This window comes from Erinaceus europaeus, chromosome 4 (genome assembly GCF_950295315.1).
Source record: "Erinaceus europaeus chromosome 4, mEriEur2.1, whole genome shotgun sequence".
NCBI lineage: Eukaryota > Metazoa > Chordata > Mammalia > Eulipotyphla > Erinaceidae > Erinaceus > Erinaceus europaeus.
The window spans coordinates 20032041-20101180 of NC_080165.1; the positions used below are offsets into that span (position 1 = coordinate 20032041).

At 49.8% G+C, this 69140-nt stretch overlaps 3 protein-coding genes and 1 long non-coding RNA gene across 5 annotated transcripts; 1 reads left to right on the forward strand and 3 right to left on the reverse strand.

The window, feature by feature from the left end:
- Positions 1-4867: 4867 nt before the first annotated feature.
- On the reverse strand, positions 4868-18486 carry TXN2 (thioredoxin 2). The gene is made up of 3 exons (XM_007519362.3): positions 18197-18486; positions 16221-16344; positions 4868-5438 (listed from the first exon to the last, which is right to left on the reverse strand). Exons 1-3 carry the CDS (start codon positions 18454-18456, stop codon positions 5325-5327), a joined length of 498 nt encoding a protein of 165 aa, XP_007519424.1. The 5' UTR covers positions 18457-18486; the 3' UTR covers positions 4868-5324.
- A 15907-nt stretch (positions 18487-34393) lies between these two features.
- Positions 34394-52157, reverse strand: FOXRED2 (FAD dependent oxidoreductase domain containing 2). Its single transcript, XM_007519413.3, has 9 exons — positions 50985-52157; positions 48801-49052; positions 48397-48660; positions 46944-47110; positions 44205-44370; positions 42154-42395; positions 40315-40485; positions 36035-37014; positions 34394-35854 (listed from the first exon to the last, which is right to left on the reverse strand). Exons 1-8 carry the CDS (start codon positions 51530-51532, stop codon positions 36755-36757), a joined length of 2070 nt encoding a protein of 689 aa, XP_007519475.1. The 5' UTR covers positions 51533-52157; the 3' UTR covers positions 34394-35854; positions 36035-36754.
- On the forward strand, positions 36912-45565 carry LOC132537999 (uncharacterized). The gene is made up of 2 exons (XR_009549402.1): positions 36912-37041; positions 44123-45565. It is a non-coding gene; the product is annotated as an uncharacterized LOC132537999 (long non-coding RNA).
- A 3102-nt stretch (positions 52158-55259) lies between the features above and the next one.
- On the reverse strand, positions 55260-68345 carry EIF3D (eukaryotic translation initiation factor 3 subunit D). Of its 2 annotated transcripts, none has more exons than XM_060188888.1 (15): positions 68327-68345; positions 65109-65241; positions 64770-64815; positions 63409-63545; positions 62499-62584; positions 61724-61796; positions 61062-61174; positions 60057-60189; positions 59273-59420; positions 57981-58111; positions 57221-57306; positions 56980-57109; positions 56355-56497; positions 55875-56158; positions 55260-55407 (listed from the first exon to the last, which is right to left on the reverse strand). In XM_060188888.1, the coding sequence occupies exons 1-15, from the start codon at positions 68329-68331 to the stop codon at positions 55394-55396; spliced, it is 1662 nt and encodes a 553-aa protein (XP_060044871.1). In that variant the 5' UTR covers positions 68332-68345; the 3' UTR covers positions 55260-55393. The 2 variants fall into 2 exon arrangements, with proteins under 2 accessions (XP_060044871.1, XP_007519423.1); XM_007519361.3 differs by lacking the exon at positions 68327-68345 and adding an exon at positions 68064-68216.
- Positions 68346-69140: the final 795 nt, after the last annotated feature.

Here is a 69140-nt window from a genome sequence, read left to right on the forward strand (position 1 = left end):
GATTTCCTGCAGCTCCACCAGATGATCTTTTCAGCGCTTTCCCAGCCGGCTACGGGTGGGGGCTGACCTGCCCCCTGCCAAGGCCAAGGCCTGCTGGGAAAGGCACTGGCCACAGCACCATCCACATCCTCTTGACCCCACAGGTCCTGAGCCCACAGACTGCCCTCACTTACCTCTACTGAAGCCCTGGGGAGAAAGGACGGGGACTCTCACTTTGGGGCTGGCTGAGGTCTGGGCACTCACTGAACTTCTAGTCCCTCGCACAAACACACCAAGACCTCTTTCTCATAAGAGAACCCAGGAGGACCAAGCAAGGGTGGACCTGGTGAAGCACACACACTACAGTGCACAAGGACCCAGGTTCAAACCCCTGGTCCCACCTGCAGGGGGAAAGCTTCACGAATGGTGAAGCACAGCTGCAGATGTCTGTCTCCCTCCCCTCTCAATTTATCTGTCTCTATCCAATAAATAACAATAATGAAAGAAAGAAAGAAAGAAAGAAAGAAAGAAAGAAAGAAAGGGAACTCAGAGTATCTCTCTGGAAAATGTGATACCAGGAATCAAACTCAGGACCTCATGCTTTTTTTTTTCCCTTAAGATTTATTATTTGAGAGGAAGAGAGAACCAGATAGCATCATTCTGGCACATGCAGTGCTAGGCCAGGGATTCGACTCAGGACCTCAAGCTTGAGAATCCAACATTTTCCAAGGTTTCTTTCTTTCTTTTCTTTTCTTTTCTGCCTCCAGGGTTATCACTGGGGCTCTGTGCCTACACTACAAATCTACTGATCCTGGCGGCCATCTTATTTTTTCCATTTTTGTTACTGGATAGGACAGAGAGAAATGGAGAGAGGAGGGGAAGACAGAGAGGGGCAGAGAGAGACACCTGCAGACCTGCTTCACTGCTTGGGAAACAATCCCCCTGAAGGTGGGGATCTGGGGACTCGAACCAGGATCTTTGCATGGGTCCTTGGGTTTCCGCACTAAGTGCACTTAACCTGGTGTGTCACCAGCTGGCCCTCTCTCCAAATGTGTCTAAGGCCTGCTAAGCACGCCCCTTTAGAGTAGTGTCTCAGCTCTTCCAGAGATCACTTCAGATCAGTCTCCCTGTCTGTGAGATGGGAAGACTCCTGCCTGACAAGGGAGCAGTACAGGTTACAGGAAAGACCAGTGTCAAGCTCCCATCTCTGACTCCAGCCCTCCTGGGGAGACTTGGCATCAGCACAAGAAAGGTGGAGGCCTCTCTGGGTATCTCAGCCCCCTTCCAGGCCTTCAGTTATCTGTGGCTAAGTGGGGTTGCCAACCCCTATTCTACAGGCCAGGAGTTTGAGGCACCCAGAGGGTGACACCTACTTGGACAATGCAGAGCCAATACAGCGTCCCTGGTGAGGTCAGTGGCATGGAATGAGCCAGACAGGATAACCCTGAGGAACATATGCTCATAGCCAGTGACTCACCTCATGGCTGAGGCTGCACGCCTGTTCCGGGGCTGCGAACACGCTCTCCTCACACCCCTGCACTGCCTTTTAAGGATGGGGCCTTGCAGAGGCCCTGCCTCAGACCCTGAGGCCTTCGCCAACCCTTCTGCAGCTACCTGGGATGGAGAGATCAGACTGTAACCTGGGTTCAAGTCGGGCACTCACTTTTAGACATGACCTTGGGCAAGTCGATTTCTCTAAAACTGGTTCGTTCACTTGTAACATGGAAATAATCCTCACCTCACCAGGGAGGAATGACATGAGGTAATGAGTGTGGAAAAGTGTTTGGCAAAGGGCACCTTTTAAGGAGTGGCATTGGGGTGGAGTGGGAGGGCCCGGGGCAGTAGAGAGCCTCGGCCCTGTCCCCCTACTCAACGGGCACCTTGGGAAGTGACTCAGCTTCTGCATCAGGGCCTCTTGTGTCAAATGACTGGGTACTAGCGGCCTCCTCAGGTGGCTGTGAGCTTCAGATCAGTCATCTTAAATGGCGGAGGGCGGCCAGAGGTGTGACTCAGCAGGCATACGAGGCACCAGGTTCTATCCCTGCCACTGCATGTGCTCAAGTGATGTGCTGGTCAGAAGAAAGAAAAAGGAAGGAGAAGGAAGAATGAGTAAATAAATAAATCTGGGCTGAGGAGACAGCATAGTAGTTATGCCTAACTTTTTTTTTTAAATCTTTTATTTATTGGATAGAGACAGCCAGAAATCGAAAGGGTAGATGGACATGGACACCTGCAGCCCTGCTTCACCACTTGCAAAGCTTCCCCCTGCAGGTTGGGACCAGGGGCTCATACCCTGTCCTTGAGCGCTGTAACATGTGTGTCCCAGGTGTGCCACCCTATGCAATACTTTTACGCCTGATAGTTGTGAGGTCCCAGGTTCAATCCCCAGCACCACCATAAGCCAGAGATGAGTAGTGCTCTGATCTTTCTCTCTGTAGCTCTCTCAGTAAAAGTTTTACAAAACCTTTTAAAAAACCAGTTAACAGGAAGTCCAAAGTGATACAGTGGTAAAGCTCTAAATTCTCCAGCATGAGTTTGAGTTCAAACTCTAGCACTGCATGTCCCAGGGTGCTCTGGTTCTCATATGCAGATCTTATAGAAACAGTAACAGGGATAAGGGGGTATCACAGTGGTTGAGTACTAACTAGACTTACGTGCCTGAGGCCCTTGGTTCTATACCAGGCACCACTACACAACTATTTAGCTCAAAAATCTTAAACAACACAGTATCCATAAACTAGGGCTAAATATATACCTGAAAGCAAAAGTACACAATAGTCTGCAGCGAGTACCCCCAACACTTCATCTGCACTATTCCAGCCTTTAGGTCCATAATTGTTCAACAATTTGTTTGGCTTTGTATGTTAACTCTCTTTTCAGCCACCAGGTTCCAGATGCCATCATGATGCTCACCAGACTAGACTTCCTTGGACAGACGACCCCACCAATGTGTTCCTGGAGCTCCGCTTCCCCAGAGACCCACCCTACTAGGGAAAGAGAGAGGCAGACTGGGAGTATGGACCGACCAGTCAACGCCCATGTTCAGCGGGGAAGCAATTCCAGAAGCCAGACCTTCCACCTTCTGCAACCCACAATGACCTTGGGTCTGTACTCCCAGAGGGATAAAGAATAGGAAAGCTATCAGGGGAGGGGATGGGATATAGAGATCTGGTGGTGGGAATTGTGTGGAGTTGTACCCCTCCTATCCTACGGTTTTGTTAATGTCTCCTTTTTTAAATAATTAAAAAAAAAAAAAAAAAAAACACAAAACACCCAAAGCTAAGTGTGGAAGGTCTAGGAGCAGGTGAGATCATTGGGCCCTGAACCCCAGTCCACATGCACGTGGTTCTCATGCTCTGGAGGCAGCAGCCTGCGGGGGGGACTGGGCTGCCACGGGGGCAGGGGCTTAGCACCTGGCACACATCTCAAGCCTGGCTCATGGCCTTCCTTCACTGAGTTGTCACTGGTTTATCTGCCCTCTGCGTGCCGCTGACCAACCCTGGGCCTGCGGTGTTTCCGAGGCTGCTTGGCTGCTCCCCCTTGAGAACCCCAGACTAGGGCTAGAGAGAAGCTCATGGGTGGGAGAGGAGAGGGGCAGCGGTGACCCCAGTAGAGAGCACACAGCACCATGTGCAAGGACCTGGCTTCAAGCCCTCAACTGTGGGGTAGGGGAAGGAGCTTCACAAGGGGCGAAGGTGTCTCTCTCCCTCACTACTATATTGAGATAGAAAAGGAGGAAGGAAGGAAAGGGCAGGCAGGCCGGCCGTCAGGAACGTCCCGCAGGCGCCAGGCCCTAGTGATCATGTGCACAGGCCCGGCCTGAACCCCAGAGCACCATCTACCGGAGATGCTGTGGTGTCTCTCATTGTTCACCGGCTGAATGAAAACAGCCAGGAACAGGGAAACTGCACATGCGCAAGGTCACAGCGACACACACACACACACAACACCCAAATCAGCATAACTTAGGTCATCGGCACAGTAACAGGCCAGCCATCGAGAACAGTGCATGGGGCACCCCAGGACCAAAGGCGGTGTGCAGAGCGCCATGATACTTCTGTTGCCAAGCACTCCTGGCTCCTGGGGGAGACAGAGGACATACAGGTTTTCCCGGCCAGCAAGCCTGGCCCGCTGGGCACACTGTTCTGTGGACTAAAGGGAGCTGAAAACATGGGGCAGGAAGCCTGGGCCTGAGGATGAAGAGTTCTGGGACATACACAGGAAGGAAGCCCTGTTCTCTCGGGCTCAGTGGAAAGGCCACACGCCAACCAAGAGAGAAGGAAGCTCCAGAAGGATCACAAACATCAGCGTAAGAGCCCAACTCCAGAGGCAGCGGCGTCTGGGCAGAAATCCCAGCTGAGTGGCCCGGGAGCCCTGATGCCCTGCAGACAGCAAACCCGAAGGCGCGGGAAGGAAGGCATCCCGACCACCTGACAGTAGTGCTGGCAGGAGGGGCTGCTTGAGAGCTAGAAGGTGGAGAAGCCAGGGGAGAAAAGCTCCCTATCCTGGGCCTAGGCTCGCGGCCTAGCCTGGGGAAAAGCTCGCGGCCTAGCCTGGGGAAGGGCTTCCAGAGCCCAGAGGGAACAGAAGCTGTCGGCGGTACGAGCCCTAGTTTTACCAGTCTGGTTTATTCACAGTTGAGCTTCTTGCTCAGAGAACCAAAGGGCCAGCTAATGCCTGGGGAGGGCAGGTGGTGCCTTGAGACTTCCAGAGTTAGGTGTCTGCCAGACTCCCTCAGCCCAACTCACATTTTCTGTCCTGTGCCTGGGACAAAAGGGGGAGGTGTCTCTGTGGGGCCTGGGGAGTGGTGATGAATACAGGGCCACTTAGTGTGTGTGTGTGGGGGAGGGGCCCAGGGTCTGTTCTTCACAGCAGGAAGTGGAAAGGATCACATAAAGTTCTTTATTACAGACCTACAAAAAATGAGAGAATTATATATTACTCTCGCTTGTTTGGGTTTCTTTTTCTTTTTTACAAAACAGCAGCAGGAAAGAAAAATGCAGGAGGGAGGTGGGCCCGACCCCAGGGTTCAGATGCTAAGGAGCCTGGGAGCTGGGGACTGAGCAAGCCGTACCTCAGCGGGCTGGGGGCTCTCCCGGCATCTGTGACTGTGCCCGGCCTCCGAGGGAGCAGGCAGTGGGCGGGGAGAGGGCTGCCCCCACAGCAGCAGCACCGAGCCTCTGGCGGCCGCCCTGACAGCTAGCCGAGGTGGAAGCACTCGAGGAGGCCTGCTCTCCAAAGCGTGGGCCCACAGGAGTCAGCCAGGAGGGGGGAGGCGTGGGGGGGGGGCTGAGTTCTATCAGGGCCCCTCCCAAGCAAGGGCACTCAGGACTCTTCCCTGCTCGTCAGTCAATCAACTTCTTGAGGAAGGCCTCCAGCTGGTCCTCATCCTTGATGCCCACAAACTTGTCTACCACGTCCCCATTCTTCATGGCCAGAACCGTGGGCACAGCCGACACCTAGGTAGAAGAGATAAGGGTGACTGAGTTGCTCAGAGGTGAGCTCTCTTCTCACTGCCAGCCCTCTGTGGGGAGACAGGCCATGGCCATGGGTGGGGCCCTTCCTCAGCTGCAGGGGGGCTGCAGGGCCCAGGTCCACCCACTGGAGAACTTTCCGTTATGGGCTCCCAGCAGTGCCCTTCCTCCCTCGACCACAGAGCTGACTCACTGAGGCCCAGTGGTTTGGCTGGAATGACAGGAGAAATGAAAATAACCCTTACAGCTGCAGGCTGGGGTGGGAGCCTCTGAGGGGCAGCCAGGCGGGGAGGAGAAGCTAGGAGAGTCTGCATCTTGGCTTTGCCGCCCACTAGCTGGAGGCCACAGCCAGATCATGCCACCTTCAAAGGCTGGTGTCCCCCACTGGAAAACGGCAAGGACAGTATCTACCTTGGAGCTTCCAGATGAGAAGGAGCGGTTAGCTCAGTCCCTGCAGCTGACTGGCCCAGCCTTGGGCCACTGTGGGCACTCTGGTGCTGTAAGTCCGAATTCCCCTCAGTAAATTGGAGCTTTTAAAGGACCCGATAGAAGGAGCAGGGCTGAGTGAGGTGGTGTCAGGACCTTGCATGGTGTGAAGTGGGCTCTCAAAGATGCGACGACAGAGGCCACACCAGAGAGGCCAAATGTGTGGCCCAACAGGCAGTGCAGTGGGTAAGTGCTAAGACTCTCAGGCATGAGGTCCCATGTTTGATCCCTGGCTTCAAATGTGCCAGAGTGATGCTCTGGTCCCACACTCCGTCCTTCCCATCAGTAAGTAAACCATTAAAAGCAAAGCCTAACGCAGGCCTGCAAGAGTCCATTAAGCTCACAGCTGCAGTGGCTAACAGGACCCACTGGACGGTGTGGGGAGGGGCCAGGCAGAGAGCACCTGCCCGTTATTTGCTGGGGTTTGGAGGCTACATTCTTGGCCTCTGAGGCACGGCTCAAGCTCCCTCGGGGACGTGTGTAGATGACATGGCATGTAAATGAGGCCATAGCCTGCTGCGGCACCATGCCTTTTCTGCTGCCTGGGCTCCCAGCCTGGCATTAAACAACCAGAACAACAGATAATAAACAGAAACAAGATAAACACAAGACTTCTCTTACAAGCTAACTACAAAGTAACAGCAGTGATTTACACAGACACATCTTTGCATATCCTCAGTGCTGTCCTGCTAGATTCCCAGGAAGCCAGATATAAGAAATAATCTTGTGGTCTGGGAGATGGTACAGTGAATAAAGTGCTGGACTCAAGCGTGAGGTCCTGAGTTCAGTCCCCAGCAGCACATGTACCAGAGTGATGTCTGGTTCTTTCTCCTACTATCCCTGTCATTAAAAAGAAAGGAACAAAAAACCTAATGGAAACATTAAAAATGTTCAAATTGGGAGTCAGGCAGTAGCGCAGCGGGTTAAGCGCAGGTGGCACAAAGTTCAAGGACTGGCATAAGGATCCAGGTTTGAGCCCCCGGCTCCCCACCTGCAGGGGGGTCGCTTCACAGGCAGTGAAGCAGGTCTGCAGGTGTCTATCTTTCTCTCCTCCTCCTGTCTTCCCCTCCTCTCTCCATTTCTCTCTGTCCTATCCAACAACAATGACATCAATAACAACTACAACAATAAAGCAAGTGCAACAAAAGGGAATAAATATTAAAAAAAAAAGTTCAAACTGGGTCTGAGAGTTCAGTGGGCAGGGCAGGAGACATGTCTTGCCATGCATGTGGCCCAAGCTTGAACCCTGGCATCATATGGGAGTGCCATGGCACTGGAGCCCCATCTTTTTATCTTAAGCTTTTTAAAAAAATTGTCTTTATTTACTGGATAGAGATAGCCAGAAATTAAGAGGGAAGGGGGTGATAGAGAGGGAGAGAGACAGAGACACCTGCAGCCCTGCTTCACTACACGTGACGATTTCCCCCCTACAGGTGGGGACCAGGGGGCTCAAACTCAGGTCCTTGTGCATTCTAACGTGCACTCAACCAAGTGTGCCACTACCTGGCCCCACTTTTTTTTTTAACCAGCTCTGGTTTACGGTGGTGCAGGGGATTGAACCTATGACTTTAAAGCATGAGAGTCTGTTTGCATAACCATTATGCCGTCTACCCCCTGCCCTTAAATTCTATTTTTAAAGTTTATTTTAGTGGTTCAGGAGGTGGTGCAGCGGATAAGTCATTGACCTCTCAAGCATGAGATCCTGAGTTCAGCCCCCGGCAGCATATGTACCAGAGTCATGTCTGATTCTTTCTCTCTCCTCTTATATTTCTCATTAATAAATAAAATCTTAAAAAAGTAAAGTTTATTAGTACTATGTATTTATTTATTATTAGATAGAGACAGAGAGAAACTGAGAGGGTGGTATCTTGTACCAAAAGAAAAGACTCTGGGATGGGGGTGGGGGGGTCCAGGTCCCGGAACATGATGGCAGAGGAGGACCTAGTGGGGGGTTGAATTGTTAGGTGGAAAACTGGGAAATGTTACACATGTACAAACTCTTGTATTTTACTGTCGACTGTAAATCATTAATTCCCCCCAATAAAGAAAAAAAAACTGAGAGGGAAGGGGGAGAGAGTCACCTGCAGCCCTGCTTCACCACTCATTGAGTTTATTTTATCTGATAGTACAGAGAGAACTTGGGAGGGAAGGGGGACAGAGAAGGAGAAATAGACACCTGCAGCACTGCTTCACCCCGTGTGAAGCTTCCCCCTGCAGGCGGGGGTCAGGTCCTTGTGACTTAAACAGGTGCGCCCCTCTCCTTCTCGTAAAGCAGAGACCGTGAGATGAGAGGAGAGTGAGTGCAAGGCCCCGGGTCTGAGCCCTGACACCACACGAGGGCAGCACGGACACCACTAGGAGGGCAGCGCGAATGGCAGAGTGCTGCTGTGGTGTGTCCTTCATTCCGCAAAGCGGAGGAGGTCGAGGGCACAACCCAGGTTTGAGTCCGGCCCCAGCCCCCTGAAAGAAGCCTCAGTGCTGTGGTCTTGCCCTCTCTCTGCCTAGCAAGCAGCAGCAGCAGCAGCAGCAGCAGCAGCAGCAGCAGCAGCAGCAGCAGCAGCAGCCTGAGGTGGTGTGATGGTTAAGCAGAGGACCCCAAGTCCCACCCCTGGCATGTGCTCTCTCTCCTACACAAATAAATCTTAGCTTGCACACTGAGCACATCATGCCACTTACAAACTGAAAGCGCCTCAGGCCAGACCGGGCCATCTCACCCCTCTGAGGTGCCATCACAAACATGGCAGGTCTGGCAGCCCTCTCCTAGAGGCCTTGGGGACAGACAGCAACATCGCAGTTAAAATGAACACAAATGACAGCTCCTGACTTTGCCAGTGCTGTCAGGCTCCCTTAAGAACTGTCCTGGGACAGAGGTGGAGAGCAGCTTCCCAGAAAAGATGTAAGCAGGTCCTTCCTGTGGGGGGCCCCAACCACAAGGACAAGCTCCTGTCCTTGCTATTGTCATCTCTGGCCTGTGAGGTGGCAGAAGTACCAGGGCCCAGTCAAGCTTGCCGCCACCTCAGCCACCAGGGTCTCTTAGAGACCCGCTCTTTTGCACCCCCTAGTGGTCAGTGCAGGCAGCTTGCATGAAAAATGGTCTGCTTAATTCTGTGTCCTCTAAGCAAGACTGCATTCACTGAAGGGGTCTGAAGTACAGTTTTTCTCGAGAATCCGAATGAGGCAGCCTGGGAGGAGGTGTGGTAGTTAAGAGCTGGACTCTCAAGCATGAGGTCCCAAGTCTGATTCCCAGCACTACATGTGCCAGAGTGATGCTCTGGTTCCTGCTCCCAAAATAAAGGATAAATAACTAAGGAGCTGGGCCCCCACCATCCTGAAGGAAACTTGGGTGCTACGGCCTCTTTCACTTTCTCTCTGCCTCTGTCAACAAACAGCCTCTAAATGTGTGAACTCATGCGTGTGCTCGCATACAGACTGAACTATTCAGCCATTATCAATCAAGGATCAAAAGCATTCTTCTAAGGTTGGATTTAAACACACACTCTCTCACACTCAGAAACTAGATTTTCCAGGCCATTTCAGGGATACCTGGGCTGTGATGGGACTTCCTTCACCCTCAGGAGGGAGGATGTGGCTCCCTTTGTCTTACAGATCTGGAGGGGCTGGGCCTTGTAAACATTTCCTAAAGTGGAAGTTCTTAAGTCCATGGCACATTCTTCTGGAAGTGTGACTTAAGTTTATAAGGAGTGGCCAAGACACAAGATTTCAACTTCCCTTTCACCACTGGCAGCAGAGAGAGAACCAAGAGACTGGAGAAAAGACGCTGTTAGTAGGCTGGGGGTATGGATCAACCTACCAATGTCCGTGTCCAGCAGAGATGCAATTACAGAAGCCAGACCTTCCACCTTCTGCACCCCAAAGAGAATTTCGATCCATACTCCCAGAGGGATTAAAGTATAGAGAAGTTTCCAATGGAGGGGATGGGACACAGAACTCTGGTGGTGTGGAAACTGTATGGAATTGGACCGGTTATCTTATAATCTTGTTAATAATTATTGAATCAACTATAGAACAACAAACAAGCCAAATGACGCGAAGGGCAAGATGGCTCTCCTGGACAGTGTGCCTGCTTTGCTGTGTGTGTGTGTGTGTGTGTGCGTGTGTGTACATCTGTCCCAGGTTTGCACCAGGCCCTCACCACACTGGAGGTTTGGTGCTGTGGTGATTTTCCCTCTCTCACTCTTTCTCACCCCCCCATACACACACACACCAGATCACTGCTTTAGGTGGCGCTTGACACAGGGTACAACCCGTGTTTCTTCCACTGTGAGAAATCACAGCAGAAATTTTTTGAGGGAGTCTCCCTCCCTTAAAAAAGACCCAGAGAACTCAGGATGAACTCAGGGATGTGTGGGCCTTCTCACATACTGTGTAGCTCACCGACTCATTTGGACTTGGGTTCAAGCCCCTGCAGGGGAGAAGCTTCACAAGTAGTGAAGCAGGTCTGCAGGTGTCTTATCTCTCTCCCTCTTTTTTTTTTTTTTTTTTAAGAATTTATTTATTTATTAATGAGAAAGAAAGATAGTAGAAGAAAGAACCAGACATCACTCTGGTACATGTGCTGCCAGGGATTGAACTCGGGACCTCATGCCTGAGAATCCAATGCTTTACCACTGCGCCACCTTCCGGACCACTCTCTCTGGACCACCCTCTCCCTCTCTGTCTCCCTCTCCTTTCTAAAATTCTCTGTCTTATTAAATAAAACAGAAAACGAAAACCCATTTTAGAAAAGACAACCAGTGAGACAGAAATGACACCGGTGGTAGTAACCATGGGCTCAAGGGGAGGAAGGGAGCAGGAGTGGACTATGGTGTTTTGAGGGCTTGAAATTTAGTGTGAGGGCTAAGGAGCTAGCATAACGGTTACACAAGGCCTTCGTGCTGATGTTCTGAGTCCCAGGTTCAACCTCTAGCACCACCATAAGCCAGAGCCAAGGGTTGCTCTAGTAGAAAGCAAAGAAAAAGCAAAGAAAAAGAGAGAGAAAGAAGACGAGTGGGGAGCTGTAGCAGCTGACAGTGGGTTGTCAAAGCCCAGTAAGCACTAACAACAGTGATCCTTCTCTTATGAGTGGGACAGCTTCTCAGTGAGAATCAGACGTGTGAGGTCCCAGATTCGATCTCTGGTACTGTACATGCCAGAGCAGTCCCCTGGCACCTTTCTCTCTCATAAAATAGCTGAATACACCTCAAAAAGAGAGGGGGGAGAGAGACAGCATTGTGGTTATGCAAAGACTCTCATTCTTGAGGCTCCAGGTTCAATCCCCTGTACCACCATAAACCTGAGCAATGCCCTGGAAAAATATTAATAATAATAAATAATAAACCCCCCTTGCTGACAGGAGGCAGCCTGAGCTGAGATGCTGCCCAAAGCTTCAGAACACAAGCTTCTTTCTTGATGTCTGGTGTGACGCTGCAGCAAAAAGCTCACCTGGCAGAAATGCACAATCTCACAGAACTGGGCTTTCCAGCAGGTCTCGAGTCTGACCACCAGCACTGCATGTGCTGGAGGGATGCTCTGGTTCTCTCAGTGTCTCCTTTCATAAATAACAAAATGTAAAAAAAGAAAGCAAAAAAAAAAAAAAAAATCCCCAGCTCATCCTGGACCTACTCACCAGTATTTGCTTTTTTCCAATATGCCAGGTCATGGTCATGTTTGAGAAACACTGACTAAGGGCAGAAGGTATAGTATAATGGTTATGCAAAGAGACTCTCGAGCCTAAGGCTCTAAAGTCGGGGTTCAATTCCCCACACTGCCATAAGCCACAGCTGAACAGTGCTCTGGTAAGAAGAAAGAAAGAAAGAAAGAAAGAAAGAAAGAAAGAAAGAAAGAAAGAAAGAAAGAAAGGAAGGAAGGAAGGAAGGAAGGAAGGAAGGAAGGAAGGAAGGAAGGAAGGAGGGAAGAAAGAAGGAACCACTGACTCAGAATACTCCCCCAATTTGGGAAACAGGACTGAAGTCTAGCACGTGCGTCCACTCCAGTATAAAATACCATTCCTCAGTGAACTGCCTGTCAGGTTATACGGACACTTGGGGGAGGGAGGAGCCATGGGCTAGCTCACCTGGGAGGGCAGCTGCTTCCCCAGGTGTGAAACCCTCACCCCGGGCGGGCCCTGGCACACCACATGAGAGCACTACAGCATGGGGGAAGCTCGGTGCCATGGTGGCCTTCCCTTTCTACCTGGCAAAGGGCCAAGAGCAATGAAGCTCCAAAACCTTAAGTAAAAACCCAAGCTAGTTCTGCCAAATGTTGACAGTGGTTCTGTTTGCTTGTAAGGTTATAGGTGACCTTTATTCCCTTACTCTCTGGCTGTTTTCCTATACTTTCTAAAAGGGTACTTTCCTTTCTTTTTTTAAAACCTCATTTTATTAGTGAGAAAGACAGGAAGAGAGAGGGAGAGAAAGAACCAGACATCACTCTGGTGCACGTGCTGCCAGAGACTGAACTCAGGACCTCCTGCTTAATAAGAGTCCGGTGCTTTGCCAATTGTGCCACCTACTGGACCACTTTTATTATTATTATTATTTTTATACACTTTATTTGATTTGATAGGACAGAGAGAAGTTTAGAGGAAAGAGAGAGATAGGGATAGGGATATATAGAGAGACAGAGACACCTGCAGACCTGCTTCACCACTTGTAAAGCTTCCCCCCCGTAAGTGGAGACCAGGGGCTTAGATCTAGGTCCTGATCTAGATCTAGACCAGGGGCTAGATCTAGTCCTACACTGTAATGTGTGCACTTAACCAGTGCACCACTGCCTGGCCCCCAAAGACAGGACTGTAAGAGGAAAATACCCCAACTGTAAAAACACAGCAGAAACCCCAGAGAAAAGCAGACACTCTGCCATTCGTTGGCAAGACCCAGATGATGAACAAATAAATGCCCAGCCTTTCTGCCAAGAGCCTGTGGACACAGCAGAGCAGACAGTATCCACTGTACAGAGTCCAGGGGTGGGTGGACAGAAAGTGAAGCCCGAGATCCTGGTTGACCTTCCCTTTGCTCTCCTGATGGAAGCGCCTCACTTCTGCAACAAATTCACCCCCCTTTGGCAGAGAGCTTCATGCCTTGGAAAAGGCCATCTCAAGAGATATAGAAACTTCTCACTCGGGGTGGGGGTAGATAGCATAATGGTTATGCCAATAGACTTCTCATGCCTGAGGCTCCATCAAGTCCTAGGTTCAGTCCCCCATACCACCATAAGCCAGAGCTGAGCAGCGCTCTGTTTTAAAAACATAATAAATAATTAAAAAATGTAAAAAACAACAAAAGAAACTTCTCACTCAGGCTCTCTTCCAAAAGAACAGGTGTGAAGGAAGGAAGGAAGGAAGGAAAGGGAAGGGGTGGAGGAGGAGGCCAGGAAGAACCCTTGTTGTTGAAACTGCAGTGAAGACGTCAACCCAGGACTTGATAAAACCGAGGCTGGGATGAGGTGATGAGGGGAGACAGAGAAAGATAGAGACCTGCTTCACTGCTCGTGAAGTGAACCCCTTGCAGGTGGGGAGCCGGGGGCTCAAACCAAGGTCTTTACATCGGTTCTTGCACTTTGTGTCATATGTGCTTAACCTGCTGTGCTACCGTCTGGACCCCGGTCTTGGAATTTCTACCACCTCTGTGACCACAACCATCAGAAACTGGGCTATCAGGGAGCCAAGCGGTAGTGCAGCGGGTTAAGCGCAGGTGACACAAAACACAAGGACCAGCTTAAGGATCCTGGTTCGAGCTCCCGGCTCCCCACCTGCAGGGGTGTCGCTTCACAGGTGGTGAAGCAGGTCTGCAGGTGTCTATCTTTCTCTCCCTCTCCTCTCTCCATTTCTCTCTGTCCTATCCAACAACAACAATAATAACTACAACAATGAAACAAGGGCAACAAAAGGGAATAAACAAATTAATAAAAAGAAACTGGGCTATCTTCCTCTGTATTGTACTAGTTAGCACAGTTCCTGGCATAAGCTGGGAAGAGCGGAAGAATGTGTCTGCTGCCAAGTTCCACTGGCTGAGACTGAAGCTGGAGGAGTGGCCAGTGCCAGGAGGGAGTCTGCCCCTCATGCTGGGGATGCCCAGGAGCTTCAGTCCTCAGCTCTTACCAGAACGCCAGGCCCTCACTCCCAGGGAGCGATGGATAAACACGGATGTACCCTTGACCGAGCAATCAGTGGGAAAGCTTGTTGTTTTTTCTGCCTTGCACCTACTTACTTGCTTCCTCTCCGGTGAGTTATTTCCTATCACTCACTGAACTTCCAGAGGATGGACATTTTGGCTTGAAGTGGTCTAGTGAATTTAAGCCTGGACTTTCATATGGGTTGTTGAAAACTTACAGCGTCTTTTGCTATGCTTTTCTACACAAAAATCAACCCAATAGCTCAACTGGTCAAGTGCAGACTTGTGTGGCGGAGGCTCCCAGTTTGATATCCAGCACATGTACCAGAGTGGTGCTCCGGCTTCTCTCTTTCTCATGTCAAATTCTCACATGAAAAAACAAATATTTAGGGGAGTCGGGTGGTGGCGCAGAGGGTTAAGCGCAGGTGGTGCCAAGCGCAAGGACCGGCGTAAGGATCCCGGTTCGAGCCCCCGGCTCCCCACCTACAGGGGAATCGCTTCACAGGCGGTGAAGCAGGTCTGCAGGTGTCTGTCTTTCTCTTCCCCCCCTCTGTCTTCCCCTCCTCTCTCCATTTCTCTCTGTCCTATCCAGCAATGACAACATCAATAACAACAATAGAATAACAAGGGCAACAAAAGGGTAGAAATATTTTGTTTAAAAATCTCAGAAACAAACAAACCAAACAAGTATGTAAGGTAAACAAACAAACGTCAACATCCAGTTTAGTACGTTTCACTTTGAGGATGAAACCAAGGTTGTTAGTGAGCCGGATCTAGCCCCTAGACCACCAGGCCCTGCCTTGGCTCTGCAAGAATCCCATCTTTAGCGGGCTGTCCAGATCCCTCCCCCTGCAAGCTCCTTCCTCTCACTTCCTGCTTGAAACCTCCCCAGGCACCCATCCCTAAGGACAACGTCCCTCCCTCTCAATGTGCCATCTCCAGGCTCACAGGCTGCCCCTCACCACATGCTTGGTGGCCCTCTTCCTGAGCCTCACCTAAAGCACTGAATGTGGACTCTGGGTTTCGGGAAGCAGCTCATCCAGTCGAATGCACAGTCCACCAGGCACAAGGACCTACGCTCAAGTTCCTGGCACCTCATTAAAGCAACATGCAGGGCACCAAGGGGACGCTTCATGAATGGTAGAGCAGGGCTATGGGGTCTCTTTCTCTCTGTGTCTATCGGAAGTTAAAAAAAAAAGTCTGTCAGGAGCAGTGGAACAGTGTAGATATGAGGTCTCAGCAGCAAATAAAGTAAAATAAAATACGAGTCCCATGAAGGCAGGGACTTTAGTCAGCTTCTGGCCCCGGCACCAAGTACAGCACCTGGCATTTTAGGCTTTCTTAGCACGTGACAATCAAACAAGTGCACAACAATCAAACTACCCTGTGTCTTTCTGTCCTCTCTGCAGCTTTCATGACTCGGCTCAGAGGGTCCCCTCCCAGCCTCCCAGAACAATCAGTCCTCTGTCCGCTGTAATGGCTTCTCGAGCACTTCTTGCCATCTGTTGATTTCCTCGGTCTCCCTGTGGTCTCTCACACTGGACAGAGACCTGCTTGGAAACGAGCAGCTCATCTTCTCTGTGTCCAGTTGTGAATGCCTGCCACGTTGAGGCTCCTACTGTTTCTTTATATTTATTTATTTTGTTGCCCTTTTTTTTTTTTAATTTTTATTGTAGTTATTATTGTTATTGATGTCGTTGCTAGATACGACAGAGAGAAACGGAGGAGGGGAAGACAGAGAGGAGGGAGAGAAAGAGAGACACCTGCAGACCTGCTTCACCGCCTGTGAAGCGACTCCCCTGCAGGTGGGGAGCTGGGGGCTCAAACTGGGACCCTTAAGCTGGTCCTTGCACTTTGTGCCACATGCTCTTAATCTACTGCGTTACCGCCCGACTCCCGTGAGGCTACTTCTAACTGAACGTGTGGCTGGATGAACACATGGTCATCCCAGGTTCAGAGCAACATGGTGTGCTGGGTATGTTTTCCACTTCCTAAAGGTGGTGCAGAGAGCTAAGAGCATCAGAGGATTCACATTTGCAAGGCACTCGAAACTCCTGGGAGCTCTAGAAAACCACCCTCACTGACTACCTGATGAACCCCCGACACTGCCTCACCGGTGGTCCCAAGCACTCTCGCAGGACTGGCCTGTGGCACCGCCGTCAATCCATACCTCGTACTCTATGGCGAGGTCTGTGTGGTCGTCAATGTCCACCTTGGCCATTACCACCTTTCCTTGCTGCTTGGCCACCATCTTCTCTAACCTCGGGCCCAGGATCTTGCAGGGGCCACACCACCTGGAAAGGGGAGAGTCCGGTCACTAGAGTGTTCACCATTAGATCCACTATCTCCTCAGGTCCTTCTGTGGCTCACATCTTTCTGAGGGATCTTTTGTACTTATTATCTCTCTTTACAGTGTTTGAATATTAACCTGTAATGTTAACAGACCAAACAGCCAGGCCAGAAGATTCTGCAACTGGGGTATTTTCACAAGCCTCGACTTCTGAAAGATATGCCTCTTCCTGTGTTTCAAAACTCTTACAATGGTTACTTCACTAACTCCATGATTATGTAAGAAAAATATACTGTAATAGGGACTTAAAGCTAAAAGGTGGGGCAGGGTAGAGAGCATAATGGTTATGCGAAGAGATTCTTGTGCCTGAGGCTCTAAAGTCCCAGGTTCAATCCCCCGTATCACCATAAGCCAGAGCTGAGCAGTGCTCTGGCAAAAAAAAAACAAACAAAAAAAAACAACTAAATGGTCTGAGTTTAATGAGTGATTCCGGGAGTTGGGCAGTAGCACAGTGGGTTAAGCACAGGTGGCGCAAAGCTCAAGGACTGGTGTAAGAATCCTGGTTCGAGCCCCCCAGCCCCCCACCTGCAGGGGAGTCGCTTCACAGGTAGTGAAGCAGGTCTGCAGATGTCTATCTTTCTGTCCCCCTCTGTCTTCCCCTCCTCTCTCCATTTCTCTCTGTCCTATCCAACAACGAACGACAACAACAATAATAACCACAACAACAAGGGCAACAAAAGGGGGAAAAAAAATGGCCTTTAGGAGCAGTGGATTCATGGTGCAGGTACTGTAAATCTTACTGAGGCAGGAAAACAGCATAGTGGAACACAAAAGACTTTCCAGCCTGAGGCTTTGAGGTCCCAGGTTCAATCTCCAGGACCACTAGAGGCCAGAGCCGAGCAGTGCTCTGGTTAAAAACCACCCAAACTTCAAGACCTTGTTTTCCATTACAAATGGTGAAAGGGAGGCACAAGGACATCAAATGGCCTGCCCAAGGCAACACAGTGAGTCAGAGAAAAAAATAGAAAACTGGGAGTCGGGCTGTAGCGCAGCGGGTTAAGCGCAGGTGGCGCAAAGCACAAGGACCGGCATAAGGATCCCGGTTCGAACCCCGGATCCCCACCTGCAGGGGAGTCACTTCACAGGCGGTAAAGCAGGTCTGCAGGTATCTGTCTTTCTCTCCTCCTCCTCTGTCTTCCCCTCCTCTCTCCATTTCTCTCTGTCCTAGCCAACAACGACAACAACAATAATAACTACAACAATAAAACAACAAGGGCAACAAAAGGGAATAAATAAATATTTAAAAAAAAATAGAAAACTGAGACAACTTGCTTAGAAGGCCTCCCAACCTATAATTCTAGCTACACTACCTTCACTCAATGCCACATACTAAGCAACTTGTCCAAATTTTTAAAAAATATTTCCTAGGCCAAAAAGGTTTAGAAATTAAAAAGGCCAAGCTAACTGTTGCTAAAAACAAAATCCTTCCGCCCTAACATGAAAGCCCTGCCACCCCCTGGATGCTGGTGGCATGGATAACCTTTGCCAGTCCTTCCTAGCTTTGGTGGCAAGATGTTAAAATAAAATAAACTTATCTGCAGGACCAGGAACTGGTAGACACCAAAAGTTGGATGATCCCATAGTCCTATTTTTTTCTGCTTTGGTTCACAATGAAGATATGTCTCAGCAATTTTTAGACTGCTTACTTCTCTGTGCCCTACCAGGTCACACTCCAGTGACTGAGCACGTAATAAGTCACATATAAGAAAAGTCAGATACAGTACTGGGACACAGCAGACACTCAAGAAATAACCAACCATGGGTTACCCAGTCTTCCGCTGACCCCCAGGACTTACTGTGCATGGAAATCCACAACCACTGGTGTCTCACTATTGACAACTCGGTCTTGAAAGTCAGGTCCATCCTGGATGTTAAAAGTTGTTGTGGAGACCTTGGTGGTGAATATTGACCGCACTTGGCTGGGTATGACTGCCAGGCCACTAGGGCTGTGCTGTGGGGTCGGCAGGGCCCTGGAGCACAGTGGTGCCAACCTAGCCTGAGGGGGCTTCCAGGAGATGGAGGCCAGGAACCTCCTCAGGAGAAGTCGCTGAGCCATCTGTGAGGGAAGAAGGTAGACAAACTGAGACTGACAACAGGAAATCAACACAAAAGAAAAAAGAAGGGAGGGTGTGTGTTCTCAAAAAGGTAAGTGGCCAGAAGTGTAAAGAAACAATGTATAGGGTAGGGTAGACAGCATGGTGGTTACGCAAAGAGATTCTCATGCCTGAGGCTCCCAAGTCCCAGGTTCGATGCCCCGCACCACACACAATAAACCAGAGCTGTGCAGTGCTCTGGCAGTTTCTCTGTGTCTTCTCTCTCTGCATCTCTCTCAAAAATAAAATATGTAAGAAAAATCATTTATATATAAAAAAAGAAACGATATACAAACATAGGAAGGGAGAAACAGCATAATGATTCTACAAGTCTTTCATGCCTGAGGCTCTGGGCTCAATTCCCCGCACTACCATAAGGCAGAACAGCTGGTCTCTCTCACTTAAATATATGCCCCAATATATAAAAGTAGAGGTGAGCGAAGATTGAGAATCAAAGGGAAGGACAATGGTAAACCTGGATAGAAAAACTGAACTGACAACCCCACAATAAATCTAGGACATAGATGGAAGTTGCAATAGAAGGGTAGGAGAAACCATCACTTATGGAGAACTAAGGGCCATGTGCCTTGCAAATGCATCTTAGTCCTTACACCGGGCCAATGGCATAGCTCATGCAGACCAGGGAGCCGAGGCTTAGGCAGCTGTAACATGCCCAACCAAAGACCTCCAGCTACTAAGAGTACGTGAGAACCCAGGCTCACCTGTTAAGTCCTCACTCGAGCATCGCACCTGAAAGTTTTAATGGTGATGAGGGAGACAGCACAGTGCCTATGCAAAAGACTTTCATGCCTGAGGCTCCAGAGCCCCAGGTTCAATCCCCCCGCACCCCATAAGCCAGAGCTGAGAAGTACTGTGGTCTTTATTTCTGTCTCTCTCGTTAATGTTAAAAAAATAACATTTTTAAAACAAGTTTTCATAGGATATTAAGAAAGGTCGTCAAATGATCGTGAAAGAGGCAGCGGTGAGCAATAGAGGAACCAAGGGGCACAGGAACCGCAGTGTGAGGGGAACGAAACACTTAAGGGACAGCAGTGCAGAGGGGACAGGGAGGGTTGGATGGCGCCTAGGAACGCGGTTCTCCCAGGGGCAGGTTCCCCCCCACTCGGCACGGCCTCCCGGCAAGCCGCTGGCCAGCGCACGAAGGTGCGGCCGCACCAGCAGGAGCAAGCCCCGCGGAACTCCTACCTCCCCGCAGTGCTGGCCAGTGGCGCACGGCCGGCCCTCCCCGCCCGTCAAGGGCACTCCTGACGTCACTTCCTTGTGGGATGACCAGGCGTCACTTCCGGGGGTAGGCCACGTGGCTCCCCGTTCCGCAACCCACACGGGACAGGTAAAAGGGGCAGAGACTCACTTACTAACCGGAAGCGAGCCGCCTAGGTTGGGGGAGAGACCGGAAGAGGGGCGGGTTATTGGTGGGAGGGACCAAGAAAAGGGGCAGGTCTTAGAGGCGGGGCCGGAAGAGGGGCGGGTCCCAGAGGAGGGACCGGAAGTGGAGTTGGAAGGAGGCGGGCGGCAGGGAGGCGTGGTCCCGGGTTTTGCAAATTCCTGCTGCATTGCGCGTTCCTCCCCTTCAATGTCTTAAGACTTCTGAGCGTTGAAAGACTCTTATTCATAGCCCAGGAGGTGGCGCTGTGGTAAAACATTTCATTCTGGAGCACAAGGTCCCAGGTGCCAGTCTCATGACAAATAAATAAAAAACAGCAAAGAATGTTACTTAATTTTGCAAACGAGGCGATGGCTCTGGCCTGTAGAGTGCGCATGTTATCATGTGCCACGACCCAAGTTCAAAACCCCTGTCCCACCTGCAATGGGGAGAGGGGTCGTAAGTGGTGGAGCAGTGCTACAGGTGTCTTTCCCTCTTGATTCTCCATTCTGTTTTTGTCTATGGGGAAAGCCAAGAAAGGAAAGAGAGGGGTCTCTCTCTCTCTGTCTCTTTACCTCTAACAATCAAATTACTGATTGCAACCTAGGAGATGGCACAACACCTAGGTGCTGGGATAGCCTGAGGGTGCTTCTTCTCGAGCAAGTGCTCTCTGGGTTGGAGAGAACTCAACTGGAGCCAATCTAGGCTGCTGCGTGGGAGAGGGATCAGGAACTCGTGCAGCACTAACGTTGTAGGAGAGACACTCTGGAACTCCCGCAGCTCGCAGCTGGAAAGCAACAGGGTGTGATGTAGAGAGGGTGGAGCTAAAAAAGAGATTGGTGAAAATCAGGGTGTGACAAGGAGAGGGGGCGGAGCAAAAAGACATCTTGAACCAGTGGGGATTAAACCAATGCCCTGGAGGGAAGGTGGTGCTTAGTTAACAGTGGTTTATGTAAATAGACCGCAGTTTTAAGTGGGATCAAACCAATGCCCTGCAGGCATGCCGGTGCTTAGTTAAGTAGGATTAGAGACAGAAGTTTTAAGCTGGAGAAGCTGGCATACTACCCAACACCTAGGGTGTTGGATTTGTAAGTATGAGGTCCCAAATTCAGTTCCTGGCATTGCATATGACAGAATGCCGCTCTGGTTCTTTCTCTCCTTTTTTTTTTTTTTTTTCCTCCAGGGCTATTGCTGGGGCTCGGTGCCTGCACTAGGAATCCACTGCTCCTGGAGGCCATTTTCCCATTTTGTTGCCCTTGTTGTTGTTATTGTTGCCATTGCTGTTGTTGTCGGATAGGACAGAGAGAAATCGAGAGAGGAGGGGAAGATAGAGAAGGGGAGAGAAAGACACACACCTGCAGACCTACCTCATCGCCCATGAAGTGACCCCGCTTCAGGTGGGGACCTGGGGGCTTGAACTGGGATCCTTGCTCCAGTCCTTGCACTTAGGGCCATGTGCGCTTAACTCACTGCGCAACTGCCCACCCCTTTCCCTATCTTATGTCAATAAATAAACAAAATATTTAAAATAACTTATTTATTTTGTGAGAGACAGAGGTGTGAGGGAGAGACCAACAGAGAGGAGAGACCAACAGAGAGGAGAGACATTACAGCATCACTCCACCATCCCTGGAGCTCCCTCAGTCCATCCATGGTGCTCCCATGTAGTACCAGGGATGGAACCCAGGACCTTGTGCATAGTAAGGCATACAATCTATTGGGTGAACTATCTCCCAGCCCTACTTCCCCCCACTTTTTTTTTAAAGCTTGCTCTATAGTACATGCTGTCAGGACATACTTAGAATTCTTAGTCATTTTTTAAATATAATCTTTATTTATTGGATAGAGACAGCCAGAAATCGAGAGGGAAAGGAGGGGGGAGATAAAGAGACACCTGCAGCACTGCTTCACTGCTCGCAAAGCTTTCCCTCTGTAGGAAGGGATGGGGGGGGCTCAAACAATCCACACACATTGTAACGGTTCTTAGTCATTTTTAGCCAATAAGCTCCTCTCTATTTAGCTGGTCCTGTGACTTTTTTTTTTTAATATATAGCTAACAGATAGATTACTTGACTTGTACAGTGTCATGAAGTAGAGGAATTGTGAAGCTCCATCTCATACCGCCATTTCAAGTTCCACCCTAGCTAGTAGGAATCAGCTATAGTTGCAGAATTTAAGTATTTTATTAATTCCTGCACTTTTCAGTTATTACTCCCTATGACTGAAAGACTTTCCCCCACCACTTACCATCTGAGAAAATGCTACCAGGAACTAGACAAGGCACCATCACTGCAGCTTTTTTCCTTGAACATCTTCAAGTGAGAGTAGATGCCCTCCTCTGACCTTCTGCAGTCCCTGCACATGTAAAAATCACCATCCTGTGGACTGTGATCATCTGTGCCTTTATTCCTTGCTCCTATGTTCTTTTTTTCTATCTTTCTTTATTTAATAGAAACAGCCAGAAATCAAGAGGAAAGGGGGTGATAGAAAGGGAGAGAGACACCTGCAGCACTGCTGCACCACTTATTTGTAAAGCTTTCCCCCTGCAAGTGTCTCAAACCTGGGTCCTTGTGCATTGTAACACATACACTCAACCAGGTACGCCACCACCTGGCCCCTGGTCCCATGTTCTCTGTCAGCTTCTGGGGCCCATGTTTCTCTATTGCTTATTTCAGAACTAATCACATCATACTAAGTTCTAGTGATTATATGTCCCATGAACAGAGAACAAAACAAATCAAGTCCTCTGACTCCAAACCCCATTTTTTCCAGCCCATAATCTTTCATTCTTTTCTTTTCTTTTTTCTTTTTGCCTAAAGTGTTGTTGCTGGGGCTTGGTGCTGGTACTGCGAATCCACTGTTCCTGGTGGCCATTTTTTTCCCCATTTTAATGTACAGGACAGAGAGAAATTGAGAGAGGAGGGGGAGATAGAGGAGAGAAAAGACACCTGCAGATTTGCTTCATTGCTTGTGAAGCATCCCCTCCTGCAGGTGGAGAGTCAAAGGCTTGAACCTGAATCCTTACGCAGGTCCTTGAGCTTTGTACTATATGTGCTCAACCTGGTGCACCACTGCCCAGCCCCCCACATAATCTTTCCAAAATCATTGCCATATTTCTTATCCAGCTTGACCACATCATACTATTATTTGACCTCTGTCCACTTGTTGGGTATTCCCCTCTTGGTCAGGGCACAGCCACGGCTGCAAGGGTTCTTCCTCTGGGATGAGGTGAGGGAGTTGTTGGACCTGAGCCACACTTCTTGGTCCCCAGCGGCATGTCAGCTTTCCACCTACTAGAGATCTTTGTCCACTGCAGGCAGGAGGCAAGGTGGGGGCATGGGTGGACATGATCTACACCATCCAGTCTAATCCTTTGATTTTTGCCTCAGTCCCTGCCTAAGCTGGATCCACGGTGGGTCCATAGCCCCAGAACCCCTGACCTCTCCTGAAGTCAGTTTTCTCAGTGCAGCTGTTCCTGCTTGTGCCCGATGCCAGCTGGTAGTGACATTCCCACCCTGCCCATTTTCATTTCTGCTTTTTCTGTGTCTCTACCACTTTTTCATCCAGAGTCATCTATGAAACCTATTCAGCATTTCCACAAAATTTTCTGAAAGGCCAAGTTCCCTGTTTACTTCACATTCTGAATTCCAAAAAGGAACCAGACCTATTTATGTCAAGTTCACAGTCCATTCCCTTCTGTTGCCCTCAGGTTTCCCATATAAGAAACAGGAAGAATGACTCTTTCCTCATGAAGGCTGTGAGATAGTGGGAACATTAGAATTTAGAGCCAGCATGCAGTTTACAGGATGAATGAATGAGTCTCCTTCTCTCCTGTGAGGCACAGAGCAGATTGCATTCACCATAAACTACAAAGAGTCAGCTCTAAGATGGCTTGTTTGCCCAACCTTTTGTTATCACTGGGGTTTCAATGCTCCAGGCCAACTTTTTCAGATAGAAAGAGAAACAGCTACAGAGACCAAGAGAAAGACACTATAGCAGAGAAGTTTCCTTTAGTATGAGGGGTGGACAGGCTTAAATCTGGTTTGTGCACATGACAAAGTACACTGTTCAAGTGACTGATCTTGCTGGCCCGAAACAAAACAAAAACAGGAGGCCCAGAAGGTGATGCAGTGACTAGTGTTGAAGTTATAAGCATGAGGTCCTGAGTTTGATCCTCAACGTTCCATAGGCCAGAGTGATCCTCTGGTTCTCTTTCTTTTTTCTCACGTTAATAAATAAACCCTTAAACAAACAAACAGAATTAAACATATCAGAGTCTGCTGTATATTATAAAAACTTGTTGGTCTAATGCCTCTTTGTCTTAAGTTGTGATATAGAATGTACTTCTTTCTCTGTCATCTCCTTCACCTCTGTCTCTTTTTCCTCCTATCCCTCTCACTTTTCCACTGTGATCAAACAAAAATGTAAAGTTATAAGATGTGTGGGGCTGGATAGATATCATGCACAAGGACCTGGGTTCAAGCCTCTAGTCCCAAACTGCAGAAGAGAAGCTTCACAAATGGTGAAGTAGTGCTGCAGGTGTCTCTGTGTCTCTTCCTACCCATCTTCTGTCCCCTTCAACTTCTCTCTGTCCTTCTAACTAAAAGTTAGAAAATAAAAAAGGGGGGCCAGCTGGTGGCACACCTGGTTGAGCACATGTATTACAATGCACAAGGTCCTGGGTTGGAGCTCCAGGTCCTCACCTGCATGGGGAAAGCTTCGCAAGTGGTGAAGCAGTGCTGCAGGTGTCTCTCTGTCTCTCTCCCTCTCTATCACCCCCTTCCCTCTTGATTTCTGGCTGTCTCTATCCAATAAATATAGATTAAAAGAAAAAATGAAAAAAAATAAAAAAAAAAGAAAATAAAAAAGGGGGGCCGGCAGTAGTGCAGTGGGTAAGCACACATGGCACAAAGTGCAAGGACCAGCGTGAGGGTCCTGGCTCGAGTCCCTGACTCCCCACCTGCAGGAGGGTAGCTTCACCGGTGGTGAAGCAGGTCTGTAGGTGTCTGTCTTTCTCTCCCCCTCTCTGTCTCCCCTCCTCTCTCGATTTCTCTCTGTCCTATCCAACAACAATAATAACAACAACAATTTTTAAAAAGAGCAACAAAAAGGGGGAAAACAAATTAAAAAGACAGAATTAAAAAGGGGAAAATTATAGGATGTTACAGTAGAATATAGCAGGTGGTCTATTTTTTATATTTATTTATTTTCCTTTTTCTTGACCTTGTTGTTTTTTCATTGTTGTTGTAGTTATTATTGTTGTTATTGATGTCATCGTTGTTGGATAGGACAGAGAGAAATGGAACGAGGAGAGGAAGACAGAGAGGGGAAGAGAAAGACAGACACCTGCAGACCTGCTTCACCGCCTGTGAAGTGACCCCCCTGCAGGTGGGGAGCCTGGTGCTTTAACCGGGATCCTTACGCCGGTCCTTGTGCTTTGCGCCACCTGCGCTTATCCCACTGCGCTACCGCCTGACTCCCTACAGGTCTATTTTGATTGTAGGAGCATAAAAGTCATTGTAAGGGCATATTAGTATTACTATTATTAGTTTCTTTCTATTTTATTGGATAGGACAGAGAGAAGTTGAGAGGGCTGGGGTAGATACAGAGGGAGAGAGAAGCAGACACCGACAGACCTGCTTCACCATTCTTTTTTTTTGTTTGTTTCCTGCTTCACCATTCTTGAAGTATCCCCCCTGCAGGTGGGGAGTGAGGGCTTGAATATGGATCCTTGGTAATATGTGCGCTTAACCGGGTGCGCCACTGCCAAGGGCGGATCTTCACAGATGAGTAGAGCTTAATGATGACACACAGGAAAATAGCTTTAGCATTAGGCTCAGCTTCGTAAATTCTGTGAGCATACCTGTAGCCCTGTCGTCTGCATCTTTTCTTTAGTAACTCAGTTAACCTTAAGGTAGTTGTGACAGTGTCAACCAGTATTTTTGGTACATGCTAAAAACCTTTACCGTGCAGTGTTCATGACTGCTGTCTCAGGAAACTGGCATCCTACGCAAGAAGAATTTCACATCACAATGGTTTGTTCCCATTGATAACTTGAACACCTCCAGGCCTGTCTGGCTGTTGTTGTGGTTGTCATCTGTACTGTGTTGCTTTCTCCACTGACATTCACATCCAGTCTGAAAAGGGTGAGAAGAAAGGAGAATTGGATACTTAAAATATTGCCGTGAAATAATTTCAGGTTTAGAATAACAAGTATGTGAGAGTGAGGTATTATAAAACAACATATTATTTAGGCTCAGACTCAGGCTACCTGGAAAGTATGGTGGGAAAAGACCTTCTCTATGGTCAGACCACCCTGAACATGCCGATCTCGTCTGATCTCGAAGCTAAGCTGGGTTGGGCCTGGTTAGTAGTTAGATGGGAGAAAGAGACCTACATGCTTAAATCTGAGATCTGAATGTTCATTTTCTTGCATCGCATAAATATAAAAAATCATAGCCATTATTTCAATGAAATACACGGAAACCTCTCCTGGTGCCATTTCCTTATTCAATATGTCACTTGTCCTCTAGTTTCTGCTTACTTCAATGTTCTCCACTATCGTTTGGTAATTACTAAGCTTTCCTGTCTGACTCTGTCTGAAAGGAATGGCTTCTTAGAGACACTCTGCCTTTGCCAGAAGGGGAGGAAGTGCTGAGAGCTGCTTGTGTTGCACTGAGTGCAGGCCTGCCATGCTATGAGCAGCCTGCAGACCCACCAGATAGAGGCTGCATCTGGTTGTTGTTGGAGAGAGAGACGCCCCAGCTCAGTGCCACAAGAAGCAGAAGTTGACAGCAAGTTTCATGTCCTTAAATATTAATTTTTGTTCATGAATGTGCACATGATCTGTTACCTCTATTTTGTGGTTCATGAAACCTATAATTCTTAGAGCAGAAAGTTGTTCCTTGCTTGGAACTTTACTTTTTTTTAATCTCTTTTGGAAAAAACAATGAGTTTTCTTTGTTTATAGCTTTCCTCGAGTTTCCCAATTGGTCCTCATTGAAGCCAGACTCTCTGCTGGGTGCTTGGGAAGCTGAGTCCAAGCCTAGTGGAGTGAGGGAGAAAGAAATAGCTGCTGTGAGGGAACTAAGGGTCTATATTGTTCACTAAACAGTTCCTCTGAAGGTTGCAGCTACCAGTCTGTAAAGAAATTGGTTTAGAAGTCAATCAGAAAGGAATCGGTCACCCACTTCTAAGGAGATCATTTTGCTTCTGAAGCTTCCTTCAGTATGGAGGGGACCACGTTTGAACTGGATTGTATACGTGACAAAGCAAAAAAGTACCCCAGTGAGCTATTTCATGGACCTTCCCCCAACTTTTTTCTTTTTAAATGTGACACTGGGGAATGACCTCATGGCCTTGCACATGTGATATACCACTGAGCAGCCTTGTGAGCCTAGTTTTTGGTTTATGATTAGGAAAGAGTAGTCTGAGATGCTAACATCTCTCTCTCTCTCTTTAACATTTTAAAAATATTTCTTATTTATTTATTTTCCCTTTTGTTGCCCTTGTTTTTTTTACTGTTGTTGTAGTTATGTTATTGTTGTAGTTATTATTATAGTTGTTATTATAGAAAGACAGACACCTGCAGACCTGCTTCACTACTTGTGGAAGTGACCCCCCTGCAGGTGGGGTGCTGGGGGCTCAAACTGGGATCCGTATGCCACCTCTTGCACTTTGTACTATGTGCACTTAACCTGCTGTGCTACCGCCCAGCTCCCTCTTTTTTTTTCTTACCATTAATAAGCCCATGCTTGAGGATGTCATCAATCTTTTTTTTTCTTTTTTAATTATCTTTACTTATTGGATAGAGACAGCCAGAAATTGAGAGGGGGGAGATAAATAGGGAGAGAAGCTTGTGGTCTAGGCGGTGGCACAGTGGGTAAAGAGGGAGAGAGACAGAGAGACGTCTGCAGCTCTACACTGCTTGTGAAGATTTTCCCAGCAGGTGGGGATCAGGGGCTTGAACCTGGGTCGTTGTGCACTGTAATGTGTGCGCTTAACCATGTATGCCACCACCTGGTACAAAGATGCTAACATCTCAAAGAACAAAAAAGACTTTTGTCACCCAGTAGAGCACAGGACCTGGGTTTGAGCCCCTGGCCATTACATGGGACTACAAAGCAGTGGGTAAAAGCTTCATGAGTAGTGGAGCTGTGCTGCGGTCTCAGTCTCTCTCTCTCTCTCTCTCTCTCCCTCTCATACTCTATCCAAAAAAAAAAAAAAGAAAAAAAAAGTCTGGTGTTCTTTCTTTCTGTTCTTTTTTCTTATATTTCACCTGTGAGTGAGATCATCCTGTATTTTTTGGCTTACTTCACTAAAAACAGGATTCCTTCAAGCTCCATCCAAAATGAGGTGAAGGGTGGGGGACAGCATAATGATTATGCAGACTCTTATGCCTGAGGCTCCAAAGTCGCAGCTTCAGTCCCCTGCATCATCATCATCATCCAGAAATGAACAGGGCTCTGGGGAAAAAAAAAGGTGAAGGAAGGGTCCAGGTGCAGGATGGTAGAAAGGGACCTAAGTTGGGAGTGAGAGGGTTTTGCAGACACCTATCATGGTGATAGGAGATATTTTTCCCATGTGTCAATAACTGTACTATAAACCATTAACTCCCTTAATAAAATTATATGTATAAAAAAGTCTGGTGGGAACAGTGGAATTATACAGGTGTGAAACCCCAGCAAAAATCTCATACACGTGTGTGTGTGTGTGTGGGGGGGATTATTTAAAGAGAGAGAGAAAGAACAGAGTGCTGCTCTGGTGCCCCTCTATTTTTTCCTCACTTTTTTTTTTTTGACAGAGAGAAATTGTGAGGGGAGGGGGAGGTAGAGAGGGAGAGATATCTACAGGCCTGCTTCACCACTCATGAAGCTTTCCCCCTGCAGATGGGGACCAGGGGCCTGAACCTGAGTCCTTGTGCACTGTAATGTGTGCGCTTAACCAGGTGCGCCATCACTTGGCTCCCACTTATTTATTTATTTATTTATTTTATTTATTCCCTTTTGTTGCCTTTGTTGTTTCATTGTTGTTGTTATTGATGTCATCGTTGTTGGATAGGACAGAGAGAAATGGAGAGAGGAGGGGAAGACAGAGAGGGGGAGAGAAAGACAGACACCTGCAGACCTGCTTCACTGCCTGTGAAGTGACTCCCCTGCAGGTGGGGAGCTGGGGGTTCGAACTGGGATCTTTCCGCTGGTCCTTGCGCTTTGTGCCATGTGTGCTTAAACTGCTGTGCTACCACCCAACTCCCCACTTTTTTTTTTTTTAGGAGATTTTACTTTATGGGGCCAGATGGTGGTGCACCTGATTAAGCGCACACATTACAGTAAACAAGGACCTGGGTTCAAGCCTCTGGTCCCCACCTCGGGGAAAACTTCACAAGTGGTGAAGCAGGGATGCAGGTGTTTCTCTCTGTCTCTCTCCCTATCTCCCCCTCCCCTCTCAATTTCTGTCTCTATCCAATAATAATTGCCAGGCTAGCGTGGGGGTGCCTCTTCCTGGGCACGTACTCTCTGGGTTGGAGAGAACTCGACCGTAGCCAGCCTGGGCTGCTACTCACTCAGCGACATGTGAGGGGGATGACTCAGGAACAGACTCGTGGCGGCAAGGCAGTGCAACAACTTTATTAGTCAGAGAGCCAAGGCTTTTAAAGGGCAGACCCGGAAGTGGTAAGTTGGAAATGGAAATGGCTAGGAAAGGGGCAGAGAAAGGCAAAAGGGGGCTGGGAAGTATGGAACTTCCTTAGCAACTGTTGTGAGGGTTTTAACTGGTAGGATTAATAATACCCTGCAGGCAGGGAGAGTCTTGAGGGTAGAAAGAAGACAGATCAAAGGAATGGAATGGGTGGGGATCTTTCAGGCAAAACAATGATTATGCAGATAGACCATAGTATCAGGAATGCAGGGTGGAGCAGGGAGACCTGGCTTAATGTTTTAAGGAATGCCAGGCTACTGGAGGCAGAAAAATGCAGGGTGCTTTGTGAGGCTCCTCACAATTTCCTGACAAATAATAAATAAATAACAATATAAAAAAAGAGAAAAAAAAGATTTTACTTTACATGCTACACTGGGTATTTATTTTATTTTATTATTATTTTTTAAATATACACTCATTTTTTTCTATTTCTTTTTTATTTTTTATGTTTACTTATTCCCTTTTGTTGCCTTTGTTGTTTTTTTATTGTTGTTGTTATTGATGTCATCATTGTTGGATAGGACAGAGAGAAGTGGAGAGAGGAGGGGAAGACAGAGAGGGGGAGAGAAAGACAGACACCTGCAGACCTGCTTCACTGCTTGTGAAGTGACTCCCCTACAGGTGGGGAGCCGGGGCTCGAACCGGGATCCTTGCGCCGGTCCCTGCGCTTTGCTCCATGTGCGCTTAACCTGCTGTGCTACCGCCTGACTCCCTGCACTGGGTGTTTTTCTCCAGGCTAGCAGGCGAGTCAGTGTTACTTGTGCAGGAGTGGGAAAGGAGCAAGACAAAATACTTTGTCGATCTTCTTTTCCCTGAAATACATCTGCTGCATGCTACTTTTTATTTCAGGCTTGATGGATTCGTCTTGATTTGCACTTGGATTAAACACTTGGGCTCGAGTGCCGCATATATTTGCCCATCCACTTCACTTTGTAGCAGATTTACATTCCTTCCGGGATGCCAAATTGAATTAAATGCCTTTTTCAAAATCTTCACTCCCTTCAGCATTTTAAACATATTTTGAAAATAAGCATCTGCAGAGAAATGATACAGTGGGTGGTTGCTTTTCTAGGAAGGAATCCAATTTGGCTTTTGACGGGAAGATGCTGTTTGGTTCAGAGAACTGGAACTTAAGCCTGCTGAGGCTGGTCCCCAATCTCAAAGCTTCTTCCCGACTTTGTCATTCTGAGCTGCAGGTACACAGTATGTCTGTTTTCTTTACGATTATTTATTTTTGAATGAGAGAGAGGGGAGTAGTGAAAGAACCAGAGCATCACTCTGGTACCTGTGCTGCCAGGGATTGAACTTGGGACCTCACGCTTGAGAGTCTGGTGCTTTATCTACTGTGTTACCTTACGTCCTGGACCACGGGCTGTCTGGTTTGATGGAGTGGATTAAAACTGTCTTCAGGTCTATCTCTTAGTTACTCCATATGCTAACACTCCCTGCCCTTTTGTGGGGGACCACATACACGTAATCAAGTACTTCTTATGCGTCTGCTTTGTTTGAGCTCATTTCTTGCCACCCAGGGTTTACTGCACAGGGAGAGTGGTGAGGTGGCTGGGGTGTGTGTGTCTAATGAGATGGCTATTCCAGTGACTAGATTCCCATGATTTAGAGGAGGGCTTGAAGAAGGTCCATCTTAACCTCGGGCCCCATTTGTGAAATGGATCTAGCAACAGCTAGCTACTCCTCAGGGTTGTGGTGAGAATCAAGTCAATGCAGGGAAGCTCTTTGGCACATGTCACTGTTATCTGTGGTTGTGTATCTTTAGCAGTTTAAAACAACAAACATGGCAGGGCTGCGTGCCGGGCTTCTGGGTCGCCGGTGCTGAGGCTGCTCAGGACGAGCAGGCCCCTGGGGACAGCAGCTGGCTCTCCAGCCAAGGGGCTGTGGCAACTCCCGTCTCCTGCCTCATTTTCACCATCCCCTTCTCCTCGACCACATTTCCTAGGGCCCGAGTGAGATGGGTTCTGTGGTGGGGACCTGGAAAGCAGTACCTCGGCACCTACAGGGTCCTGCCCTTCTTTCTTGTTCTGGGAAAACAGAGGAGGTGGATCATGATTAAAGTGTGCGTAGGCCAGGAGACCTTCTATGACGTCTACTGTAGAGAAGCTTCAGAAAGACAGTATCAGAGAAGGTGGCAAGATACTTCAGAGCCTGAACTTCAGTGGTCAATAAAGTGATTATGAAAACAAACAAACCCCATGATCTCAAAGTGTCAGCTGAGTGACCCCAGAGAGGGAAAGCAAGCAAGCAGTCTCGAGGCGGAAGAGTGCTTCTTCTTCTTCTTCTTTTTTTATATTTTATTTTATTTATCTGTTCCCTTTTGTTGCCCTTGTTGTTTTATTGTTGTAGTTATTATTGATGTCGTTGTTGTTGGACAGGACAGAGAGAAATGGAGAGAGGAGGGGAAGACAGAGGGGGAGAGAAAGACAGACACCTGCAGACCTGCTTCACCGCCTGTGAAGGGACCTGCCTGCAGGTGGGGAGCCGGGGGCTCGAACTGGGATCCTGACACCGGTCCTTGAGCTTAGCACCACCTGCGCTTAACCCATTGTGCTACAGCCCGACTCCCTTCTTCTTTTTAAAAAATATTTATGTATTTATTCCCTTTTGTTGCCCTTGTTGTTTTTGATTGTTGTAGTTATTATTGTTGTTGCTGTTAGATAGGACAGAGAGAAATGGTGAGAGGAGGGGGAGACAGAGAGAGGGAGAGAAAGATAGACACCTGCAGACCCGCTTCAATGCCTGTGAAGCAACTCCCCTGCAGGTGGGGAGCGGGTGGCTCGAACTGGGATCTTTATGCTGGTCTTGCTTCTTTTTAGGTTCTGAGCATGAGACTGTTATCTTGGCCCTTCTGCTGCATCCTACTTGCTGACAGTGAATCAAGCAGTCTTGTTCAACAAAAAGGGAACCAAGACCAGTCTTTTGAAAAGATATGCCAACCTATGGGCACCTTTACAACCACTAAACCCTGATGGTGGCGTAGATACATAAATACCATACAGTACAATACAATCAACTCAAATAAAAGCTCTAATTCCCTCAGCAGGGGAACTAGCTCAGTTGGCAAAGTGCAAGACTTGCATGCCCAAGGGCTCTTTTTTTTTTTTTTCCCCTCCAGGATTATTCTGGGGCTCGGTGCCTGCACCAGGAATCCACTGCTCCTGGAGGCCATTATTTTCCCCTTTTGTTGCCCTGTTGTTTATCGTTGCTGTTAGCATTATTGTTGTAGCACTGTTGTTACTGTTGCTGGATAGGACAGACAGAAATCGAGAAAGGAGGGGAAGACAGGTGGGGAGAGAAAGATAGACACCTGCAGACCTGCTTAACCGCCTGTGAAGGGACCCCCCCTGCAGGTGGGGAGCCAGGGGCTTGAACCAGGATCCTTATGGGTGGTCCTTGCACTTCAGGCCATGTGTGCTTAACCCACTGCACCACCTCCCGGCGCCCAACCAAGGGTTCTTGGTTAGATTTCTAGCACAGCACGTGACAGAGTAGCAATCTAGCTTCTCTCTACATTTTCCTTACGTGAAACTACCTTCTTCCAGTTTTAGGATATGTGTTGCTGAAGCAAGCACTTTCTACCTCATATGAAATGAATTAAGATACATATTTTATTTTTATCAGAGCACTGTTCAGCTCTGGTTTATCCTGGTGTGGGGGACTGAACCTGAAAAAAAATCCTACAGGACCATGCAGTTAATGAATGTCGTTGGCTTGAAGTAGATGTCAGCATAACCATTATGCTATCTACCCCTGCCCAGACTTACATTTTTCTTTATTTTCATTTTTTTTCTTTGAGACAGAGAAGGCAGAGAGGCAGAGTGAAAAAGGCCATAGCACAGATGCTTCCTTCAATGCAGTAGGAGCCAGGCTAGAATAGGGTTTATTTCTGGCCTATTTCACATATTTGTCTGTTTTGTTTCTATTTTATTTATTTTTACCAGTGCGCTTATCAGTTCTGGTTTATGGTGGTTCAGGGGACTGAACCTGGGACTTCAGTGCCTCAGGCATGAGAGTCTCTTTGCATAACCATTATATTATCTACCCCCGCCCAAAGTATATTTATTCTTGGATAGAGACAGAAAGAAAATGAGAAGGGAGGGGAACATAGAGACACCTGCAGACCTACTTCACCGCTTGTGAAGCTTTCCTCCTTGCAGGTGGGGACAAGGGGCTTGAACCTGGGCCCTTGTGCACTGTGATGTGTGTGCTCAATCAGGTACACCACCACCTGGCCCTTATTTGTCTATTTTTCACTTGACACTTTATAAAATGAAGTCAGGTGTCAGCTCAGAGAGGAACTTGGTCTGGCTAGAAAGGATGTGCTAGAGAGCTGTCCAGACTTGACAGGAAAGGAATCAAGGTCATAAAGTGTTAACACGTGAGTTTGTTTAGCAACAGACGCCCGGACCAGGACTGTTGAGAAGGTGGGGACTGCCAGGAGCGCAGACTATTTAGATGGGGTCTCCTGCAAAGGCAGCAAGGGCCATCACAGGGGAAAAAAAAAAAGTTCTCTGAAGCCAGTTATTATCTTACAGAAAGCAAAGCAAGACACCAAGGAAGACATGTCTTATTAGCTAAGTGAGAAAGAAACCATTTCTGAAACCCAGACGAGGCTGGCTGACTGTGACGGAACCTGCAGCTGGAAAAGCAGCAGGTGCCACACATCCAGGCAACCGTGTAGCAGCGTCAGCACCGCGGCTTTGTGGGGACAAGGCTCAGCTGGCCTTCAGCACGGGGAGGGCGAGAGGTGTGTCACAGAGTCTGATACTGTGTTGGTATTATGGGGACAGTCCTAGCTGAAATATGGAGTTTTAATATCTTATTTATTACAGAGAAATCAAGAGGGAAGGGGGAGACAGGGAGGGAGGGAGAAGTCTGCAGCACTGCTTCGCCTCTCATGAAGCTTCCACTCTGCAGGTGGAGAGCAGGGGGCTTGCATCCGGGTCCTGACAGGTGGCAGCGTATGCACCCAGCCAGGACCCCTCTAAATATGATTTTTAAGAGGGTCTTGGAAAAAGGTGACTGGTAGGATTCAATTTATTTAAATTAAAAAAATATTATTAATTTAAAAGTTTCATTCCTGTACAGCCCATGTCAGAGGTGTGTGTGTGTGTGTGTGTGTGTGTGTGTGAAGCCTGCCTCCAGAGAAGTCTCAGGTCGCTGGAGATTCGTGTCGCAATTCTGCAAAGGTCCAGACAGGGGATCATCTGCAGATATTGATAGATGGTGGGCCTACAGTTAAAGAATGTTTGAAGAAAGGATGTTTCCAGAAAAGGATGCACAAAGCCTGAGCCCCATGAGTTCTTGGTGGCTCCATGAAGGTCTAGTAAGAACCAGCGAGAAGGCGAACACTGATGATCCCAGGCATTCACTGCCCTCATCTTGTCCATCAGGCCTTCCCACGGCTCACTACTCCGTGGCCAACTTAAAATGCCAGGTGAGAGGGTAGTAAGGGAGCAGATCCCTGCGAGGAAGGGCAAGGAAGAAGCGGCAGCACAGCACAGGGAACAGGACAATGAATTCATCCTCCGAATCTTACAGAGACCGCCTTACACACGGAGCTTCTCTGAGCAAACGGCACCCCCTCAGCTCTGGACCACAGACTGGTGACCATTTTGCAAACCTTGATGGGAAGGTGTGAGGTGGAGTGCTGACCAAGATATCAGAGGGCAGAAAGGTTGGACAGCAGGCTGAAAAAGCAGACACACAGGTCAAGATGAGAAGGGGTGTGTGTGTGTGTGTGTGTGTGTGTGTGTGTGTGTGTGTGTGTGTGTGTGCGTGATCTGCTAAGAAAGGCTGGCTTTGCAGGGAGTTGTCCTGTTTCTCTCTGAGGATAGTCTGCTGGGCTCACAACAAAGTAGGCAGCTTCCCCCCACCCCACCTCTGAGTTCTGAACCTGGAGGACTAGGAGAGAGGGAGGAAGGGAGGAGGGGGAGGCAGCATGGAGTAGGGAGGAAGGGGGAGGGAGAGGCAGCAAGGAGTAGGGAGGAAGGGAGGAGGGAGAGAGGCAGCATGGAGTAGGGAGGAAGGGGAGAGGGAGAGAGGCAGCATGGAGTAGGGAGGAAGGGGGGAGGGAGAGGCAGCATGGAGTAGGGAGGAAGGGGGGAGGGAGAGGCAGCATGGAGCAGGGAGGAAGGGGGAGAGAGAGGCAGCATGGAGCAGGCTTTTAGGGTTCCCCTGGGGACCCTGAGTCATCTAAAGTTTCTGAGCTGGGGTCTTCACTGGAGGTCACAGTCCCACCTGCCTCACATGGTTGAGAATATCAGAACCTATTTTTCTTTTCTTTTCTTTTCTTTTTTTTTTTAGATTTTTATTTTATTCATTTATGAGAAAGGCAGGAGGAGAGAGAAAGAACCAGACATCACTCTGGGACATGTGCTGCCGGGGGATCGAACTCGGGACCTCATGCTTGAGAGTCCAAAGCTTTACCACTGCGCCACCTCCCGGACCTATTTTTCTTTAAAAGCCTTATTGATTGATCGTTTGAAAAATGGAGAGATAAAGAGAGAGAAGCAGACAGCCAGAACATTACTGTGGTACATACAAAGCCGGGGATCAAACTTATGCCTGTAACTCTAGAGTTCTAGCCACTATGCCACCTTCTGAACTGCTACTACAACCCATTTTAAAAATCCCCTTATGAAGAGCCAGTGAGCTAGTTCACCCAGAGGCTCCTGCTCTGTCAGGCACGTGACTGAGATACGGGTCCAGCTCCCGGTGCTGCGGCACTTTCCCTGCCGTCTTTCTGTCTCTACCTGCAGAAGCAGGCCTGGAGCAGTGACAGTCTGGTGCTGACAGGAAACTTTGCTTATGAAGGTGGGGTTCCCCATCTGAGGTCAGGGGAGGTGGTCCAGGCTCATCTGAAGAACAGACCAGAAGGAAAGGAAGGCCCAGGCACTTGTGGGCACTGAGGCCAGTGTGCTGCTGACAGACCTGGCTGCAGAAGGCAGCTCTACCTGGCAGAGGATAACCCTCCCCAGGTCACACCTCTGGACACCCTCCAGTGGCAAGGAGGGTTGGGACTGCTGCTATGCCACACCTCAGCCCTTCGGGCTTGGGAGCAGTCCCTGCGCTGATCTGCCAGTCCTTGCCAGTCCCACGCCAGTGGGAGCATGGGGCCGCGGGCTGGAGGGCTGACCGTGGGCCTGGGTGGGCAGAGCCCCAGTCAGTCACAGCTCCTCCTTGTTGCTGTCGTGGGGTTGGCCAGGAGGCCCTGGAGTCAGGAAGTGACGTGTGGGCTTGGGATGGCCAGGCTGCCGCCTGCCCTCCCCTGGGCGCCTGCCTGCAGCAGGGGAGGTCCGCAGGAGCCCACTTGCCACTCTGTGCTGCCGGAGCCGCTCGGTTCCCACCAGCCCCTGGGTCCTCAGGTAGCCGTGCTGGCAAAAGGGTGGCAGCTTCTGGCGCGTTAGGGCGAAGAAGAAGCAGGATTCTACACAGAAACAAAAGAATGAGAAAGGTGAGTCAGGCTGAGGTTGGGGAGAGGAGATGCTGGTGTCCAGGGACCTTAACCAGTGCCCTCACCCCTCCTCCCGAGAACTGACTTTGCTGGGTATCTCAGGCCTGAGCTGAGTGGCCATGGCTCCTGTCTCTGCCTGAGGCTCCAGGAATGGGAGGCTGTCCTGACTGGAAGAACAAGGCTCTGAAATGACAGCAGATGGCGGAATGGCTCAGCTGCTAAGGTCATGGTAGCACAGGCCCAGCGTGAGTGCTGAGTGGCCTGCAAGGATGAATCATGCCACAGTGAGTCTTTCGGATCCTGAAATATAGAACTAAGGCTGAGGGAGAGTCAGGCGGTAGTGCAGCGGGTTAAGCATGGGTGGCGCAAAGTGCAAGGACCGGCTCAAGGATCCCAGTTTGAGCCCCCAGTTCCCCACCTGCAGGGGAGTCTCTTCACAGGCGGTGAAGCAGGTCTGCAGGTGTCTATCTTTCTCTCCCCTTCTCTGTCTTCCCTCCTCTCTCCATTTCACTCTGTCCTATACAACAACAACAATAATAACTACAACAATAAAACAACAAGGGCAACAAAAGGGAATAAATAAATATTAAAAAAAAAAAACAAGGCTGAGGGTGGAGGGTAGATAGCATAATGATTATGCAAAGAGACTTTTGTGCCTGAGGCTCCAAAGTCCCAGGTTCAATCCCCAGTACCACCATAAGCCAGAGCTGAGCGAGCAGTGCTCTGGTATTAAAAAAAAAAAAAAAAAAGGCTGATAAGCCTCCATCGATGCCATGGGAGAAACTAGTACATAGGTTGAATCTGGTCAATTAGAAAATAGTTATGGGAGTAGCAAGGTGGCCTTCTGATGATGATACCCTTCTGCAGGGGCCCGGGAGCCAAGTCTGGGGCCAGAACTAGCAACTACATGGCAGCTAAGGGCAGGGGAAAGCTGCCCTTTGCCTGTGGGCCCTTTGTTGGCAGCCCTGCCTGGGAGGGAGAGTCAGGAAGCTAAAGGACTTGGGGTAGACTGGTCAGAACACCCCAACAGGCGCTGGCATCTCATGTACTCTGGAAACCATGCGGGAAGCATTAGCTGTGGTCTCCAGCCTGAGAGCATGTCACTTCCACGGAGTGTCTGGCCAAACAGGACAGTCTGGGGGAACACTGGCTCTTCAGACTGCTAAGCTCAGCTGTGCGAATCACCGTTATTCAGGCTATTAATTTAAACAATTATCTTCAGTCACCTCCCTTAGCACATCCATTTTCATTTCAAAGTGGATTGAGAAAGTCACCCGGGAATGGAAAAGGGACAGGGAGGGATGTGTGTTTTCTGTCCTGGAAGCAAGACAAGCTTCTAACCTGACTGGATCTGAATAGCAGCTGACATACAACAGGTGTTGGGAGAGATGTTTGCTGAGTAGGCTGAAGGAGTAGATATCCTGGCATCAAAGCTGGGGGGGGGGGCAGGGGCTAAAGCAAGCAAGCAAGCAAGCACAGAAGGGCCGGCAAAATAGCTCACTGGAGACCGTTTGTTGCTTTGTCATGTGCACAAGCCCGGGTTGGAGCCTGGCCCCGACTGCACTGGACAAAGCTTCGGTGCTGCAGTCTCTCTCTCGGTCTCTGTCTCTCTCAGAAAGTCATCCCAGAGCAGTAGAGCAGTAGACCATGACAAAGATAAATAAACAAACAGATAAAATGGTTTGTTTCAGTCAATTCTTTCTGGAACTTTAAGCTTTTCTCTCCCAAATCTCTCTTGGGCTTTCACTGTCTAGTTCAGAAACTTCTCTCTTTAAGGTGCTACTGTCACTTTATGTTGAGCTTCTGGTTACAGGTTTTATACATTTGCAGGAGTTTTCTTGGGATCTCTTCCCAAACGGCTCAGTTTCGGTAGCCTCTGGCCCTCCATGACATTTATGACAAGTGTTCACCTCTCTGTAGATGAGGCTGACTGCCTATCCTCTGACCAGTCGAATGTCTGTGTTGTGTGCTGGAGCCTGCAGACTGCTCCTTCTGCAGCTGCGCCCTTAAAGTCTGTGTCCTTGTGTGGCATGTGACTTCTGCTGGGGAGCTGGTGTGCTTTAAAATGTTATCTGAGAACTTGTTTTTTTAAATTTCCTTTTATTTTTGAAATTTTTTTGTATATCTTTATTTATTTATTGGATAGAAACAGCCAGAAATTGAGAGGGAAAGGGGTGATAGAGAGGGGGAGAGAGACAGAGAGACACCAGCAGCCCTGCTTCACCACTCGTGAAGCTTTCCCCCTGCAGATGGGGGGCTGGAACCCAGATCCTTGCTCATTGTACCATGTGCGCTCAACCAGGTGAGCCACCACCCAGCCCTAAGAACTCGTTTTAAAGTATGCTTCTGCTCCTCCTCCTTTTTTAAAAAAGATTTTACTTATTAATGAGAAAGATAGGAGGAGAGATAGAAAGAACCAGACATCACTCTGGTACATGTGCTGCTGGGGACTGAACTCAGGACCTCATGCTTGACAGTCTAATGCTTTATCCACTGCACCACAGTGGACCACTTAAAGTATGCTTCTTTACAGAAGATCTGCATTTATTTCTGTGATTTCTAATATGGACTTTTGGTCTCAAGCTCATATGAGTGAGACCTACAGGTTGGAAATTTTCAGATTTTCCCCTTCCCACCTCCCTGTTGGGAATGTTTGCCGCCTCTTGGCTTCCCAACTGACATCCAAGCATACTTGAGGGTCCTTGAACACATTTCAACCTCACCCCTATACTCCCCAGTGCTCGACAAGTACCTATGCCTTTGGCTGCTGATCAGGAAGAAGAGAGATCCAGCCCCTAGCAGAAGGTTTGCATTTTTCTTAAGAGTTTGGCTTCTAGAGAGTTCTCTTATTTTTCTGGTAGCTCTTAAAAAACAAAACAAAACAAACAAACAACAACAACAACAACAACAAACACCCAGCATTTTATTTAGTGTTTTCAGGTGTGCAGCTCTGGGACGGTCTATCAGTGAACAACTTCCTATCAGCTGGCAGAAAATCAGTCTCAAGTTTGGGTTTCCTTCCTTCCTTCCTTCCTTCTGGCAGAAAGGTAGAGCGAGAGAGAGTGAAAGAGACCACAGCACTGAAGCTTCCTTCAGTGCTTAAGCCTAGACCATGCACATGGCAAAGCAGTGCACTATGCAAGTGAGTTTCTGGACATGTACCTGCACCCTCTACTGGGCACGGTCTGTCTAGTCTTTCTTTATCCTCTCTCCCTCTTGCACCCGTGGAATTTCTCCCCCTACTTCTTTTGTCTTTCGGGGAACTTTGGGTACCTGCATAGAAGCTTCGCAAGTCTGTGTCCAAACAGTTCTCCAGGAAGCGCCTGAGAGGTAGGATGTGCCCCAGGGGAGCGGTCCAGTCTGTCAGAAAGTCCTCCACGATGTGGTGGATGGCCGTGGGTCGGGGAAGCGGCCAGTCTGCGGGGCGGAACCTCACTTCTTGCTCTGTGGGGACCAGAGGGGCTACGTCAGGGCTAGGAGGCTGGCTTCCCATCCTGGAGCTGGTAGTATGGAGCCTACACATCCCCAGCGCCGCCTCCCTTGGCCGTTCTGGACACGCTGCCTCTCTGGGCTGTGGGCTTCATGTTAAATAGCGTCCTCCAAATGTGTGAACAGCTGACATGAGCGAGAGGGACTGGACTAGTCTCAGCCCTTGAGCTCTTAGGTATCACTATGGTGATATCTGACTCTGGTGTTTTTCTGACACTCACATCAACTGGCCTTTCTGGGGCCCAGCAGGTGGGTAAGTGTTAGAACCCATCCTGCCAACTACACCTGGGTAGTTTCATCTCTCATATGACACGGGAGCAGCACACAGAGCACCAAGGGCAAAAAGTGGGTGCAGTGCCATGGATGGTGGAGCGGCACTTTAGGGTCTCTGCCTCTAAACACAGAGAATAAAATGTGGGCTGGCAAGGTGGGATCACACAGGCTTAAGGCCCTGGGGTTATTCCCCAGCAAGGAAAAGCAAGCACACAAAAAGCACACAAGTGGTCTTTGCATGAAGGGTCTCAAAAATTCTGCAGCCAGAGGTCTCATGTGAGCTCATCTAGCCCAGCTCTGTGCCTGGAGTGAATTCCATCCATTCTACAGGGTCCCAGTCAGACAGTCTGAAGACCATGAACTGGCCATCCCTGTACCTGGAACCTCAACTGTAGGTGACCTGTTCTCATCAAAAGCTTCCACTCATCCTTGTGCCCTACATGAGAGGTCAACTTGCACTTCTGGCTCTTTGACCTGTTGATACAAACGACACCCTGCTTTGGATCACTCTTTCAAGTGACAGTCCCACCCAAGTTCTGAAAGGGGAGCCCTGCTCCCCAGGCTATTCTCCTGACAGTGCCTCGGCCAGGCTCTGAGCTGCATTCGGCAGGCATTTTCTCCTGACGCCGCATACAGGCCGTCAGGGCAGGGCTGCGCCTTGACTTGGAACCCTTGCTTTGCACACGGCACGTTTTGCACCTCATGTAAACGATGTGATGCACCTAATGTGCGTGATGTAACGGCCTGACACCAGCCAATGGATAAAAGCTGTTTGGAGGTGAAGACAGATGAGATGTCAGCCTGGCAGCCCCAGTCTCTCCCTCTCTCCCTGGCTCTCTGCCCTTTCTTCCATATACTAAGGGTCCCATCTCCTTGAACTTGTCTTCAGCCAGTCTGCTCCTTGGTGTAGTTGGCAGGATGGCACTTGATACAGGCCTACAAAGAAGGTGCTATTATTAGCACTGTTTTTTACAGATGAAGAAACAGAGGCTCAGAGAAGTTAAGCTATGACCTGGGGTCACAGAGTGAGGAAAGGACAGGTGTTATGTGCTCGTTGCCGCTATCCACCTATGCGATGTTTTCTCACTTCCTCTGATGGCTGGACTCCAGGTCCCCTCCTGCCAGGGTCAGCCTCCTGGGGAAACAGAGCTCTAGGATGGTGTCCCTTTTACAGGCTGGCCTAAGTGACGGGACACCAGGATCTGGAGACATCACTTCTGACCCCTGGATCTTCCACCCTACTTGGTCCCTGGGCAGAGTTCCCCGGGACCCCCCTCCAGCCAGCTGGGGTCAATGGCGATGGCGAGGCCTAGGGAGAGCCCACACCCGAGGGGCAGGGGCCCGGCTCACCAGTGGGCAGGTGCCTGTAGTAATAGATGACAGGATGCAGGAAGTTAGACTGCCAGGCATCCTCCGTGTGCCCCACCGACCGGTCATAAAAGAACACGTCCTTGTCGGGTCCAGAGAAGTTTCTGCCGTATTCCATGTTGATGACAAAAAGCCCGTGCCTGGCCTGCCGGCCTGTGACTGTCTCCAGCTGGGCCAGCATCTGCATGGGGAACTCCTCCAGGTACTCAAAGGCTGTGGCATTCCTGGGGACAATGGCAACATGGGTAGGGGGATGCAGACCCCAGAGTTGGGGCAGAGGTGAGTGGCGTGTGCATGTGGGCCTGTGAGGATCATCACTTGGTGCAGACACTCTGACCGACCCTACATACCACGCTTTGATGCTACTGCTAGAGCTGAGTCATGTCAGAAAACAGGAGCAGCCTGGAATGGGTACCGCCTGGGGCAGGGTAGCCAGGCTGAGAAGCCTTTGGACAGAGAGAAGATCTGTGTGTTCAAGGAGAGAGCTGGGGGGGGGGGGCAGAGGGGAGGGCTATGGTCAGGCAGTGCTGTGAACAGACCTCTGGGTTCCAAATGAATCAAAAGGGAAGCGACCAGCCCCTGTAGGGCATTAAGTGGTGCCAAGTCTGTGAGACTCTTGCTTTCAATCCCTGCCATTATGTTTGGGTGCTGAGCTGGCACAGATAAGGTGCCAGGGGTCTCAACCAAGTGGCAACAGTGGAGCTAGCAAGAGGCTGTCAAATTTAAGACATGATGTGATGCAGGTGGGAAGACGGCTTAATGGTTCAGCAACAGCCTTCCATGCCTGAGGCTTGAGGTCCCAGGCTGAATCCCCAGCAGCATCACAGGCCAGAGCTGAGCAGGGCTCTTCTCCCTATCTGTCTGTCTGCATCTCTCCTGTTAAAATATTTAAAAAATGGGAGCTAGGTGGTGCATACCTGGTTAAGAGAAAACATTACAGTGCATAAGGACCCCTTTATTTATTCATTCATTCATTCATTCCCATTTATTGCCCTTTTTGTTTTATTGTTGTAGTTATTATTGCTGTTGTTACTGATGTTGTCATTGTTGGATAGGACAGAGAGAAATGGAGAGAGGAGAGAAAGACAGAGAGGAGGAGAGAAAGATAGACACCTGCAGATCTGCTTCACCACTTGCGGAGTGACCCCATGCAGGTGGGGAGGCGGGGGCTCGAACCAAGACCCTTACGCCAGTCCTTGCGCTTAGTGCCACCTGCGCTTAATCCACTGTGCTACCGCCTGACTCCCAAGGACCCAGTTTTAAGCCTCCACTCCCACTTGTAGGGGAAACTTCATGAGTAGTGAAATAGCGCTTTACGTTGGGGGCTCTCTCCATTCTCCCCTTCCATTCCTTCTCAGTTTCATTCTGTTTCTATCAAAAAAAATAAAATAAAATAAGAAAAAAAAAAGATATAAAGTGATGGCACAGTGGATGGGAGGTATGGATAGTAGGAACTTGAGGGTGGGTGTAAGGGAGGCGTCAAGGCTGCTTGGAGGTTTTGTGCTGAATGCTGACAGTCTCCTGACTTGCGGTATGACCCAGCTCCCTGGCTTGGATCAGGCTCGTCCCTCTAATGGCTCCTCCTGTCCTGTGGGTGCCCTCTTGGCCCCTGACTTGTCCCCTGAGATCACTCACTTACAGCTTGAGTGACAAGAAGTCAACCAGGCCCTAGCCCCAAGGAGGTCTTCCGCCCACACTTCGTCTTGATTTTTGAATCTTACTGCTCACTTACTCTGTACTGGAAGCTCTCCTGTTGTCCCCGGCACTCATTCCTGCAGTCCTACCAGGGAGGTGTCGTCACCTCCGTTTACAGCAGAGAGACGGGCCCAGAGAGGCTAACCTGCTTGCCCCAGGAGAGTGAGCGGTAAAGTGGGGACTCCCACTCAGGTCTGTCTGTCTGTGTCTGTAGAGCTGGGGGCGCTGCCTTCACTGGTTTCTCCTTCCTCTGCAGGAAGAACCCCTGGATTCTTCCACACTTGGAGCAGGAAGAGGTGCTGGTGAAATGTGAGGCGGGGGTAGGGCAGGCTACTCACTCCTTCAAGAGGACGATGTCTGCCAGCACGCCGAACATCTGGTACAGCCCAGAGGCCTCGTTGACGCGGCGGATGATGGAGGCAGTCAGCTGTGTGATGGGGCACTCAGTGGAGGGCCAGGCCACGCCATGGTGGCGCCACTCCAGCAGGCGGTGGACAGCACGTGCTGAAATGGCCAGAGGGAGGACACACAGGCTGTACTTCAAATTTTTATCTTTTGTGCCAGGAAGTGATCCATCAAATTCTGGGAACTCAGTGAACACTTGGGCACAACCGCAAGAAGAGGCCTCAGGATTGGGGGCCCACACCCCACACTGAGCACTGTTCTCAGTTCTGCCTCTGGAGAGCAGACAGGGGCGATGGTTCCAGGAATGGGCGTGGCTAGACGGGACAGCAGCCTCAGAGTTAGCTCTCCCCAACAAGACAGCTGTGCTGTCACTGTGACCACCCCCATGAGCTGGGGGAAATCCAGACACAAAGCCTTCCCCTGAAAGCGGTTCTCTCTCTCTCTCTGTCTCTGTCGCTCTTTTCATGTCAGGACCTAGCACAGGCAGGCAGGATTTGACTAGTCCCCTTCTTCACTCAGATAAAAACAGAGACACAGAGAGAGGGAGAGATACCACAGAACTGGCGCTTGCCCCTGTGTCACTGAGCCACTCCCAGGTGGTCCTGGGGCTTGAAGCTGGATTGCACCTGTGGTGAGGCACACACCCTACCTACCAGCTGAGCTTGGTCCCTCACAGTCTTATTTCTGTCAGAGAATTCCACATGAAATATTTTGCTCCAATCTGTCATGAAGTCTTATTCGGAGAGGCTTTCTCATGTAGGTAGGGACAGTAAAGTAACAGCTGTCTCACATGAAAGGGAGGTATCTCTGTACCATCAGGGCTGCTGTATGCAGCTGGGGAGCTGAGGCACCTCACATGGAAGCCCCCAGAGTGAATCAGCACCACTGCCAAATTCAGACAGTTCACACGCAGGTGACTCTGCCAACCTGCAGCTGCCAGCCGGGCCTGTAGGCACCAGACACCTGGCTTCCTGGCAGAATAAAGGCTAGGCTGAGTTTTGTAAAAGGTGGGGGAATGACACTTCTGGAGAAGTTTGGGGTGTATGTCTGGCAAAAGGAGCGAGTTTGGGGGCTGGGAGCTGGTGGACCTGGTTGAGCACACACGTTACCATGCACAAGGATCCAAGTTCACACATTCCCCCCGCCTCCATTCTCCACCTTCAGGGGAAACTGTACAAGCGGTGAAACAGGTCTGTAGGTGTCTCTCTTTCTCCCTTTCTACCTCCTTCAATTTCTCTCTGTCCTAGCAAATAAAAAGTAGAAAGAAGAAAAAAATAAAACGAAGCAAAATGGAGCAAGCATGGGAAGGAGCAGTCTCGAATGAACCCGGTGCCAGTTTCTTTTCAGTCACTGCTAGGGCTTCACCATCCCGGGATGACATCTGCAGACACAGACAGAAAGACAGACAGCATGAAAGAGCCCACTGAACCAAAGTCTCTTCCAATGCGGTGGGGGTTGGGTTCAGACCTGGGCCGCACACAAGGCAGAGCAGTACACTGTCCAGGTGAGCTAGTCTGCTGGCCCAAGCCTGACACATTTTGAAAAGCAGACAAGAGAGCAGCTGGGAAGCTGGGCCAGTGCCAGCCCACACACTGCTCTGAACCCCATGAGGACTCTCCTTGGGGAGAAGGGAGATATGGAAGAACTCTGAGCAGAGGGCTGGCAGCTGGCTCAGCTGGGAGCACAGCCGCTTTTCCAACCTTCCCCACATACTGGGGCAAGATTTGGTGTCACTGCCTTTCTCCTCCTCTCAGCACGGCATGGTACCCAGGTCTCACCTTCCTCAGTCCCCACATTAGCCCCATGAGGGCGGGGTTTCCTCATGTAGCCATCACAGGTGTCTGAGGCTGGGAGGGTTTTTTTTTTTTTTTTTGCTTCCAGGGTTATTGCTGGGGCTCAGTGCTTGCACCATGAATCCACTGCTCCTGGAGGCCATTTTTCCCCTTTTGTTGCCCTTGTGGTTGTAGCCTTGTTGTGCTTATTGTTGTTGTTGATGTCATTGTCATTTGTTGTTGGACAGGACAGAGAGAAATGGAGAGCGGAGGGGAAGACAGAGAGGGGAAGAGAAAGATAGACACCTGCAGACCTGCTTCACTGCTTGCAAAGTGACTCCCCTGCAGGTGGGGAGCCAGGATCCTTACGCTGGTCCTTGCACTTTGCACCACGTGTGCTTAACCCGCTGCGCTACTGCCTGACCCCCTGGGAGGGGTTTTAAAGCCTCTCTGAGAAGACCAGCTGCTGAGGGCCAGACTCACATGCCTGAAGCTCCAGAGGCCCCAGGTTCAATCCCCAGTGCCAGCACATATCAGAGCTCCGCAGTCCTCTCTCTTTTTACCGTGACAATAAATAAACCTCTAAGACCATCTGCTGGAGAGGAAGCAGTTCACCATTTCTCCAGCTCAGCTTCTTGCCAACATGTGGGGCTGCACCTGCCCAGGCCTGCAGCCGACAGCTCGCCAGCCCCTGATGTTTCTGCATCTCCTCTGGTATTTTTCAGACATGGCTGCCGGGTCGTGAGACCAAACCCACCGCTGTCTGCCCCAGGAGGGAATCTGTCACTTCTGATGACTAATCGGCAAAGCTGCTAATAGTGTCAGAAGTCAGAAGTGGGCTTACTAACGCCCTCGGGGTGTGTGTGGTGCTGCCTCAGGACACACTGTCAGTGGACTCACCTGTGTATCGGAATCCGTGGATGAAACCCCCAGCGGATTTCCGGTAATCCACTGAGTGGCTGGCGGTCCCCAGGACAAAGAGACCCCGGCTTCCTTTGGACTCGTAGCTAGGTCTGACCAGGGGGTACTTCTTGCTGAATTCACCCCCAGAAGAGAGTCTGAGGGACCTGGGAATAGAAAGGATTTTTGAGAAAAACTGTTGCTGTGTTTGACACTTGTGATAGGTCTGGTGTGGAAGCACGTGCCTTACGCCTCTCATGCCATTGAGACCAGCATTCCCCGGCTCCAGGAGGTGGGAACAGTCATTTCCATTTCATACACGGACTGATAGGTGACAGGTGAAAGGTCAGAGGCGTTACGGGTCAGGGGCACAGCCAGGGAGCAAGTCCTGGGCTTTAGAGAAAGGCCAAGTTCCACGCAACCTGGGCGCCACACACCTGTTTCTCTCAGCCCACCTGCATCTTGGCCGGAGGAAAGTAAGAGATGGGAAGATTCTTACTCTTTGTTTTTTTTTTTTTTAATGAGGTACCAGGTATTGAATTCAGACTCACACATGCATTTTTTTTTTTAAACCCACCGAGTCACCTCCACAAACCAATTTCTAATTTATTTTTGTAGAGAGAGACAGACACACAGGTAGAGAGAACACAGGACTCTGCTCTGCCATCCCTGGAGCTGTGCTCATTTTGTCTTTACTGCTCTCTCCTGCTGCTAGGGACACACCCAGGGCCTCAAGCACACCAGACAAAACATTATTGAGCACATAGCACATGCCAAACACTTCCTACTATTAATCCTCATGATAGCACCCCAAGAAGAGTAAGGTCAGATCTGAGTGATGAGGAAAGTGGCCACAGTGTGGCTGTTCACCTTCCCCAGAGCACACAGATGTGGGGAGTGGGGCCTCACCCCCAGAGTCTGTGCTCACTGCCTCTTGCTCTGCCGCCTTGCAGTAAACCCATCCAATTCTGTGGGGACCTGCCCTCCCAGCTCTCAGCTGGGGGTGACATTAAGACCTGCCGCTGCTCCAGAACAGAACAGGGGGCCTCGGGGCCACCGGGACTCCCAGTGGGCACACAACTCATGTCTGGGCGGGGAACCATGCAGCACCCACATCAAACTCAGGGTGCAGTTCTGAACCTGTCACTGGCCCATGGGACAGGGGCTTGGGCGCCCCAGGAATGTACCAGAAGGGCTTTGCTGTGGCCCGGGAGGTGGTGCAGTGGATGAAGTGTTAGACCTTTAAGCATGAGGTCTTGAGTTTGATGCCTCATAACACACGAGTCAGAGTGAGGCTCTGGTTCTCCCTCTCTCTCATTAATAAACCAATTCTGAAAAGGAAAGAAAAGGAGACAAAAGAGAAGGAGGAAAAGGAGGGGCAAGGAGATGGCGATGAAGGAGAAGGCGAAGGACTTGGCTAAGAGACCTCAGCTCCCAACCCTCTTGGACTCACTTGTTGAAAATGGAGAAGTTGAAGTTCCAGCCCAGGCAGCGGATGACCCGGTCGTAGGCCACACGCATAGCAAAGTTGTCATTGTCATCCTGGGGGAGGGGGATGGCATCAGCACTCTGGTTGGTCTCCTCCAGGAAGAGCTTCAAGGTGACATGAAACTTGCCTTGGCGGTCCTTCACAATGGCCAGATCCGTCAGGTCAGACTCCAGAAGCCCGTCCAGGGACTTGAGCTGGTAGGTGTCCAGCAGGCCATTGTTGATGGCTCTGGGGTCCAAGACAGTATCAGGGGATGGGGTGGGGAAAGAAGGGGAGAGAGAGAGAGAGATCTGTCTGGGCTTCTGAGAGACTGGAAGGTGGTGGGGTTTGGGGGGGGGGGTCCATCCAAAGTCAGCTGCACGGCATACCTGAGGTCTCCCACATAGTGCGTGGCCCAGGACAACCGGACCCGGGAGCGACTCAGCATGTGGACAAAGTTGGTGACTCCCAGGATGTTCTCCGCCGTCTCAAAGGCCGAGTTCCCACGGCCCAGGATCAGCACATTCTGCCCCACAAAGTCCTTGGGGTCCACGGACACAGACTCGTATCCCTCCACATATTCGGAGCCAGGGAAGTCCACCTGGTTGGGCAGCGACAGACCAGTGGCAACGAAGAGGACGCTGCAGGTGTGTGTGGGGGGCAGAAGCAAGATGACTTTAGTGAAAAATCACTCTTGGGACCCGCTCAGCTCATCCAGATGACTGGCTCCTGAGAGAAAGTGGTAGAATGTTCACACGCTCATGCGCTTACTGACCTACTCCATTACTGAGTCCGGCTCCTCCCTGGGCTCTACTCAGGAGGCACAGTTCCATCTACACCTTACTGGGATAGGTGACACTATGAGCAATAGAATCATTTGCCTCCCTTTTGAAAAAACAGTATTTATTTGTTTATGAGACAGAGTAAGAGAAAAGGATTAGAAGAGAGATCAGTGCACTGCTCAGTCAGGGATCGAACCTGTGGTCTCTGGCAGGCATGTTGGTCCTCCAACAGGCTGAGCCATTTCCCCAGTCAATTTGCCTGATTTTGAACATGGTGATGAGACCAAGCATCACTCTCAGTAATAAAAAAGGAAACTTAAAAAAAAATTTCTATTTATTTAATAGAACCAAGAGAAACTGAGAGGGGAGGGAGAGGTAGAGAGGGCAAGAGGAAAGTCACCTGCACATCTGCTTCACCACTTGTGAAGCTTTCCCCCTGCAGGTGGGGAGCAGGGGCTCAAACCTGGATCCTTGAGCATGGTAACTGGCGAGCCATTGCTGGATCCTTGAGCATGGTAACTGGCGAGCCATTGCTGGATCCTTGAGCATGGTAACTGGCGAGCCATTGCTGGATCCTTGAGCATGGTAACTGGCGAGCCATTGCTGGATCCTTGAGCATGGTAACTGGCGAGCCATTGCTGGATCCTTGAGCATGGTAACTGGCAAGCCATTGCCCGGTTCCATGAAAAGGAAAACTCGATGTTCTATTTTCCTCTCTGATTTGCCTGGCACATGCAGATCTTTACTGCTCAGTAATTCTGTACTAGGTCCTATTCTAAGTGATTTTTTTTTTTTTTTTGGCATCATCTCAGTGTTGAAAGTAACCCTGAGTTGCTGTTATCTGATTTACAGTTGAAAAGACACAGGCCCTGTGGGCTTCCAGTGCCTACAGTAGCAGAACCAGAATCTGGACATAGATCAGCCTAATTACACGGCCCTGGTCTTTACAGCTTACTGACAATTCAGTCGACAACAGGTGGCACATAAGATAGTGGCCCTGTGGAGAGTAGGTGTGCACTAAGCTGGTGCATGTGGGTTTATGCCCTCGCACTCTATCACATCCACATGATACAAAATCAGTCAGTGCTGCATTTCTCAGGATGTATTTCTGCTAGTAAGCGACACATAACTGTGTTTATGGGAACCTGAGCATTGGGGGGGGCGGCCTGGGGACTGTATCCTCCATGCTGCAGAACAAGGGTTGAATTATAAGGGGGTTTCAAAAGGAGAACCAGAAGGTCTTTAGAAGGTTCCTTTGTTCTGAATCCCTGTCCACTCTGTTCTTTTGACACACTGCAACACTGCTGTTTAAAATGTGAGGGTAGAAATCACCCAGACCCTGCACTCCCCTTGCACTGAGATAAGCAAGAAGCAAGGCTGGGCTTTGAAAGCTCTGAAATGAACTGACTGAACACCTGCATGGAGCTCAGGGCTTGGCAGGGAGAGGCAGTTTGGCTCAACAGAAAGAACACAGACTCTGGGGCCAGGAAGCTATAAACTCAAATGACAACCACCACCCCTGCTTTCTATGTAACACATCCACACTGCTAATCTTCTCTGAGCCTCACCTCTTCATCTGTGGAATGGGGATCAGTAAAGTCCCCCACAGGGTCTTTGCGAAGAGTGAGTATAGCATGACTCTGAATTTGGGCTGCTCACACAATGATTACTCACACTTTGGTGGGAGCAAGAAGTGACAGAAAGGCCCCTTCCATTTTATCTGCACCTACTGGCCCACCATGATGTGTCCACTCTCCATCAGGTGAGACTATCCTTACCTGCTATCCTTACCTGCACTGATATACCTGGCCCTTGTGGTCGGTCAGGATGAAGTAATGGCCATTCCAGGCCTGGCGGTCCTTGTCCAGAGTGATATGCTCAACGGTGGTGTTGTAGAGCACATGGAGGCCCAGCCGGTCGGCAAAGTCTCCCAGGTAGCGCACCATGTCGCTGGCATCGGGGAAGTAGGCACCGGAGTAGTGTCGGAAGAGCAGGCCCGGGTCGTGGCTGAGCAGAGAGTTCCAGTCGTGGCGGAGGTTGAACTCGGCGTTGGCCTTGCCCGTGTACCGCTTGTTGATGCTGATGAGCTTGCGGTGTCTGGGGAAGCGCGTGAAGAAGCTGCCGGGCCTGGCCGCGCGTTCGAACACCGCGTAGTCCCTGCGGGCGCGCTGCAGGAAGTAAGCCATCTGCAGGCCCGCGGGCCCGGCGCCCAGGACGCAGTAGTCCCGGCGGGCTGGGGGCAACGAGGCCGAGGCCGGGGTGCAGAGCGCGGGGTGCAGGGCGATGGCCAGGAGCAGCCCGGGGGCCCCCCACCGCGGGGCCCGGGCAGAGAGGCCCATCCTGCGGTAGACCAGAGGCCTGAGGCTTGGGGTCACCGGGGCGATGAGCGAGGCACAGCGACCTGGGGATGGCCTGGGTGCTGTCACTGCGCGTTGGGGCAGAGTCCAGGCTGGAGCCCACAGGCCTGTGCACCCATTGCCCTCACTCCATAGCTTCCAGTTCTCGTCTGGGGTGCCCCTAAGGTGTCCCCAACTCCTCCATCTCCATCTGGACCTCTGCCTCTTGGGGCACCAACTCCCTGCTTACTGTCATGGTAACAAGTGTCCTCCCAAGACTTCCTCTAGTTTGAAAGGTGCTTCCCCGCCCACCCGGGGGGTGGTGGTGGTGGTGGTGATCTCTGGGGCGATGTCCCCGCCTTCTAGGGCGGAGGAGGTGTGGCCGCCCCAGCCCCGCCCCAGCCAGGTGCAGGGTCCAGCGGCCACGTGACAGGGATGCTACAGCACACCTGCCGCCACGCCGCCGCCCGAAGACCCAGGGCCGCCTCCAGCGCGTGCGCAGTGCCCACCCCCGAAACCCCCACCTCCCGCGCCCTTCTCCCACTCCCAGCAGCGCCGGCCCAGTAGTCCCGCGCCGAGCTCGAGCCTCCCCGCCGCTCCCGGGGCGGCCCGCAGCCTAGTGAGGCCGCACCCGGCTGCTAGACCGCGCCGCGGCAGTCCCGCCCCTCCCCTCCCGCGCGGCCAATGGCGAGTGGCGGGGTCACGTGGGGGGCGGCGCTCTGCATGCCGGGAGGGGTGGCGGTGCCCGCCCGCGGACGGCGCGGGAGAGGCGCCACGTGCGGTGGGTGCTGTGCCCCGGCAGCGCGGGCGTGGTGGTGGCGGGGACTGGGCTCGGCGGCCTTGAGGGCTGTTTCAAAGCCGTGCTTCTGTGCAGGTTAGAGAGCGGGGCGCAGATGATCTGGGAGTTTATCCCAGCTCTTTGTCTCGTAACTCTCCCAACATGAAGCACAAGACTTGGCTTTCCAACTTTTGGAAGCAAGAAACCAGGACAGAAACCAGTTAGTGATTCATCCACTGTGTTGTTTACTAAGCAACACATATTACTGACCTTTCCACCAACTGAAAGAAGTAGGCAAGGAATTCTGTTAACCAACTAACAAATGAAGACGTAGAGGTGACTTGAAGTGGAAACAGGGCTGAGGAGACAACGAAAGTTTGAGGTCCCAGGTTCACTCAGCACCACCATGAACTAGAGACCAGCAGTGCTCTGGGAAAAATAAACAACGGAAACTGGATGTTACTCTCAATTCATTTTTATTTCAAAGTATGAGCTCTTCCCAAAGCTTTCCTCCCATGCCAGGACTTTGTACATGCGTGACTTCACCACCCTTGAACTTGTCTCCATTCTTTTTCAGATAGGGAGACAGCACTGGAGCATCTCCTGGTGAGGTTAGCACTCCCATTCGGCATTGGGAGTTGGAACCTTGCTCCCTCACATGGCAAGACACTTGCTGTACCAAGTGAACTATTTTCCACATTAAGATTCGTTAAGCTATGCTATGTGTTTGATGCTATAAACATGATCGATCAGCATAAAGATAATTAAACCAGACTTAGCTGCTAAGCCATAGCAAGGGTGAGACTGAAACAGAATATGGAGAATGGCTGAATCTTGACTACCTTTGTGAATTGGATAGTGGGGGTCAGCTTTGCAGAGGTGAGCTCGCCCTGCATTTGATTTACATGGACAGAACAGGTATATTTACAGGGTAGCACAGGAACCTTCTAGAGGCATTAAGCAGTCAGTGAGTGCAGAAACACACGATTGTTCTTGTGGAAAGGCAGCTGAGTCTAGTGTGCTGAGAACTCTGGTCCCCCAGCTTTGCGTGACTGCAGCTTTTCCTATCTGTCATCGGAACCAATCAAGTCTTCACTAAGCTGTCCAGAAGTACCCACAGAGGAATGCTAATTTCTCTAGCCTGCACCAGTATCAGAAAAACCAGTAGTGATCTTTCTGTGGTGACTTCAGTGCTTTCTCCAGTGCTGGGGTTACTCAAGACCTCCAGCAAACGTTTGTTAAATAAACATGAAGCTAGAGGATAGGTGAAATACCTAAAATATAGGCCTTGAGGGCGTTTTGGACCCTCTGCACTTTTAAGAACAAGACAGGTAAAACCAAAAAGTATAAATGAAGGAGCAGTTGTTTGATCTCTTTAAGCTGGCTTTCCTCTCCAAGTAGCAGACAATTAAATAAAAGTGATAAAAAAATGGAGGAGGGATTGCTTTCAAAACTGGGATTCTGGGCAGGAAATATTAAAAAAAAAAAAGTACGTGTCAATGGAGCCACTAGCATGGCATATTTATGATAAAGTATACATATTTATAAATATTTGCATATTCATTTCCTTTTTGTTGCCCTTGTTTTTATTGTTGTAGTTGTTGATGTCGTTGTTGGATATGACAAAGAAATGGAGAGAGGAGGGGAAGACAGAGAGGGGGAAAGATAAACACCTGCAGACCTGTTTCACTGCCTGTGAAGTGACTCCCCTGCAGGTGGGAACCCGGGGGCTAGAACCTGGATCCTTAGGCCAGCCCTTGCACTTTGTGCCTCGCTACCACCCAACTCCCCTAACGCATACTTTTAAATACCCCTTCCCAACCTTATAATCTTTCAATTCTGACAATTAAGTCCAATACACTTGCTTACTTTTTGAGGCTTATTATTTAACTTTTATTTTTTCCCTTGTTGTTTATTGTCATCGTTGTTACTGCTGTCATTGTTGGATAGGACAGAGAGAAATGGATGAGGGGGGTAGAACAAGAGAGTTACCTGCAGACCTGCTTCATCGCCTGTGAAGCGAACCCCCTGCAGGTGGGGAGCCAGGGGCTCGAACCGGGATCCTGATGGCGGGTCTGTGTGCTTTCCGCCATGTACACTTAACCCATTGCACCACCGCCTGCTTCCCAAGGCTCATTATTTTTGAATAAAACAGTATTTTTAGGAATGTTACTCAAAAGCTGAGTCCATTTCTCTGCAGGACGGTATCACTTCCACTAGCATTTCAGCTGTGGCTGGCCAAGCTATTTATAGGCTGCTTAGTGCAGTACCTGGCAGGGTAATTACTTGTGTCAAGAACAGAATGCCTTCCCCTCACATTCCCTACACATCTGTAGCTCTTGATTTATGACACATTGCTTTGAGGTAACGGCTTGAGAGTCTGTCAACAAGCTTGACAATTTACAACCCATTTAGTCAGCACCTGGTGAAACAGATCAGAATCTTGAGGCAGTGTCCGTACAGTTCTAAGGGCAGCAGCTGGGCCTCAAACACAGCCAGCAGGCACTTACGTTTATTGAAGTCAATTTGTTAGGGGGACCTTTTGACAGGGACTTTACAATTAAAATGGCTAATGTAAGGAATTCGAAAAATAAAATCCAAACAGATCTAGAACCTTCATCCTCCAAAAAGGAATATAAAACTAATGCTCAAGAAAAAAAAATGACAAGAGCCCAGATGAACTCCAGGTAGAAACTGCTGTGTCCAGAGGCCAGGTGGTGGCACACCCAGCAATTAAGTGCAAAGACCTGGCTTCAAACCCCCTACTCCCCACTTGTGGGAGGAAGCTTCTTAAGTAGTGATGCAGGTCTGTAGGTATCTCCCTCCCTCAGTTTCTCTGTCCTATCGAAGAGAAGGAAACAAAAATGCTGTGTCTTCTCCTCCCTTCACCCAGGGCTGTTTATTGGGGGAAAGGAAGGGCTACGCTACATTAACATAGAGCAGGACAAGGAAGAGACTGAACAGACTTATTGTTTATTCTGTCTGTTAAGTGCCAGAGAGCAGGAATCCAACATTCCACCGGGCATCCGAAGTCCTTCTGGTTGATCTGCTGAATTATAAACTCCAGCTCCTCATCGCCGTCTGGTTTAAGCTTCTTCCTCTGAAAGGCACAGCATTTTGGAGCAATGAGTCATCTGACACAGAGCACTGCCCACTTCCTCTCACTCTCCTCTCTGAATCTCTAGTAACCTGCTCATTATTTCCATATCTTCATTCAGATCTCAAGAGGGCTGGCAGGCCTTTCAGTCACTGGCTGGTTAAAGGAGAGAAAAGGCTTTAAGCCTTTGTAACTACCTGGGAGCAGGTCTTTTTCTCCCCTACTAGGAGCTTCCAACACCTTTCTTTCAATGCTGCTTCCCAGCCCTCGCTCCCTCTTCTCCAAGCCATCCATGTGATTTACAGGCTCTCGAAGCAGCTCCGGGAGCCAGTGGTTCCCACTCCAGAGACAGCCAAGGGTGAGACAGCTCTCATCTCAGAAAAATTCACCTCATTATTAAGATCACTGTAGATACTTGGTCTCCAGTCTGCCTAGCGTATTCTAGACTTCAGAAAAAGGCTAATACGAACCTTCCTCCTCCTCCTCCTCCTCCTCCTCCTCTTCATCATCCTCGTCAGAACTAAAGGTGCCATCCGGCAGGCTGTAGACACGGATGACCTGCTTGTTGGGGTCCTTGAGGATGAGGTACTTGCCCTCCTCCAGCTTCATGCAGATGTCAACGACACAGCGCAGGATGCCCCAGGCGTTCTCTACACTCAGGTTGATCTGGCTGGCAAACTCATTGGGCTTGAACTGCTGGGTGCCCAGGATGACATGGCGTGAGGAGTCTTTCACGTGGTACCGGGACACATACCTGCAAGAAAGGGGCATCAGTGGTAGGGGTAGGCCCACAGCGGCCCAGCAACCCTTGGCCCAACTTTTAATTCACTAGCGACACGACACCTGCCTTGATGGCTCTCAGAAGGAAAAGGTCTGAAAAGGCAAACCCTCACCTCCCTTCCCACAGACCCACCCTCTAAGGTGACTTTACAAGTGGAGAGGAATCTCACCCAAGCTTGAGGTACTCAGACCCGGCCAGCAAAGCACAGCAGGTCCACCGGGCCAATTTGTAGCTGTTGTTCTTAAGCTCGGTGGCAATGACAGCCCCTCGCTGAGAGTCCAGCTTCTGGCGCCAGTCAACACCATTGCAGTGCTGCAGAATCAAAGCCGTGGTCACAGGGTGAAGGTGGGCTCCTCATGCCCAAGCCCACAGGTAGACTAACGTCACAACAGAGGCAAAGAACAGTGCAATTCCTCTCTTCAGAAGAGCTCACCTCGACATGGACACACAAGTCAGAAAAGGGTCCCATCTTCTAGGATAGGCAGAGGCCAGCCTTTAGTGTGTGTGGTTTTTAAAGAAATAAAGGGTTTCGCAGAGGAAGTGGAACAAGTAACCAGGAGGAGAATGTTGGCTGGCAGAAGCAGGGGGTGGCGTGGCCTGAGAGACATAGTGGGAAAACAGCCTGCTCTCTTCTCAGTGAGGAATAAACACAGAAGGCCAACAATCTCTAGCAGCCTGATGTGTAATACTAGGGGAAAACACAGGCTTGCAAATGCCGGCTCCTGACAACATGCCCCATAACCTGAAGTGAATGCAGATGTGGGTGTCCCAACGAGGACAGAAGTGGACCTCACCCTAGAATCCCACTCGTTGAGGGTCTTGATGTTGATGAAGGACACTTCCCCGTTGGCTCCCGTCATGACGCCATCGTGCTCACAACGGACAATGAGATCAATGTCATCCCCAAGCTTCCACCTTCGGTAACTGCAATGGAGAAGAGAGTCGTCTTGTCAGGCCAAAGTCGCAATTCTGGACACTTCTGAGCCTAGGGCAAGTCTGTGCACACCCGCCCCGCCCCGCCAAGAGGCTACATACCGGTAAGCGACAGAGGCGATTTCATTCTTATCCATGTCGTCCTCCACAAATGGGTTTGGGTTCGGGAAGTTGTATCTTTCCTTACCCTGAATAAAAGTGACAAAGGGTGTTGTAAGTCAACTTGTCACTGAAACCTACCATCAGCTGGACCCTCAGCCGCTTATTTACAGCCCTGGCCTGGTCCCTGGAGGGCACTGTAGCCCATGTCCTTCTAAGTGCCAGCGCCTGAGTGCCACAGAACACTTACTGCGATGGGCTGGCCACACACCTCCTCGTGTGCTTTACTAATGTAGCAGACCAGCGCACAGTCTGTATTTATTGTTTACATGGCCCCGTCAAATGAATCGCCCAAAGGGGCTGCAGGGACTTTGTCCTGCTCACTGTGAGATCCCCGGCTCCCAAGCAGTGTATTTGTTAAGTTGAAGGAATCCTCACAGTATGTCTACACAAGATGAGGACTAGTCCAGTCTTGCCAGAACAATGCTCTGGTTCTTTCCCTCATGTTGCCCCCCCCAACCCCCTTAAGTGCTGGTCTAGTTGTAATTTATCAGAGATATACTCAGTATCACAGATCTCTGCCTTGGTAGGTCTAGGGTACAAAGGCAGAGTTTGACCCCAAAGCCCAATACTGAATCTCCTCTGTGACAGGCCATCTGTCCTGCTCCACCCCACAGCACCAAAGCACGCTACAAAGGTGGCGTTTGATAAGCAGTGGCTGAGGAGAATCAAATAAATGCTTGGATGAACACCCCCTTCTCACCATCCTCAAGCACTGCTGCGAGAAGTTGTGGTTGATGTAGGTTGCTTCCATGGCCAAGTTGCGAGGCGAGTTGAAGGAATTGCCTTCATCTTGAGGGGGCTCATTGGCCGTCTCACTCACTGTCAGGAGGTCTACAAAACAGACAACATGGTGACCCTCCCACCCAGGCTCCCATGATACACATGGTGATCCACATGACAGGTCCTTCTTTCAAAGAGCTTCCAACTGTATTGCACCAAACTAAGACTGGGGTGGGTGGGTGGGGAGAGCACAGGTCCTGGAAAAGGATGGCAGAGGACCTAGTGGGGTTGTATTGTTATGTGGAGAACTGAGAAACGTTATGCATGTACAAACTATTGTATTTACTGTAGAATATAAACCATTAATCCCCCCAATAAAGGGAAAAATAAAAAAAAAAAAATTCTGAAACTACAACAATGAATTTTAACATGAAAAAAGAAACAATCTTGTTGTTAAAATTTTGGATGGCTCCAGCTGGCCGGGCTAGCTTCACGGGCGGGTAACAGAGACGACCAGACACACGGCTGGGCAGGGAAGCTGTATTTCTTTATTCAGGAGGAACTATTCATAAACTAAGACAAACTAATCACCAAACAGAACTCTGCTGTCTCTTTGCGGCGGCGCAAGCACTCTCTCTTTTACTCTGGAACTCAGGAACCCTCTCCCTTACTCTCGAACTCAGAAACTCTCGCACTCTCGCACTCCGGAACTCAGGAACTCTGTCACTGGGGAACTCAGGAACTCTCGGACTCCGGAACCCTCTCCCAGGGTCCCTTGGGGCGGGGCCAAGCAGGCCCGCGAAATTAACAGGACTCATCCAATTCTCTTGGAGGGGGAGGGCTAGAACAAGCCAATGTAAAGCATACGACACAATCTCTTTAAAAAGCCTTATTGATTCCTTAGGAGAGTATCTGGATTTGTTAGCTTTTTCTCAAGGAGGAGTTAGGCCGCATGCTTGGAACAGTTGTTTTGTTTCACTATAATGTTTTCCAGTGACTTGGTTTTCCTTCATAGCAAATGTGTGTGTGTACTTTTTGCCTTATACAAGTACACTGAAATTTTAAACAAAAGGCAGACATATTAAATAAATGCTAAAGATGATGGTGTGGAGAGATGGCAGAAGTCAGGAAGTGCTATTCAAATGATTAACAAGTGAAGGTTCCGACACAGCTGTGAATGCATTTCCCCTGCATTTCCCAGTACCAGGGGACTGCTCTAAACCAACTGAGACACTCGGGGCCTCGGTGCTGGTTCTCAGACAGGTTTCTTACCAAAGTCAGAGTTGTCCCTCTTGTCAAAGAAGAGCTTGGACCCGACTCTCTGGACAACGATGTCCCAAGAATACACGGAGCGCGTGCAGCTCATTAGCGTGGCCAGGATGGCGTCGGTGGCAAACACATTCCCCTGGGTTTTAGCCAGCTGCAGTGAGAGCAAGGAGCGAGGATACCGTCAGGCCTGACCGCCTATCCTCACAGGGGAGCTCCTCTGTAAGGGGCTCGGTTGCGCATGCACAGACAACACGCAGGCACATGTGCCAGTGCACCTCGCGCTGTCTTGCGAGACGGCAGCAAGTTAGCTGACCAACTTGTTGGTGGAGTCAGTGTGCTGGAATGCATAGAGCTGCAGCTCACTGCCTGTTCACTACATCCCACGAAAAGCGTGTCCTCACCGAGGCATGTGCTGAGTACATTCACAGGAAGAAAACTGAGTTTCATAGAAGTGAGGCCGGGAAGCACAGTTGAACTGGATTTGAGTTCTGCTTTGGTCTACAGCCATACCATCCTGAACACGCCCGATGTCTGATCTTGGAAGCTAAGCAGGGTCGGGCCTGGTTAGCACTTGGATGGGAGTTCTGCTTTGCCTGACACCACTGATGACTCAGACTTTCTCTACATCTAACCCTAAGCCTGACTCAGCAGAATCTCAGCTAGAGGGATTTTCGGGGCCTAAATAATTCACATATATGCCCATGTCCTCTATTCTTTCTAAGGTCTCAGCTCATGGAAGCTGGCAGCATCCCTGCAGGCGTGGGGGAACCAGAAAGGGGGCACACACCTTTCGAATGACGGGGTCGTCGGTGGTGGTGACTGTGTGGAAGATCCGCTTGATGCTCCGCAGTGGCTTCTCACTCCTCGTGGTGACGCGGTCGAAGGCTTTATCATAGTACTCCAGGGCCCCGCAGCACTCGCTGAGGGACAGCGGGCAAGAAACACAGAGGAAGGTCACCTACTTTCCCCCCTTTAAGCCACAGAATTTGAAATCTTCTATGTGTGAGAGATGCAAACAAGGGGGCCGGGGAGACAGCAAAATGGTTAGTAAAGGACTTTAAAGGAACTTGTAGCTTCAAGTTCCCAGGTTCAATCCCTAGCACCACCATAAGCCAGAATTGAGCAGTGCTCTGGCGTTTCTATGTCTTCCTCTCTGCATCTAGCTCGTTAAAATAAGGTAAGTAAATTATTTTAAAAAAAAAGAAAGAGAGAAAGAAAGAAAACCCAGAGATGAAAACAACGTCTCTGCTGAAAACAGCAGAGAAGCCCCAGTGCTCTCAGGTCCCAGCACCATCCCCTCGCCCCCAGATGTGGCTCCACGGAACAGGAGAGACATAAGCTGACTCCACGCAACCTCCCCATTTTAGAGACAGGGCAATGCATCAATTGTGAAGCACTCGCGCACCGAGTGCTGATTCCTCTCCAAGTCATCTCCAGGTGTTTACACTTTAAGGTGCAATGAAGTGCTTTGAAACATCAGGAGAAGCTTTGCTTCTCCTCAAGAATTGTCCTTCTTGTCAAAACTCAATTTTTTCTCTTTGGCTCAGGATTCCAAGAAGCTAAAAGAAATTTGTAGTTTAATAATGGCAAATTTCCCTTTCTTTCTTTCCATCTGCCAAAAAGACATAGCTAAGTTTTTTATTTCTCAGTTGCTCAGTGCCAGGAAACCTGAAGAAACCTCAACTTCACTGTTAGTAAACTTCTCTGCTTTTCTCTTGTCATGACTCAGCAGCTCTACTAGCAGCCGGCCCTCACAAGTGCGCACTGCTAGGCAGCGACAGTTGTCACTTACATGTCCTGCGGCTCTGACACCTCCAAGTAGCGCATTTTCATCAGCTGAGGAAAATCCATTTCCTCTTTTACCTCCCAGTCACTACGGACTTCCACTGAAGAATCTCGGGGTTTCTGTGTGGAAGACAATCAGAGGGGGAAAAAACACAAGTGGGGTTAAACACAGGCAAAAGACTGATGAATAAAAAGACAAAAAAACAAAAACAACCCCCCCCCCCAATATACCCTGAACAATGATTATGTGTGAGCTGTTTTCTAAGATGAATTCCTGACTTTTAGGACTCAATAAGATAGTCTACTTAGAGGACCGAAAGGTTCCAGAGCTCAAATAAAACTGGGAATCCCACTCTGAGATGCAGTGAAATATGGCATCTCTTGTGAACCACCCATATAAAGGAATTTAGTAATAAAAACGGACAGACAAATGCTACAAGTGGATCAACTTTGAAAACTTGCTAAATGAAAGGTCACAAACACACAGAGGCACAAAGTAGACTGATAATAGCCTAGGGATGGGAGTAATGAGATATTCTAAAATTTGCTGTAGCAATCAATGACTGCACACTCTGAATATACTAGAAACCACTGCGTTTCACATTTTAAATGAGCGAACTCTATCTCAACAGACTTGTTACAAACCAAATTCTGGTACAGACACACTACCTGAGACTTTTGGTCCCATTTCTGTCTCACTCCAAACTGTTTCTGGAATTTTTTCTGCAGACGTATACGTTCTCTGAAAAGACAAGAAAATCATACTTTCTGTGCAGCTTAAAATTAAAAAAAAGTGAGATATGTTTTTAATGGGGGGTGGGGTGAGGGAGAGGGCTATCAGAGCTCTGCTCAGGCACATGGGAGCAGCAGTGATCGGGCCTGAGGCCTGGGGCCTGTGAACCCTGTGCCCTCACACTGTGCTACCTCCCCAACCCGAGCAGTTCTCCAGTCTGGGGTTTTTCAAAAGGCAGCACTGTCTCTCACTTTAGCTAGGTCTCAAGCTTATCACAGATCTCTCTGAACTACGAGAAACAGACCCTTAGTAAAAAGAAACACATCAAAAGGCTACACTGTAGGAGCTAGAAGTGGCACCCTGAGCCCCAACATCAACAGCTATTCTATCCACCTGCAGCCTGGGCAGGGCAGCGCAGCTGGACTAAGCAGTTCGAAGCCCAGGCAACCTGAAGACTTTCTTTGTACTCACTCGTTTCCATTCAGTGTACCAGTGGAAGTGATTTCTCTTTTGTGCTCTTGCCTATATACTGGCCCTTGGAGATGATGCTAGGGTTAAAACAGTAGCTTAACCATCACTAAGAATCTATCCCTCCCCCCTTTTTTCTTTGCAGCGGTGGGAAAAGCAATCCTTTCTGCTTTGGCGTAGTGATTTCAGATGATGGTCTGCTCGCCCTAGGAGGCGTTTGTTCTGGCAGGATGAGGCCCTCACCTCTCTTTCTGCTTGGCACTCTTAGGCAGGGTCTGCAGGTTGAACTGCACCATGTTCCGACGATCTTTATCTCTGCGGAGGTTCCTCTGGGAATTAGGAAGAAAAAACCACCCATGATTATTTCTGTACATCTCGCTGACAATTGTCAGCACTTAACAGATCTTTAGAGTAAGTTTAAGGTGCAAAACCCAAGTTGCACATTTTATAGACTCAACAGTCTGCAGGTGTTAGTAAAGTACTTGGAATCAGTTTAGACTTCAAGTCTTATCTTTTTTAACTGAAGTAGGTTTACTGGCTTTTTAATTAGAGTTGCTGAGTTTGCCTTTTTATTCAATATATGTGGCCTGACTGGCTCATCAAGTTAATAAAGTACACATAGCAATTAGGTGACGTTAACGACACAGATGCTGCTATTCCTCCCCCCAGTCTCAGGCATGAAAGCTTGTTCTGTAACCACTGGGGCTATTTCCCCGGCCCCAGCCACTCCTTTTTAGTCAGCACAAACATCTATTCCCCAACCCCCAAAAGATTTTATTTATTAATGAGAAACATCGGAGAAAGGGCCAGACACCACTCTGGTACATGTGCTGCTGGGGACTGAATTCAGGACCTCATGCTTAAGAGTCTGATGCTTTATCCACTGTGGGGGGGGGGGGGGGGATTGAACCTGGGTCTTCAAAGCCTCAGGCTAATGTCTATTTGCATAACCATCATGCTATTCCCGCTGCTCGCAAACATCATTCTCAGCACAAAGTTAAGATGTATGAGTGAGCTGCTGATGGACAGACATCTTTGCATCCTTGGATCTAGTGATTAGCTGCGTCTTCCTCCCTATGGAGCAGCATTTTCCAAACAGGCAAAGGCCAACAATAATAGACCAACATGGTCAGACTGCTGGAGACTGACCTACCTGTGCAAACCGCATTCGGTTCCGCTGGTAGGCTGTCTTCTGTGTGCGCGCCGTGTCCACCAGCTGGAAACTAGATTCATCCTCTTCGTGGAAGTAAGCATACTGACTCCCACCACCAAACTGAGAGGAGTACTTGTCTGGAGGCAGAGGTGGCAGAGTGTTTAACAACTACTACCCAGACACTACAGATAGACACTGGTCTAAAGGTCTGCGTTCGCCAGGGGGTTCTCTAACACGCAGTATGGCAAACACCTCACTCTATAAAACCTACCATCTTTATAACAAGGCCCCTCCCCATGAAGCGTGCGCACACATATACAAACACATTCCCCACCCCCATCCCACTCTCTAAATCTGAAGAGGCCCGGCCTAAAGAACTTTCTGGTGGCCCAGGAGGTGGGTAAAGTGTTGCACGGGTCTCCTCCTCTCTCGCAGGAGAGGCAGTACCGGCTCTAGGAACCACCACCGCCGTCCCCCGGGGCCCATGGCAGGCACGTCCAGTGGGTTAAGATGCACCTTCTAGCTACCTTTAGTCACAGGTAACCTCAAGCTTGTATTTGGGGGGCGGGGAGTGTCGGGTGGTGGCACACCTGGTTGAGAGGATGTTACAATGCACAAGGACCTGCGTTCAAGCCCCTGGTGCAGGTAAGCAGTGCTATAGGCGGCTTTCTCTCTCTGTCTGCCCTTTTCCACGTCAATTTCCCTGTTTCTAACCGACAAATCAATAAATACATTAAAAAGAAGTTTATGGGCGGGGGAGACAGCATAATGGTTATGCAAACAGACTCTCATGCCTGAGGCTCCTAAGTCCCAGGTTCAATCCCCACACCACCATAAGCCAGAGCTGAGCAGTGCTATGGTGTTTCTGTCTCTCTCCCTCTCCCTCTGCATTTCTCTCAAAAATAAATAAATGATTTTTTTTTTTAAAAAAAAAAGAAGTTTATATTCCAGGGTCTCACCAACTCTGTAAATTGGTAGACGCCCCACCAAGGATCTTCCTAAAAGCAGGGTTTTAAAGCTGAGGCTATTGTTTGGCCTCACAGGCTCAGCAAGTACCAAGCATGGAGTGAAAGCTGAGAATGTGTCCAGTACACCTGTAAAAGGGGCGAGTGGCATAAGGGGGAGAGAAGAGCACCCACGATCACACACACATTTCTTGTAAGTGCTTCAATTTGGGAGCTCCTTGGGGGGAGGGAGTATTTATATACAGTCAACACCTGTGTTGCAGAACATGCCCCCCCCAAACTAAGACTCATCACTGGCATCTTATTCCCATTCCAGAACACCCTCAGATGGAGCTCATTAGAAAAGGCAGGAATCTCCGGCCGGCCCTGGTCTCCGCCGCCGCAGGGAACACTTACTCGTGTATCTCTTATCTTGGTATGTGGCACCCGTCCAGTCTGCCACCTAGAAAGAGCACCAAGGGAAGACGGGTGTGAGCCCACCAGGCAAGGTCCTGTTGACCCAGACTCCCCCGCAAGTGGGGACACAATAACGGAGAGGAACAGAGGCACACAATGCCTTTGTTAAGTGTCCAGCCCTCTCCTGACTACTGGAAGAATTCAGAGGTCGTCACCTTTCTCAGCTGGTGGCCCTATAAGGAACAAGGGAGTTATGCTTCTGAGAGAAAAATGAAATAACCCTGTGGAAAGTAGCAGCCACCACTGAAAGGCTTCAGACGCTCGCTGGCGGGGAAGTACCTTCCCCAGCCGGTCTCCTTTGCTGAAGGGCTGGTAGGGCATATCTCGGAACTGCTCCGGGACGGCGCAGGGGCCCCAGCCTGAGGGGTTGTCTTGAATCACGGGGGTCATAAACTTCGCCATCTTCAAAAACCTTAAACAGACAAGTGATTTAAGTAGCTGCACAAAATATACTCTTTCATTCGACACAAGCTGATATAATAAAATTCAAAACAGGCAAACCTGATCCACTGAGCTTTTACCAACTTAACCGTTGGCTAGCACATAATATTGTCAATACATAAGTCTCAGGAGACTGCTAGCAACTGACTCACGACGTCTGATGTTTTCATTAGAACGTCTCTGAAATGAAGCAGCATCTTATTCCTGACGGGGTGTGAGACTATCACTGAGTTTTTCTCAGTGTCATACGAAGGAGTGGTGCTCCGTGAAGGAAAAGGAAATGCCACCCCCCCCCACTAATACCATCAATGGTTCTTAGAAATGCCTCCACTGGGAGTCGGGTGGTAGCGAAGCGGGTTAAGTGGCATGAAGCGCAAGGACTGGGAGAAGGATCTCGGTTCGAGCCCCCAGCTCCCCACTTGTAGGCGGTGAAGCAGGTCTGCAGGTGTCTCTCTTTCTCTCTCCCTCTCTGTCTTCCCCTCCTCTCTCCATTTCTCTGTCCTATCCAACAATAATGACATCAACAACAACAATAATAACTACAACAACAATGAAAAACAAAAGATATGCTTTCACAGCAAAATACTATACAATTACCTTTCAGATTTGCAGAAATACATTACTGCACAGAGTACGGAGGACCCCAATCCTAAACTACCCTGTCCTGTTCTTCCCATTTTGTCAGCAACGCAAATCTTCACGCAGATCCAGAGGACACAGAATCAAGCAAAAGGCCTCCGTGAAGACAGAGCGCACTTGGGCCATAAGTTGGCGCACAGCAGCTACTCATGAGTTGAAGGTGATGCTATCAGCATTCCTACTTTCCAGCTACAGTTCAGGACTGCAAATGCCAGCTGACGAACCCAGCAAGCAGTCAGTCCCCAGAGCCCTGCTCGGCTACAGCTCCTCTCGGGACAGTGGGCACCAGGCTTAGAACAGACACCCGCCTGGCAGCTCAGTATCTATGCATTTATCACCTACTGTTACCCCATGAACATGCATGGGCCACTTTCCAGAAACAACTTTTGAAGTCTGGGCAACAATTAAAAAAATCCCAGGGGGGTGAGGAGACAGCATAATGGCTGTGTGAGTTCCAGCTTCAATTTCCAGCATCACCATAAGCCAGAGCTAAGCAGTGCTCTGGTCTCTGTAATTCTCATTAAAACAAATACAATTTTATTAATAGAAACAGGAATGCTGCATTCAGCCAACACTCCCCAACGTCCTAGGATGGTAAGACTGAAGGGTCAAAAGTGACACCTGGGCGACAGCTCAACGGGATGAAGCTGGGAGCCACCCACCACCTCTAAACTTAAGTGGTGTTACAGAGAAAGGGCAGGTGGAAAGGCATCACGCGCATCAAACATTCGCTGTGTCCCCACTGCCGTCGGGCACCAGACCAGCTCGCGATCTTGAAGCGCATCAGAGTGAGGCTGACTTGACCCCACCCACCTGGCCCAGGGCCTGTCTACTGCTACTTAGCTCTGGAGCCCGTGTGACCTCTGCATCCCTGTCAGTCTGAGCTCGCAGTCCATGGCCACAGCCAGAACATCCTCGGCGGCACCATTTCAGGAGCCGTCTTTCTGGAGCGGCAGAGTAGGGTGACCCAGCCTCTCTCCAGAGTGGGGCAGTCCCTGCCATTGCTGCTCTACAGTGAGGGCAAGGGCCTGAGAGGCCCACAGGAGGGCTTATGCCAGATGTTTCTGACCAGTGATGACCAGGCACCAGGACAGGTGCCAGCACTCCAACATCTCCATTTTACAGATAAAACTCCAGCTGAGGGCGGGGGTGCGGGGTGGATAGCACAATGGTTACGGCAAGTGATTCTCATGCATGAGGCTTCAAATCCCCTGCACCAGCATAGGCCAGAGTTGAGCAGTGCTCTGATTTAAAAAATAAAAACAATAAAAATAAAATTACAGCTGAGTCAGATCAGTTGACCTGCCCTTCATTTGGAAATAGATTTGGTTTCCAGGAGGAAGGCTGCCATGCTGAGGCCCTTAGACTGCACCTAATACAACACGGGCGTCTGGAAACAGCTACGAGCAAACAAGCCCCCGGCTGATCGGAGCCCGAGGAGGAACCAGGCCCAGGACAAGGCCCTCACCGGGTGGGACGCAGCCCCCTGGCACCAGCACGCGGGGTGACAGCGGCACCGGCCACGGCGCAGGACAAGCAGGGACCCTGCGGCCCAACTCACGGTGCCATGTGGGTCAGGGGCGGCACGAGAGCCAGTAGGTCAGCAGTCCTCGGGAAGAGGGATCAGAGATGCTAAAGTTGTTTCTTTTTCTCCCCCAAACCCCGAGCACTGCTCAGCTCAGGCTTATGGTGGTGTGGGGGACTGAACCTGGGAGCTCGAGTCTCTTTGCAGAACCATCAGGCTGCCCCACCCCACCCCACCCCGCCTAATCTTCCATCTTATAGAGAAAAAACGAAACCTCTGAATGGTGAACATTCAAACCAACGCCGCCCAGCCTGGCAGCCCTCTGTCTATCTCAAACACCCAGGGAGCCTTTGGCCACTTAAATGGAACCGGGGTTTTAAGTGACACTGTCAGGTTCTCCCAGCCCGGAAGCGGAGTCGAGGGCCAGAGATCCCGCCGCAGGCCGTGCCCCAGATCCCTCTCCGTGTCTCCGACCGGGGCCCCAGCAAAGTTGATTCCTGCCCCGCCCAGCGGAGGTACAAGCAGCGACAGAGGGGACGCTGAGAGGTTTCTTCCGGGGACCCGCGGGGTCGGACCCGGTACGAGTCTTCTCCGGAGGTCCATCGCACCCGACGGGATGCGCCGCTCACCTGCAACTGCCTCGGCCAGCCCGGATGGGGGTGGATGGAGCGGGTTAAAGACCGCGCCACTAGCTGCACTCCGAGCAACCGGGAAAGGAGCGAAGCTGCGTGCGCAGCGGCCAGCGCCGCAAACCTGCCGGCGCTGTCGTAAACGGTTGGGCGGCGCGACGCATACGCCGTAAAGCAAAAGGCACGCCGGAAATTCGTCCCAGCTTTTTGCGAGGTGTACTTATCCCTGACGCTAGAGGAGTGTGTACTCGCACGTCACTTACGTCATCCGGCGACGTCCCGGGAGGGCGTTCTAGATTTTTGAGACGTGGCGGTGGCCTGCAGTGTAATAGAAGCTGGAGCCCGGGAGCGGCTGGTTGCCTCTTTATATCCCATAATGCTTTGCGAGGCGCCGCAACCCTCTGTATCCCACAATGCCCAGCGACTCAAACTAGTCACGTGGTTTAGGGCTCCCAGGTTGGGGCGGGGTCTATGTGACGCTTTGGCTGTTTCGTGTCTGGCTGCGACGTGATGGTGTGGGGCGTCCTGCAAAGTTCCCGTTTAGTTTAGGAGGGTCGTCGCCTGATTGCAACTCGTTTCACTGGAGGTCTCGAACTTTTACCCTACTCCAGAGATGTCTAGAGTTCTGTCTTTAAAAAAAATGCAGATTCCGGGTGTGGCGTTCATAGGTTGTGATTGCAGCACGTGTGAGCTGGAGGCCCGGGAAGCTGCATTGTGAGCAGGGACCGTGATGTTGAAGTGGCTGCTCGGGGACGATGGGCTTTGCAGCTGTGCTTTTTCACAGTTCCCAGCCCCCGGAGCTTGTCCTGGGATCCTTCTGAGGAGTTTCACTACAAGAAAAGAGGTTTTGGGGCTGTAACTTATTCAGAATTCCCTCCCTCCTTTCATTTCCTCCCTTCCTTCTAGAAGCAGAGAAATAGTGAGAGAGAGAGCACAGCACCGAAGTTTCCTGCAATGCAGCGAGGGCCGGGCTTGAACCTGTGTCGGCTACATAGCAAAGCTGCCCACCATCCAAGTGAGCTATTTTGATGCGCTGGACACTCGATTTTTTTTTCTTTTTTGGTTAATTAGGTTTAT

Excerpts from the sequence above, each read along its gene's own strand:
- TXN2 (XM_007519362.3), bottom strand. The coding sequence starts at position 18,456 with ATGGCTCAGCGACTTCTCCTGAGGAGGTTCCTGGCCTCCATCTCCTGG. Across the intron at positions 16,345-18,196 it reads GTTGTGGATTTCCATGCACA|GTGGTGTGGCCCCTGCAAGA; the intron begins GTAAGTCCTGGG and ends TCCCCTTTCCAG. Across the intron at positions 5,439-16,220 it reads ACCTCGCCATAGAGTACGAG|GTGTCGGCTGTGCCCACGGT; the intron begins GTATGGATTGAC and ends TCTTCTACCTAG.
- FOXRED2 (XM_007519413.3), bottom strand. The coding sequence starts at position 51,532 with ATGGGCCTCTCTGCCCGGGCCCCGCGGTGGGGGGCCCCCGGGCTGCTC. Across the intron at positions 47,111-48,396 it reads AACTTCTCCATTTTCAACAA|GTCCCTCAGACTCTCTTCTG; the intron begins GTGAGTCCAAGA and ends TTCTATTCCCAG. Across the intron at positions 44,371-46,943 it reads CCACGGATTCCGATACACAG|CACGTGCTGTCCACCGCCTG; the intron begins GTGAGTCCACTG and ends TGGCCATTTCAG.
- EIF3D (XM_060188888.1), bottom strand. Across the intron at positions 61,175-61,723 it reads AATGGGACCAAAAGTCTCAG|AAACCCCGAGATTCTTCAGT; the intron begins GTAGTGTGTCTG and ends TCTTCCACACAG. Across the intron at positions 57,110-57,220 it reads ATCGCCTCTGTCGCTTACCG|TTACCGAAGGTGGAAGCTTG; the intron begins GTATGTAGCCTC and ends TCTCCATTGCAG.